At 47.5% G+C, this 72089-nt stretch overlaps 2 pseudogenes; one reads left to right on the top strand and one right to left on the bottom strand.

Annotated features, from left to right (window-relative positions):
• Positions 1 to 34529: 34529 nt before the first annotated feature.
• LOC141165895 (isocitrate dehydrogenase [NADP], mitochondrial pseudogene) lies at positions 34530 to 35991 on the bottom strand (annotated as a pseudogene).
• A 177-nt stretch (positions 35992 to 36168) lies between these two features.
• LOC141165896 (isocitrate dehydrogenase [NADP], mitochondrial pseudogene) lies at positions 36169 to 37182 on the top strand (annotated as a pseudogene).
• The last annotated feature ends 34907 nt before the right edge of the window (positions 37183 to 72089 follow it).

Below are 72089 nucleotides of genomic sequence, written 5' to 3'. Positions count from 1 at the left end.
TTAAGTAGTCTTGCCTTTCATTGGACACACCTGCCAAATAGCACAGGTGTCTGCAATTGCTTACAGTGATATAAAGAGCCTTGACACACATCACCATCAATGAGTTTAACTGACAAACAAACAAATTCTTCCCTTATCACTCCTAAACACTTTTTGCATAATAATTTGGACAGTGTACATGTGCTTTTCCACAAAACACCAGTGGTTCACGTAGTGAATCTTACAGTTCTAACTTGCCAACCGTGGTCTGTATGGAGTTGTTCAATAAAGGGCCCAAAATTAAGATAACATAGATGGGAGAGGTCTCTATGAATAGGAATTCCTAAGTATTTGATACCCTGTGAGGGCCAGGCATAGGGAAAGTTGGACTGGATGGAATCCTGTATGGATTTGGGGAGGGAGACATCGAGGGCCTCAGACTTCGCTGTATTGATTTTAAAATTTGACCATGTAACAAAGTGATCTATTTCAGCCATAACAGCATGGATGGATATATGTGATTGAGTGATATATACTAGGACATCATCAGCAAATAGAGAGCACTTGTACTCGGTGCCTCCCACCTCAATCCACCTAATATTGGGGTTATGGCGAATTGATGAGAGCAGGTGCTCCGTCACTAGGATGTATAAGAGAGGGGACAGAGGACATCCCTGCCTTGTCCCATTGGTGATTGTGAAAGGTGATGAAAATGTTCTGATGCATCCCCTGGGCCGTGGGACACCCGGAGCCGGACCCCTTTTGGTGGATGCTGGTGGTTGTAGTCTCCGTGGCGGCGACCCGGTTCCGTGGCTCAGGGCGGTCAAACCAGTGGCGGAACTATTTATGTGGTTTTGACGTTTAAATGTCCGACTACGCCACCCGTGGATTGCGGTCAGAGTGAACCGCCGCTGCAGGGTAAACTGCTGAGACTGGTTTTGTGGGTGCAGCAGAGCGTGGGTGCAGCAGAGTGTAGCATAACTCCCCACGGGAGGAGTATAGCCTCAGGGCAGTGTATGCGGAGGATGGGGGTGATGGTGCAGGGCAGCAGCAGTAACGACACGGAGTCAGTGATGCAGTCCAGGGCCTTTACTCACAGTTCTTATTATCCAGACCACGTCTGCAGGTAACGGCGGCCCACGTCGTACTGTGTACACCAGGTGAGGGGCTCAGACAACTCCCAGATAACTTTGGAGCGCTTCACAGGACCCCCTTTGTGTGTCCTTTGTCTGGCCTTCCTTACCAACCCTTCTGTCCGGCTGCCTCGGGCCTCCTCTTGGTAAACGTGGCGCCAGTTTCCCTTACCCTATGTGGTGCCTTCCTAGCGGGTGTAGCGAGGGACTGCGCCACATAAAATGTCACAGCCTCCGGTTTCTAGCTGAGGGTCGTTTCCTGCCTCCACTAGTTTCGGGGACCGGTCTCCCACTTTGGCCTGACCCCTCCACGCAAGTGGATTCGGGCGTGCGTTGGCGACTCACCCGTCCGCACCCGTGGGATCCCTTCGTTCCTCGTTCCTGGAGCCTTCTCCGCTCCTCTTCCTTCCTTCTCCCTCTTCCAGGCCTGGTCCTCTGTTACTAGGCCCGCCTCCGGAGCAGAGCTCATGCAGAGCCTCTGCTTTCTGTCACTTCTGCTCAGACTTCTCTGCACTGAACTAAGATGGTGCCCACCTTTTATACTCCCTTCTCAATGCACCCAGGAACAGCTGCCTCCCTGCTCCTGCACTACAGGGTTCCCCTTCCTCAGTGTTCCCTCCCCCCACTCCAGCCAGGGACAGGGACTGTCTTGCCCATCTCAGGGGTATATTGGTCACCCTGCCCCATGGCAATGTGGTGTAATGCATGCAGATGTCGGGTCCTGATCCACACTCCATCCTTACCTGAGAGTGAGATATCACACCTCTGGGTGAGTTGCAATACCTCTGTAGCAACCGAGCCCTCAGGGTGCTACAGTTCCATTTATCTTCAGCCTAGGTGACATATTGCGATACAGGGCCGTGATTTTGGCTATAAAGGGGTCCCCTAGACCCCTACCCCAAGGTTTTTAAGAGAATCATATATGGCGTGCCCGGAGACTCTATGGAATGCTTTCTCAGCATCCAACGAGAGTATCTAATTTCAAATTTTTAACTGCATCTAGCCCAGGAAATACTTTGTGCCTAGTAGCAGTGTCTGCTAGTCAGCGGATTATCCCGGCTGTTAAGCAAGCTACACCACCTGTAGTTTGGACACTTAATTTTTTCAAAGGAAATGCTTCGGGACCACGGGATACTCAGTGAAGAGCATCAGGAGGCACCCCAAGGCATAGGGGCTGGGACTGGCAGTAGGATGCCTTGCGGTGGACAGCCGAGCTCGATCCTTATAAAAGCTTTTTAACTGCAGCAGCTTTAGTGGACGCTACTGGAGCTGGAATTACGCGGCTGCTGGCATGAGACTTGCCCTCCAATAGATCCTTGTAAATGGATTTAAAGTGTATTCATTCAAATTAGAGAGACAATTTAAATTAAAAAGCTTAGAGCTGCCTCCACCACAGGGGGGCTCGCTCGACCCACCAGCGGACAGGCACCAGTATTGGGAGAGGGGGGCTGGCCGTCAGGGTTCACCGCGGCTCTGGCACAAACCCGGCGACACGGAGGTGGCACAGGCAGGAGCGGACTGGCCGTGTCGGCTTCTCACTTTTTGGATTTTAGAAGGGCATGACATGCCTATATCTGTGTCTCCCCCTCCTTTTACTCCTCCACCTCTTTTCTTTTCGCATGACTATATGTACTTGTCCCTTTTCCATGTGTTAGTTGTGTCTTCTGAGCAGTTTGTCAGCTTTTGGACACCTTTGAAGGTGTTTTCTATGTGTTTCTATGTGTTTTTGTTTGCCTGCCATTGGTTTTAACGGTGTTCGAAGGTGTTCGACGAACAGTTCGACGAACAGTTCGGCGAACACACGGGTGTTCGACGAACCGAACCGAACTCGAACACTACGGGGGTGGCTCAACACTAATCTTAATCCTCATTATTTGCTTAAAAATCAATCCAGAGAACACCGTTTTTCTGCGCCATTTGCTTGTTGGCACTGCAGAATACAGCCAGGTCCTTTCCATATTACAGCGCTAAAAATCCAGCTATTTAAAACTGCGTTTTCTCGGTCACATGGATCACATATATGTTTTCAGAAAATACTGCCTTTTTTGGCCACCATTCAAATTTTTTCCACTGTGTCAGTGAAGTTTTTGACACCCGTTTGCTGTTTAAAATAGTTACCTACAGGCCAAGTATTTAAAACTGTGTTTTCTCCATCACACGGATCACATATATGTTTTCAGAAAATACTGCCTTTTTTAGCCACCATTGAAATTTTTTCCACTGTGTCAGTGAAGTTTTTGACACCCGTTTGCTGTTTAAAATAGTTACCTACAGGCCAAGTATTTAAAACTGTATTATCTCCGTCACACAGATCACATATAAGTTATCTCCAAATTCAGTCATTTGTAGTGAACGTGGAAGATATTGTACTCCATTTAAAATGGGCAAGGCACGTGGCAAGGGATGGGGTACTGGCCGTGATGGTGCATGCAGAGGCCGAGGACAAGGCCGTGGGCAAGCTGAAATTGTGCCACAACAAACACCCACATCTTCTCGCCTGACCTTCCTGTCCCAATTCCTAGGGGACCGCAGCATATCACTATTGAACCAAGAGCAGTGTCAAAAGGTTGTTGGTTGGATAGCGGATAATTCTTCCACCACCCTTTCTTCCACATGGTCAAGTCTCAGTAGCCTTGAGTCAGGACCGCATATTCCTCACCCTGATCCTCCTTCCTCCCACCATGACGAGTGCCCGGAGACAACTGATCCCACACTTGGACTCTCTGAAGAGCTGTTCACTTTTCCATTTATAGATTCGGGCCTCTCGCCCGGTCCACTTGAAGCGGGGCAAGAGGAGATCGCATGTAGCGATGCCCAAATATTTGAGCAGCCACGGTCATACGAAGGCGACGGTGGGAAAGTGTCAAAAGAGGTGGATGATGGTGAGACACAATTGCCAGAAAGTCAGGAGGAGGACCAGGGTGTCGAAGTGGAAGATGAGGTGGTGGATGATATAGTAACTGACCCAACCTGGCAGGAAGACATACAGAGAGAGGACAGCAGCACACAGGGGGAGGGAAGCAGAGCACCCCAACAGGCAGGAAGAAGCAGTGTGGTGGCCACAGACGGAAGGCAGGCAACCGTTCCCCGTAACACCAACATGAAGGAAGTTGCCTGTACAACTGTTAGGTCTTCCCGAGTCTGGTTGTTTTTTAAAGACTCTTCTGATAACCCCAAAAAGGCCATTTGCACCACCTGCCAGGCCAGCATCAGCAGGGGTGGCAAAACGACCAGCCTGACCACCACCAGCATGATCAGGCACATGGCAGCAAAGCACCCGACTTTGTGGGCCAAACTCCAGGTCCTGTAACAGTGTCTGTGGGTGGCACTATTGCTTCTTCCACTGTTGTGCATGCAAGCCAATCTCCTGTCCATGGTGCATGCAAAGATGCCTCCCGCCCTGCACCTGTCGTTGCACACTCTCAAGTAGCAACATCAGGAAGCACGTCCACGTCCTTGTCCCAGCGCAGAGTTCAGTTGTCCATTAGTGTTGAGCCACCCCCGTAGTGTTCGAGTTCGGTTCGGTTCGTCGAACACCCGTGTGTTCGCCGAACTGTTCGTCGAACTGTTCGTCGAACACCTTCGAACACCGTTAAAACCAATGGCAGGCAAACAAAAACACATAGAAACACATAGAAAACACCTTCAAAGGTGTCCAAAAGCTGACAAACTGCTCAGAAGACACAACTAACACATGGAAAAGTGACAAGTACATATAGTCATGCGAAAAGAAAAGAGGTGGAGGAGTAAAAGGAGGGGGAGACACAGATATAGGCATGTCATGCCCTTCTAAAATCCAAAAAGTGAGAAGCCGAGACGGCCAGTCCGCTCCTGCCCGTGCCACCTCCGTGTCGCCGGGTTTGTGCCAGAGCCGCGGTGAACCCTGACGGCCAGCCCCCCTCTCCCAATACTGGTGCCTGTCCGCTGGTGGGTTGAGAGAGCCCCCTTGTGGTGGAGGCAGCTCTAAGCTTTTTAATTTAAATTGTCCCTCTAATTTGAATGAATACACTTTAAATCCATTTACAAGGATCTATTGGAGGGCAAGTCTCATGCCAGCAGCCGCGTAATTCCAGCTCCAGTAGCGTCCACTAAAGCTGCTGCAGTTAAAAAGCTTTTATAAGGATCGAGCTCGGCTGTCCACCGCAAGGCATCCTAGTGCCAGTCCCAGCCCCTATGCCTTGGGGTGCCTCCTGATGCTCTTCACTAAGTATCCCGTGGTCCCGAAGCATTTCCTTTGAAAAAATTAAGTGTCCAAACTACAGGTGGTGTAGCTTGCTTAACAGCCAGGATAATCCGCTGACTAGCAGACACTGCTACTAGGCACAAAGTATTTCCTGGGCTAGATGCAGTTAAAAATTTGTAAGTAGATACTCTCGTTGGATGCTGAGAAAGCATTCCATAGAGTCTCCTGGCACGCCATATATGATTCTCTTAAAAAGCTTGGGGTAGGGGTCTAGGGGACCCTTTTATAGCCAAAATCACGGCCCTGTATCACAATACGTCACCTAGGCTGAAGATAAGTGGAACTGTAGCACCGAGGGCTCGGTTGCTACAGACGTATTGCACCTCACCCAGAGGTGTGATATCTCACTCTCAGATAAGGATGGAGTGTGGATCAGGACCCGACACCTGCATGCATTACACCACATTGCCGTGGGGCAGGGCGACCAATATGCCCCTGAGATGGGCACGACAGTCCCTGTCCCTGGCTGGAGTGGGGGGAGGGAACACTGAGGAAGGGGAACCCTGTAGTGCAGGAGCAGGGAGGAAGCAGTTCCTGGGTGCATTGAAAAGGGAGTATAAAAGGTGGGCACCATCTTAGTTCAGTGCAGAGAAGTCTGAGCAGAAGTGGCAGGGAGCAGGGGCTCTGCATGAGCTCTGCTCCGGAGGCGGGCCTAGTAACAGAGGCCCAGGCCTGCAAGAGGGAGAAGGAAGGAAGAGGAGCGGAGAAGGCTCCAGGAACGAGGAATGAAGGGATCCCAGGGGTGCAGACGGGCGAGTCGCCACCGCACGCCCGAATCCACCTGCGTGGAGGGGTCAGGCCAAAGGGGGAGACCGGTCCCCGAACTAGTGGAGGCAGGAAACGACCCTCAGCTAGAAACCGGAGGCTCTGACATTTTATGTGGCGCAGCCCCTTGCTCCACCCGCTAGGAAGGCACCACATAGGGTCAGGGAAACTGGCGCCAAGTTTACCAAGAGGAGGCCCGAGGCAGCCGGACAGAAGGATTGGTAAGAAAGGCCAGACAAAGGACACACAAAGGGGGTCCTGTGAAGCGCTCCAAAGTTATCTGGGAGTTGTCTGAGCCCCTCACCTGGTGAGCACAGTACGACGTGGGCAGCCGTTACCTGCAGACGTGGTCTGGATAATAAGAACTGTGAGTAAAGGCCCTGAACTGCATCACTGACTCCGTGTCGTTACTGCTGCTGCCCTGCACCATCACCCCCATCCTCCGCATACACTGCCCTGAGGCTATACTCCTCCCGTGGGGAGTTATGCTACGCTCTGCTGCACCCACAACACCAGCCTTAGCGGTCTGCCCTGTAGCGGCGGTTCACTCTGACCGCAATCCACGGGTGGCGTAGTCGGACATTTAAACATCAAAACCACATAAATATTCCGCCACTGGTTTGACCGCCCTGAGCCAAGGAACCGGATCGCCGCCACGAAGACTACAACCACCAGCATCCACCAAAAAGGGTCCGGCTCCGGGTGTCCCAAGGCCCAGGGGGTGCGTCAGAACATTTTCATCACCTTTCACAATCACCAATGGGACAAGGCAGGGATGTCCTCTGTCCCCTCTCTTATACATCCTAGTGACGGAGCACCTGCTCTCATCAATTCGCCATAACCCCAATATTAGGTGGATTGAGGTGGGAGGCACCGAGTACAAGTGCTCTCTATTTGCTGATGATGTCCTAGTATATATCACTCAATCACATATATCCATCCCTGCTGTTATGGCTGAAATAGATCACTTTGTTACATGGTAAAATTTTAAAATCAATGCAGCGAAGTCTGAGACCCTCGATGTCTCCCTCCCTAAATCCATATAGGATTCCATCCAGTCCAACTTTCCCTTTGCCTGGCCCTCACAGGGTATCAAATACTTAGGAATTCCTATTCATAGAGACCTCTCCCATCTATGTTATCTTAATTTTGGGCCCTTTATTGAACAATTCCATACAGACCACGGTTGGCAAGTTAGAACTGTAAGATTCACTACGTGAACCACTGGTGTTTTGTGGAAAAGCACATGTACACCGCGTTCCAAATTATTATGCAAAAAGTGTTTAGGAGTGATAAGGGAAGAATTTGTTTGTTTGTCAGTTAAACTCATTGATGGTGATGTGTGTCAGGGCTCTTTATATCACTGTAAGCAATTGCAGACACCTGTGCTAATTAGTTTGGCAGGTGTGTCCAATGAAAGGCAAGACTACTTAAGAAGGCTCTCTCACATTATTAAGCAGCCTACATTTTCTGCCAAAATGGGAAAGAAAAAGGATGTGTCGGCTGCTGAGAAGCAACAAATTGTGGAGTGTTTAGGTCAAGGCATGACTACAATCAACATTGTGCGATGATCAGGATGAAGTGTCTTGGCAATCAAGAAGTATGTAGCTGATTCACAGTACACACGTGTGCGTGCTGATAAGGGCAAATTGAGGACTCTTTCCTACAGGCAATTACGTCAGGTTGAAAGAGCAGCGGCAAAAAAGCCTTGTCATAGCAGCAGACAAGTTTTTGAAGCTGCTTGTGCCTCCAACGTCCCCCGAACAACAAGATGCAGGGTCCTTCAGAGGTTTGCAGCTGTGCATACGCCATCCTGTCGACCTCCTCTATCCACTTCACACAAGCAGAAACGGCTCCAGTGGGCCAAACATTACATGAAGACTGATTTCAAAACTGTTTTGTTCACGGATGAGTGCCGTGCAGCGCTCGATGGTCCAGATGAATGGAGTGGAGGATGGCTGGTTGATGGACACCCCACGCAAACACGGCTACAGCGCCAACAAGGAGTAGGTGGAGTAATGTTTTGGGCTGGAATCATGGGGAGAGAGATTGTCGGCCCCTTTAGGATCCCTGAAGGCGCTAAAGATGAACTCCATAATGTATGTAGATTTTCTCAAACAGCACTTCCTGCCATGGTTCAAGAAGAAGAACCGTGTATTTCACAGCAAGATCATTTTTCTGCATGATAATGCACCATCTCATGCTGCACATAAAACATCTGCATCTCTGGCTGATATGGGCATAAAAGGGGACAAACTTATGGTGTGACCCCCATGCTCCCCTGACCTCTACCCCATTCAGAACCTTTGGAGCATCATTAAAAGGAGTGTCTATGATGGCGGGAGGCAGTTCACATCTAAGCAACAGCTCTGGGAGGGTATTCTGTCCTCATGCAAAACAATTGAAGCAGAAACCATCCAAAACCTGACAAATTCAATGGACGAGAGAGTTCAGAAGCTCCTTTCGAACAAGGGGTCCTATGTGAAAATGTAACATCACCTAGAATAAAGTTTTGAGTTGAAAACTGTTTGATTTCAGTTTCTAACAACCTGCTAATGCTTATAATTTCAAAAATGACCATTTTTTTGGTCTTTATTAAAATGAAAAGGTTGATCGAAAAGTTTGGGGGATCTAAGAGTGTGGCAACCCAGTAGTCATGATTACTTCGAATTCTGACAATATGAGGGTCATGCTGCAGGTAGTGCAGCAAGAAGGCACTTATGTGTCTTGCGCATCTCGGAGCCCCAAAATTATTTTCCGGGCTAGATGCAGCTAAAAATTATTTTTAATTTTAAATCTGGTGAAGCTTATTATAGATGGCCTAATAGGATCAGTGCTGCACACTGCTACAAAGCCCAAATTATTTTCCAGTCAAGATACAGATAAACATGATTAGTAATTTGAAAGCTTAAAACGGTTGGTAGGGTGATTTTAACCAATCATCAAGCTTTTACTCTCCCCAGGATGACACAGGGGTAGAAAAGTCGTTTCGGATCCATGATTTGTTCATCTTTATGAACGTGAGTCTGTCTACATTATCAGTGGAGAGCCGCGTGCGCTTATCTGTCAGCACACCACCAGCAGCGCTGAACACACGTTCAGACAGAACGCTGGCTGCGGGGCATGACAAGATCTCCAAGGCGTAAGTGGCTAGCTCCGGCCATTTATCCAGATTGGAAGCCCAAAAAGAGCAAGGGTCCAGTGACACAGTCGTGGCTTCAATGTTTACTTGGAGATACTCCTGTACCATCGTCTCTAGGCGTTGACTATGTGTCAGACTTCTTGTCTCCTGTGGCCTTGCAAAGGATGGGCTAAAAAAGTGGTGAAATGATTCCGCAAAATTGATGTTACCAGCAGATACTGTGGTTCTGTTACGGTTTGAGTGCTGAACACTTGACGGTCCCACGGTTGGCAAGTTGGAACTGTGAGATTCACTACGTGCACCACTGGTATTTTGTGGAAAAGCACATGTAAGATTCTGCAACAGTCTCTGCTGATACTCCTGCATGCGTGCATCCCTTTCTATGGCAGGAATAATTTCTGCAAATTTACTTTTGTACCGGGGATCTAACAGTGTGGCAACCCAGTAGTCAGGATTATTTCTAATTCTCACAATTCGAGGGTCATGTTGCAGGTAGTGCAGCAAGAAGGCACTCATGTGTGTTGCGCATCCAGGAGCACCAAGTCCCTGTTGTGTTGGTGGCGAGGTAACAATCATGCTTCCTTCCTCTGTCCTCTCCCCCCAACCTCGCACAACAGAAATGTGATCAAGGTCTCCCTCATCTGATGAGTCTTCCATCAGTTCGTCCTCCACTTCTTCCTGGGCTCCTGCACCTTCCTCACTAGTTTGGCTGCTACCATGCGCCCTGGTAAAACCATCTCCCCCACCCTCACATGTCTGCCGCCTTGGTGCTGCCGACCGTCTGGACCTTGCAGATGTTAGCCCTTCCGCATACAACTCCTCCTCCTCTACTTCCTCCACCTCCTTTTGTGCCACCACCTGACTCCGAATTCTGTTTAACATGTGCTCCAGCATGTAAATCACCGGAATAGTCATGCTGATAATGGCATCGTCAGCACTAAACATCTTCGTCGCCATTTCAAAACTGTGCAGAAGGGTGCATAGGTCCCTGATCTGAGACCACTCCTCCAGCGTGATTTGCCCCACCTCTGAATCTCGTTGGCCCAGGCTATACGTCAGAACGTATTGCACCAGGGCTTGTCGGTGCTGCCACAGTCGCTGCAACATGTGCAGAGTTGAATTCCACCGGGTAGGCACATCGCATTTTAGCCGGTGAAGTGGCAGGCCCAACGACTTCTGTAGAGATGTAAGTCGCTGAGCTGCGGGATGCGAACGGCGGAAGTGAGCACACAGCGACCGTGCCCTCTGCAGAAGGCCATCTAGTCTGGGATAGTGGGCTAAAAATTGCTGGACAACCAGGTTCAACACGTGAGCCATACAAGGCACGTGTGTGACATTGCCCCGGCGAAGGGCCACACCCAGGTTTGCAGCATTGTCGCACACGGCCTTCCCTGGTTTCAGGTCCAGTGGAGACAACCATTCATGAAATTGGTTCTCCAGAGCTGACCACAACTCCTCAGCTGTGTGACTCACATTTCCCAGACATTTCAATGTAAAAACCGCCTGATGACGTTGAGCCCTACTGAAAGCATAGTAAGGAGGTGTGCAGGATCCCTTCTGCGCAGTTAGAAAGCTTGTGGCATGACCAGACAGGCTTTGGGTGCAGGTGGAAGACCGAGAGGAGGTTGAGGAGGCAGAAGCAGTGGAGGAAAAATGACATAAAGAGGATTGACGCACAACTCGTGGGGACGGCAAGACTTGGACAGCAGCCCCTTGTCCTGCTGTCACCATAGTTACCCAGTGCCCAGTCAGCGACATGTAACGCCCCTGTCCATGCCTACTCGTCCAAGTGTCTGTGGAGAAATGCACCCTGTCACACACAGAGTTTCTCAAAGAAGCGGTGATGTTGTGTGCGACATGCTGGTGGAGCGCAGGCACACCTTTCTTTGAGAAGTAGTGCCGACTGGGCATCTGGTACTGGGGCACTGCGACGGACATAAGGTCTCGAAAATCCTCTGTGTCCACCAGGCGGAAAGGCAGCATTTCTGTAGCCAAGAGCTTGCAGATGGTGAAATTCAACCTCTTAGCTTTCTCATGGCTAGGAGGAAATGGTCTTTTACTTGTCCACATCTGAGGGACCGAGGGCTGGCTATTGTGCTTAGACGGGGTTGATAAGGGTGTCCCCGGCAAACTGCCGGTCTGTGAGGAAGATGCAGGCGGACATGTTAGGTTGCCTTGATCCAAAGGTGGTGCTATCGATGTCGGACAGCGCTCAACACCAGCTGGTGTTACCACCTCCAAAGAAAATGATGACCTGCCAATCACGCTGGCTGTTGCGGGTAAAGAGGTGGCAGGTCTGCGCCCCAAAACAGGTGTGACTGCTGTCCCCCCAGTCACAGAGGATGAAGAGGCCGCGGATGCACAAGATATGGCAGACGGTGGTTGGCCCGGCCGGCTAGACCGCATTGTAGCACACTGAGCTTCCCACTGAAACTTATGCTTCATGTCCATGTGCCGGTTCATGCATGAAGTACTCAAACGATGTATTTTTTGGCCTCTACTTAGCTTTTGCTGACAAATGTTACAGATAACACGAGTTGGGTCATCTTTATCGATCTGAAAAAATGCCCAGGCTATGCAAGGCTTAGCACCCATGCGACCTGAAGAGCCACCACGACTTGTGGTGAGAGGCAGAGTTGTGTTTGAGGATGCAGTTGTTGACGTGCTTCCAGTACTACGTCTCTGTCCAGGAAGGCGCAACCTGACCTCGTCGTCACTAGCATCTTCCTCCACCTCCTCTGCTGACCTCATCTCTTGGCTGACTGTGGGTTGACAGTAAGTGGGATCTCCGACCTCATCATCATCACCCTGTGCGTTATCACACCCGTCGTCCTCAGAGCCAACCTGTTCCTGCCCTGACAAAAAACTAAAGTTGTCGCTCCAATCAGGTATTTGAGTCTTATCATCGTCTTCCTCATTGTCTCCACCAACAGGAGTTACAGTTTGGGAATGAGGGTCTACATTATGGTCAGAACCTTCTGCGTCTGGTCCTGGATCCGACTCATAAAGATTCTGGGCATCAGTGCAGATCATTTCCTCGTCTGGATTCACAGAAGCGCTGGAGTCGACCTCTGATTCCCAGGCTATAGTATGAGTAAACAGCTCTGCAGACTCAACCATCTGTTCTACCTCATACTCAGACGGGCAGCTGGAAATTTGGGAGCTGTGAGGAAGCAAGTGCGATTTGGGTGACACCTTTGAGGACTGGAGTATTTGTGATGTTGAAGTTGATGTGGAGGAGAGCCCACTTAAAGGAGCACTTGATATCCGTTGAAGCACCTGCTGTTTTTGTGCCTCATCTGGAATTTGTAGCGATTGGCGTGGCCGTAAGAAAGGGATCTTATCACATTGTCCGCTAAAAGAAGTAGACATTTTAGTTTGGCTGGAAGATGGTCTTTCTTCTGCACCTACCCCACGGACACAAACTTTTTTCCCCTTCCCAACACGCCTATTCCCCTTTCCACCAGCAGCAGGCCTTTTTCCACTCATTTTCGTGGTTAACTAATTCACAACTCTGGAGTTGTTTGCACAAAAAAACAATGGATGGTAACCGAGCAGAGCTGAGTGGCCAAACTGTGGTATTAGGCCAAAACTATTGGCTGGGTTAGATGCAGAAAAAAATTATTTTTAATTTGCAACCTGATGGAGGTCAGTATAGATGGACTAATAGACCAAGTCCCACACACCGCTAGAAGCCCAAATATTTTTTCAGAGCTAGATGCAGAAAATTTTTTTATTCAATTTGCAACCTGATGGAGGTCAGTATAGATGGACTAATAGACCAAGTCCCACACACTGCTAGAAGCCCAAATATTTTTTCAGAGCTAGATGCAGAAAAAAATTATTTTTAATTTGCAACCTGATGGAGGTCAGTATAGATGGACTAATAGACCAAGTCCCACACACCGCTAGAAGCCCAAATATTTTTTCAGAGCTAGATGCAGAAAAAAATTATTCTTAATTTGCAACCTGATGGAGGTCAGTATAGATGGACTAATAGACCAAGTCCCACACACCGCTAGAAGCCCAAATATTTTTTCAGAGCTAGATGCAGAAAAAAATTATATTCAATTTGCAACCTGCTGGACGTCAGTATAGAAGGACTAATAGAACAAGTCCCACACACTGCTAGAAGCCCAAATATTTTTTCAGAGCTAAATGAAGAAAAAAATTATTTTTAATTTGCAACCTGATGGAGGTCAGTATAGATGGACTAATAGACCAAGTCCCACACACTGCTAGAAGCCCAAATATTTTTTCAGAGCTAGATGCAGAAAAAAATTATTTTTAATTTGCAACCTGATGGAGGTCAGTATAGATGGACTAATAGACCAAGTCCCACACACCGCTAGAAGCCCAAATATTTTTTCAGAGCTAGATGCAGAAAATTTTTTTATTCAATTTGCAACCAGATGGAGGTCAGTATAGATGGACTAATAGACCAAGTCCCACACACTGCTAGAAGCCCAAATATTTTTTCAGAGCTAGATGCAGAAAAAAATTATTTTTAATTTGCAACCTGATGGAGGTCAGTATAGATGGACTAATAGACCAAGTCCCACAAACTGCTAGAAGCCCAAATATTTTTTCAGAGCTAGATGCAGAAAAAAATTATTTTTAATTTGCAACCTGATGGAGGTCAGTATAGATGGACTAATAGACCAAGTCCCACACACCGCTAGAAGCCCAAATATTTTTTCAGAGCTAGATGCAGAAAATTTTTTTATTCAATTTGCAACCTGATGGAGGTCAGTATAGATGGACTAATAGACCAAGTCCCACACACTGCTAGAAGCCCAAATATTTTTTCAGAGATAAATGAAGAAAAAAATTATTTTTAATTTGCAACCTGATGGAGGTCAGTATAGATGGACTAATAGACCAAGTCCCACACACTGCTAGAAGCCCAAATATTTTTTCAGAGCTAGATGCAGAAAAAAATTATTTTTAATTTGCAACCTGATGGAGGTCAGTATAGATGGACTAATAGACCAAGTCCCACACACCGCTAGAAGCCCAAATATTTTTTCAGAGCTAGATGCAGAAAAAAATTATATTCAATTTGCAACCTGCTGGACGTCAGTATAGAAGGACTAATAGAACAAGTCCCACACACTGCTAGAAGCCCAAATATTTTTTCAGAGCTAAATGAAGAAAAAAAATATTTTTAATTTGCAACCTGATGGAGGTCAGTATAGATAGACTAATAGACCAAGTCCCACACACTGCTAGAAGCCCAAATATTTTTTCAGAGCTAGATGCAGAAAAAAATTATTTTTAATTTGCAACCTGATGGAGGTCAGTATAGATGGACTAATAGACCAAGTCCCACACACTGCTAGAAGCCCAAATATTTTTTCAGAGCTAGATGCAGAAAAAAATTATTTTTAATTTGCAACCTGATGGAGGTCAGTATAGATGGACTAATAGACCAAGTCCCAAACACCGCTAGAAGCCCAAATATTTTTTCAGAGCTAGATGCAGAAAAAAATTATATTCAATTTGCAACCTGCTGGACGTCAGTATAGAAGGACTAATAGAACAAGTCCCACACACTGCTAGAAGCCCAAATATTTTTTCAGAGCTAAATGAAGAAAAAAATTATTTTTAATTTGCAACCTGATGGAGGTCAGTATAGATGGACTAATAGACCAAGTCCCACACACTGCTAGAAGCCCAAATATTTTTTCAGAGCTAGATGCAGAAAAAAAATATTTTTAATTTGCAACCTGATGGAGGTCAGTATAGATGGACTAATAGACCAAGTCCCACACACCGCTAGAAGCCCAAATATTTTTTCAGAGCTAGATGCAGAAAATTTTTTTATTCAATTTGAAACCTGATGGAGGTCAGTATAGATGGACTAATAGACCAAGTCCCACACACTGCTAGAAGCCCAAATATTTTTTCAGAGCTAGATGCAGAAAAAAATTATTTTTAATTTGCAACCTGATGGAGGTCAGTATAGATGGACTAATAGACCAAGTCCCACACACTGCTAGAAGCCCAAATATTTTTTCAGAGCTAGATGCAGAAAAAAATTATTTTTAATTTGCAACCTGATGGAGGTCAGTATAGATGGACTAATAGACCAAGTCCCACACACCGCTAGAAGCCCAAATATTTTTTCAGAGCTAGATGCAGAAAATTTTTTTATTCAATTTGCAACCTGATGGAGGTCAGTATAGATGGACTAATAGACCAAGTCCCACACACTGCTAGAAGCCCAAATATTTTTTCAGAGCTAGATGCAGAAAAAAATTATTTTTAATTTGCAACCTGATGGAGGTCAATATAGATGGACTAATAGACCAAGTCCCACACACTGCTAGAAGCCCAAATATTTTTTCAGAGCTAGATGCAGAAAAAAATTATTTTTAATTTGCAACCTGATGGAGGTCAGTATAGATGGACTAATAGAACAAGTCCCACACGCTGCTAGAAGCCCAAATATTTTTTCAGAGATAAATGAAGAAAAAAATTATTTTTAATTTGCAACCTGATGGAGGTCAGTATAGATGGACTAATAGACCAAGTCCCACACACTGCTAGAAGCCCAAATATTTTTTCAGAGCTAGATGCAGAAAAAAATTATTTTTAATTTGCAACCTGATAGAGGTCAGTATAGATGGACTAATAGACCAAGTCCCACACACCGCTAGAAGCCCAAACATTTTTTCAGAGATAAATGAAGAAAAAAATTATTTTTAATTTGCAACCTGATGGAGGTCAGTATAGATGGACTAATAGACCAAGTCCCACACACTGCTAGAAGCCCAAATATTTTTTCAGAGATAGATGCAGAAAAAAAATATTTTTAATTTGCAACCTGATGGAGGTCAGTATAGATGGACTAATAGACCAAGTCCCACACACCGCTAGAAGCCCAAATATTTTTTCAGAGCTAGATGCAGAAAAAAATTATATTCAATTTGCAACCTGCTGGACGTCAGTATAGAAGGACTAATAGAACAAGTCCCACACACTGCTAGAAGCCCAAATATTTTTTCAGAGCTAAATGAAGAAAAAAATTATTTTTAATTTGCAACCTGATGGAGGTCAGTATAGATAGACTAATAGACCAAGTCCCACACACTGCTAGAAGCCCAAATATTTTTTCAGAGCTAGATGCAGAAAAAAATTATTTTTAATTTGCAACCTGATGGAGGTCAGTATAGATGGACTAATAGACCAAGTCCCACACACTGCTAGAAGCCCAAATATTTTTTCAGAGCTAGATGCAGAAAAAAATTATTTTTAATTTGCAACCTGATGGAGGTCAGTATAGATGGACTAATAGACCAAGTCCCACACACTGCTAGAAGCCCAAATATTTTTTCAGAGCTAGATGCAGAAAAAAATTATATTCAATTTGCAACCTGCTGGACATCAGTATAGAAGGACTAATAGAACAAGTCCCACACACTGCTAGAAGCCCAAATATTTTTTCAGAGCTAAATGAAGAAAAAAATTATTTTTAATTTGCAACCTGATGGAGGTCAGTATAGATGGACTAATAGACCAAGTCCCACACACTGCTAGAAGCCCAAATATTTTTTCAGAGCTAGATGCAGAAAAAAATTATTTTTAATTTGCAACCTGATGGAGGTCAGTATAGATGGACTAATAGACCAAGTCCCACACACCGCTAGAAGCCCAAATATTTTTTCAGAGCTAGATGCAGAAAAAAATTATATTCAATTTGCAACCTGCTGGAGGTCAGTATAGAAGGACTAATAGAACAAGTCCCACACACTGCTAGAAGCCCAAATATTTTTTCAGAGCTAAATGAAGAAAAAAATTATTTTTAATTTGCCACCTGATGGAGGTCAGTATAGATGGACTAATAGACCAAGTCCCACACACTGCTAGAAGCCCAAATATTTTTTCAGAGCTAGATGCAGAAAAAAATTATTTTTAATTTGCAACCTGATGGAGGTCAGTATAGATGGACTAATAGACCAAGTCCCACACACCGCTAGAAGCCCAAATATTTTTTCAGAGCTAGATGCAGAAAAAAATTATATTCAATTTGCAACCTGCTGGAGGTCAGTATAGAAGGAATAATAGAACAAGTCCCACACACTGCTAGAAGCCCAAATATTTTTTCAGAGCTAATTGAAGAAAAAAATTATTTTTAATTTGCAACCTGATGGAGGTCAGTATAGATGGACTAATAGACCAAGTCCCACACACTGCTAGAAGCCCAAATATTTTTTCAGAGCTAGATGCAGAAAAAAATTATTTTTAATTTGCAACCTGATGGAGGTCAGTATAGATGGACTAATAGACCAAGTCCCACACACCGCTAGAAGCCCAAATATTTTTTCAGAGCTAGATGCAGAAATTTTTTTTATTCAATTTGCAACCTGATGGAGGTCAGTATAGATGGACTAATAGACCAAGTCCCACACACTGCTAGAAGCCCAAATATTTTTTCAGAGCTAGATGCAGAAAAAAATTATTTTTAATTTGCAACCTGATGGAGGTCAGTATAGATGGACTAATAGACCAAGTCCCACACACTGCTAGAAACCCAAATATTTTTTCAGAGCTAGATGCAGAAAAAAATTATTTTTAATTTGCAACCTGATGGAGGTCAGTATAGATGGACTAATAGAACAAGTCCCACACGCTGCTAGAAGCCCAAATATTTTTTCAGAGATAAATGAAGAAAAAAATTATTTTTAATTTGCAACCTGATGGAGGTCAGTATAGATGGACTAATAGACCAAGTCCCACACACTGCTAGAAGCCCAAATATTTTTTCAGAGCTAGATGCAGAAAAAAATTATTTTTAATTTGCAACCTGATGGAGGTCAGTATAGATGGACTAATAGACCAAGTCCCACACACCGCTAGAAGCCCAAATATTTTTTCAGAGCTAGATGCAGAAAAAAATTATATTCAATTTGCAACCTGCTGGACGTCAGTATAGAAGGACTAATAGAACAAGTCCCACACACTGCTAGAAGCCCAAATATTTTTTCAGAGCTAAATGAAGAAAAAAATTATTTTTAATTTGCAACCTGATGGAGGTCAGTATAGATAGACTAATAGACCAAGTCCCACACACTGCTAGAAGCCCAAATATTTTTTCAGAGCTAGATGCAGAAAAAAATTATTTTTAATTTGCAACCTGATGGAGGTCAGTATAGATGGACTAATAGACCAAGTCCCACACACTGCTAGAAGCCCAAATATTTTTTCAGAGCTAGATGCAGAAAAAAATTATTTTTAATTTGCAACCTGATGGAGGTCAGTATAGATGGACTAATAGACCAAGTCCCACACACCGCTAGAAGCCCAAATATTTTTTCAGAGCTAGATGCAGAAAAAAATTATATTCAATTTGCAACCTGCTGGACGTCAGTATAGAAGGACTAATAGAACAAGTCCCACACACTGCTAGAAGCCCAAATATTTTTTCAGAGCTAAATGAAGAAAAAAATTATTTTTAATTTGCAACCTGATGGAGGTCAGTATAGATGGACTAATAGACCAAGTCCCACACACTGCTAGAAGCCCAAATATTTTTTCAGAGCTAGATGCAGAAAAAAAATATTTTTAATTTGCAACCTGATGGAGGTCAGTATAGATGGACTAATAGACCAAGTCCCACACACCGCTAGAAGCCCAAATATTTTTTCAGAGCTAGATGCAGAAAAAAATTATATTCAATTTGCAACCTGCTGGAGGTCAGTATAGAAGGACTAATAGAACAAGTCCCACACACTGCTAGAAGCCCAAATATTTTTTCAGAGCTAAATGAAGAAAAAAATTATTTTTAATTTGCAACCTGATGGAGGTCAGTATAGATGGACTAATAGACCAAGTCCCACACACTGCTAGAAGCCCAAATATTTTTTCAGAGCTAGATGCAGAAAAAAATTATATTCAGTTTGCAACCTGATGGAGGTCAGTATAGATGGACTAATAGAATGATGCTATGCCCAAAAGATTTTACTTCACTAGGTGCAGTAAAAAAATTGGTATTCTATACACAGGTGGTATATCTTGCAACACAGATAGGCTACTCCACTGACTAACACACTCTGCAATAGGCCAAAAAGGATTAGCTTTGCTAGATTCAGCCAAATGCTGTGAAAAAAACTTGCACAGCACTGGCACAGACCTGCCTGGCAAAAACTGATAGGAACTGATGTAACCTAGTCCTGAAAAGGACTCCAATTACAATTAGTCTTTACTCCCACAATCTATCTATTTAAGAGCACAGACCTGCCTGATAAAAGTCATAGGAAATGCTGTAACCTAGTCCTTAAAAGGACTGCAATCACAACTATTCCCTACTCCCAAGCTATCTGTATATTTGTGCGAAAATTGGCTTGAAATTAACAAGGTATAGCGCACACAGCAACAGCGGTGCCGTCTAACACGCAGCTGCAGCAGTGAGAAAATGGTGGCGACGGGGAAAATGGCTTGGTCTTATAGGGCAAGGACATGTGACATACACTGCCAATCACACATGCCCTTGCTTGTGTGAAAAAAAGCACTTCGCTCCGTGTGTGCGCTGCTGATAGGCTGACAGATTGCACCTCCCCACTGCAAATGCGGGAAAGAGAAAAAAAAATGGAGATCTTCATTGTTCCTGCAGAGATCCATCCCCTGCCCCTCCCCCCGCCCCGCTGTACACTCAAACTGCGTATTAACATTAATTTTCATCATTACTGAGAAAAAATCCAGTTATGATTTTGGTGCACGAACAGTTATCGAACATAACCTCGAACAGCCGAATTTTTCTCAAATTGTTCGTGTTCGCCGACCGGCTCGAACACCGCCCAAAACAGCTCGAATTTGAGATTGGCGAACAGTTCGAGTAGAACAACGCTCATCTCTATTGTCCATACCCCAGTCCTTGGAACGCAAGCGCAAATACGCAGCCAACGCCCCACAGGCCACACTACTAAATTTTCACATTTCACGACTGCTTGAAATGTTGCCTTTTAGGCTCGTGGAGACGGAAGCATTCCGCAACCTGATGGCGGCGGCCGTCCCTTGGTACTCTGTCCCCTGCCGCCACTATTTCTCCGGGTGTGCTGTCCCCACATTACACAACGTGTCCCAAAACGTTAGCCGTGACCTCAACAACGCAGTTACCGGGAAAGTCCTCCTAACCACGGACACGTAGACAAGTGCTTGTGGGCAGGGACGGTACATCTCGTTGACCGCACACTGGGCTAAAATAGTGGAAGCCGAGACCCAGTCGGACCTTGGGATGGAACACGTCCTCCCGACGCTGAGGATTGCGGACCCTAGGTCAATCAGGGTTGCCCCCACAGTCTACAGCTCTTGCACCTCATCCTCCTCAGCCTCCTCCTCCTCTTCAGACTCCATTTCCGAAATGACCACATCAGTCACAAGGTGGAAGCACTGCAGAACTGCCTCGGCCAAGCAACAGGCTGTGCTGAAGCTAATATGCTTAGTTGATAAACCGCACAATGCTGAAGAGTTGTGAACAGCTCTGAAAGAGCAGGTAGATCTGCGGCTCACACCACTGAACCTACAGCCAGGCATGGTTGTGTGTGACAATGGCCGGAACCTTGTGGCAGCTCTGAGGCGAGGCGAGCTCACACACGTACCATGCCTGGCCCATGTGCTTATCCTCATGGTTCAGCGGTTTCTTAAATCCTACCCGGAGCTGCAAAATCTGCTTGTTAAAGTATGCTGCCTGGGTGCCTATTTTAGAAAGTCACATAAAGCTTCCGCCGCCCTTGCCGTGTTTCAGCAGCGTTTGCAACTTCCAGCTCACAAACTGGTATGTAATGTCCCCACTCATTGGAACTCTACACTGCAGATGTTGGGAAGGATTTGTGAGCAGAAGAGGGCAATTGTTGAGTACCAGCATCAACAAGGCTGTCGGCATTCAGTTCAGACTCCACACATAAGACCTCAGGAGTGGACAGGAATGTCAGACATATGTACCATCCTCCAAAACTTTGAGGACTTCACCAAGATGGTGAGCATAGATGATGCCATAATTAGCATCACCCTCCCGCTTCTCTGTCTTCTGAAATAATCTCTGCTCACAATCAAAGAGGATGCATTGCAGGAGGAGCACGATGAGATGGAGCAAGGAACCATACAGGGTGATTACACACAGCCCAGCCTTATCTCATCCCAATGTGGATTGGGTGACTATGAGGAAGAGGAGGAGGAGGAAGAAGAACAGGAGCTAGTTTCATGCGCTACAGACGGTACTACCTGCACAGCTGTCATACCAAATTAGAATTTTCTCAGCCCCTCCCATCGCACAAGCCCTGAGGCGCGGGGTAATCTCACAAGGAGTGCAAAGTTGGGGAAGATGCTGAGGGAGTACCTTGCCGACCGTACCAACGTCCTCCGTGATTCCTCAGTGCCTTATAATTATTCGGTATCTAAGCTGGATACGTGGAATGAACTGGCTCTCTATGTCTTGGAGGTCCAGGCCTGCCCTGCCGCCAGCGTTTTATCAGAGCAGGTTTTTAGTGCCGCTGTTGGAATTATAACTGATAAGAGCATCCACCTGTCAACTGAAAATGATGACAGGCTGACTCTTATAAAAATGAACAAGGGCTGGATTGGGACAGACTTCTCAACACCACCGAATAATAGCAGCGTAACATAAACTCAAATCCAGTGTCTTTTCTTGGGAGGTGTATTCCCATGCACCTCTTCACACCCACACATGGGTATACGCTTCCTGATTTTGGCTATTTGCTCTTGTCCTCCTGTTGGGGGGACCTCCAGGGGGTCCTCAAGATCATCAAGGTGGTTTCCAAATATTTTAGGCTCGAGCAGACAATAAGGAACCAGAAAGAGACAGGTCTCAGTTTGGGAGGATTCCGTGGAAATCTCTAACCTTTGTATTGCATAGACAGGTTATATAGGTTTACAGACATTTCTTCCTAGTTCCCATCACCCAATCACAACTCAGAGTTCAGTCCTTTGCCCATATTAGGAACAACAATGAAGCAGTTCATCTGGTTCTGGTGTTGTCTTGTCATTGTCAAGCGTGGACACATTCCTGACACATTCCTATACGAAGTGGCATTCCTATATGAGGTGGATTCTGTATCTGTTAAACTGGTTTAGGCAGAAATATATAATGCTTAAGGGGGGAGGGGGTCCTTCATGGATAAAACTATCATTATCACCATGGGAATCCAGTCCATACTTAACAGTCCCTCCTTGATAATATATTTTTATCAATTATATTGATTATGTGGGCCCAACATTCCTGGTCAAGGGTTCTGTGGGTACTATCCCATGTTCTAGAGGCACAGGGGAGGTTGGTCTTCATTCAGACTGATTCCATGTTATCAGACTGGAGCTTTCTGCGGCACCTCCATCCCCCTACAGGCCTTGACCAGACATAAGTATTGGCCCACTTTCATATCTGTAGCAATTATATCAACTTTCTCAATTTGAATCTCCCTTTATTTGGAGGAGACTCTACCATAAGGATGGGTATTGATTTTCCTTCTGTTTTCACTGGGCCGTATAGGACTGTTGGAAATGTGGCCATGGCTATGGTCTCATTGGTGCCCTTGTTACAAATCTTTTTGCAACAAGGGATAAAGCAGAACACAACAACCGCAGCCAAAACGAGCACAGTCAGAATAACTATACCAAGTTGGATCAGAATACCTTTCAGCGAACCTATCCAAGTGAACCAGTCTCCCCAGGGGTCTTCTACTCCAGAATTTTCCTTCAACTCTTTAGATAGTGAATTGAGCTTTTGCAATGCCTGAGTCACTTTACCAGTTGGACCAGTCTCATCAGGGACATATGTGCAGCAAGCTTCTCCAATCATAGCACATACACCTCCTTTTTCTGCTAATAACATGTCTAGGACCATTCTATTTTGATTGGCTAGCAGGGTAGTCTGACCCAGCTGAATTGCTAAACCGGTTAATGCATCTCGGGAATAATTAACAAACCTTTGTTGGTTGTAATACAAATAGTTAATCCAAGCTACATTATTATTAGCTTTAATGATGGGAAGCAGGGATTCAAAACCAGCTTTCACCTCATCCCGGGCCTTGAATTCATCAGGCACCCCACTTGGGACTCCTATGGCATCTATGTAAACGTGGGGGTCATCAAACAGTTCTGGTTTTATGGCTGTACGTCTGTACCTGTTCCTAACTGAACTGACTATATCAGTGAGTTCTACTTCATGGTTTACTCGGGCTATCAAAATCGGCATAATTACTTTCATGAGGGCACATTGTCCTTCCCAATTTCCTTCCAATCTGCTCCTTACTCTGAGATCACCACAAACCCAGTATATATCTGCTAAAGATTTAGTATGGTTTTGTGCCAACCGGGTTATATTCTCGTCATTGGTGATATTCTCTGCACAGTAGCCTGGAGGGAACATACCATAATTTCTAAATGTACCAGTAGTATTTTGTATTGTAATACACATATACTTTCCAGCGTAAACAGTTATTTCTTGGCCAGGTTGGGGTGTCCCGGTTATTATAGGATATTTTTCTTTCCATTTCTGACATTCCGTACAGATATTATTATTGCTGGAGTATAAACTCAATAAAACAATCCAACACTTCATCTCTCACGTGTAAGGGTACTGATCCTAGATGGGACCTTGCAGAAGCACATACAAAACAGTCTGATTATTGGTTTTAGCAGTATATTGAGTCCATTGAACCCAGAAATTTGTGTCTGTATACCCTGTCTCTACCAAGAAGGTTTCTGCAGTTGACAAATGAACTGATTGGCCTGGTGGTATTGGTTTACCCTGGGTTTTACTTTGGAGTAGGGGATTTGAGGGCATACGAGGGCTAATATGGGTCTTCTGAGCGACATCTTTTAGTATTAAATGTCCTAGATACAAATTCCCTGTATTTTCAGACTGCCGTAGACCCAGAACATAGGTCCCTAGATCACATTGGGTTGGATTTTCAAGGTTCAGTACTAGCGATGAGTATTTGTTATTATCATTAGATCGGTAACACTTATTATTGGTCCTGGCCAATTCCGGATTAGTGAGGGTAAGCCGAACACGCAAACTCTGATTTTTGTTATTTCTACACTTTATACTTTCTGTTGGGCGGGATCCCCAATCTTCTCCATTGTTCCACCCCACATCACTCCACGAATGACAGTTCTGATTATTTTCCCGGGTTACACAGAGATAGTATCTAAACTCAGCCCCCCTCCTGGACCAGGCTGTCCCTGCACAATTGACCACATTACAGTAGTCAAAGAAGAATGTTTGGGTTGGGACAGTAGTATTCACCCATAATGCAAAAGGGCTGGTGACAGCATTTTTAATGGGCATCGCCAATCCAGAACTTAATACATCAGGAAAGGATATGGGAAATCATTTCTTTTCGGGAGCCAGTTTGCAGTGCGAAGCGTGTATCCATGTTGGCCGGTCTTCAACCTTCACCGAGGTAGGAGTCATGAGTAGAACTTGGTAAGGGCCATCAAAGGATGGTTCTAGGCAGCTCTTCTTTACGTGTCTTTTGACCAATACCTGATCTCCAGGTCTTATATGGTGGCAGGCACTGCTGGCTTCAGGATCTGGAATGGAAGAAGAAACTATAGCATGGGTGTTAGTTAGTTCATTAGTGAGATTGATTACAAACTGAACAACTCTATCATTGGACTGAGACAATTCTTGTGGACAATAAGAAGCTATTGGGGGTATAGCTCCAAACAATATCTCATACGGTGACAACCAATGTCTGGACAATGGGGTTGCTCTGACATGGTATTTAGCAATGGGGAGCAAGTCAGGCCATCCCTCAGTCGACTCCTGCATCATCTTTGTCAGTTTTCTCTTCAGGGCACCATTCATTCTCTCTACCTTGGCGTTGGCTTGTGGATTATATGGAGTATGCAGGGCCACACTTGATCCTATCATTGTCAACAGTTCCTGGTAGACTGAGGCTACGAAGGCGGGGCCCTGATCACTTTCCATCACTTCTGGGACTCCATACCGGTACACAACTTCTGAGATCAACTTCTTAGCCGTAGTCTTTGCCGTCATGTTGGGCACAGGGAATGCTTCGGGCCAATTAGAGAAAACGTCTACCACTACCAGACAGTACTCATATCTTCCTGCTTTGGACAACTGTATATGATCAACTTGGAGTCCCTGGAAGAGGTAGTCTGGTTTAGCAAGGTGTTTTGATGGCACGACTTCTGTTCTTCCGGGGATTGCAGGTCTGGCAGACGAGACAACTTTGTTATAGTTGGACAATGTTGTTGATATCCCAGGTGCCCAGTAAAACTTCTGAATAAGTAGCAGTGCCTGATTCTTGCCTCTGTGTGTAGGACCGTGGGCCAAGGCTGCAATGGCTGCATGCATTCTTTTGGGCAAACAGACTTGTCCATTCACTCGCCATATATTGTTTTCTTTCTTTGCACCCTCTCTCTTCCATGTTCCTAATTCTTCCTTGGATGCCAATCTTTGCTCGGCTATAAGCTTGTCAGTAGGTGTCCGACCAGGGACTACAGCGTCTTGTGGCCCCCCTGGTTCAACCAGTGTCAGATCACGCAGGGCCTGTTTCCTTTGAGCTTGAGTGGTTAACATGACATAGGTATACTCATCTTCTTTCACTTCCATCATAGCAGCTTCTTTGGCTTTCTGGTCTGCAAAAGCATTACCTCGAGCAATGTCTGTGTTTTGGGGTCCATGAGCTTGGACCTTGAGGATGGCCACTTGTCTTGGGTGGGTTAAGGCAAACATCAATCTGCGGATACACTCAGCATTTTTTACTGGGGTACCGCTGTTGTTATTAACCCTCTATTCGCCCAAATTGCTCCAAAATCGTGGGCTATCCCGGATGCGTATCTGGAATCCTTGTATATGTTAACCGTGCTGTTTTCTGAATAATGTTTTCTGTCAGGGCCACAAGCTCAGCTTCTTGCGCAGACATGTGTGGTGACAGTGCTGCAGATTTGACCACTACTACTTGGGTCGTGACTGCGTATCCAGTGTGAAATTTTCCCGTATCATCTGCATATCGCGACCCATCCGTGAATAACATATAGTCTGCCTCTGGTAGGGGGTGCTCACGAATATTCTGTGGAGTGACAGTCTCAAGATCCATTTCTTGCATGCAGTCATGTCCAATTGTCTCTTCACAGGACGGATCTACCCTTGGAAGAGGAAGAAGTGTTGCTGGATTGATGGTGGTGCATCGATGGAGAGTGACATTATCTGGAAGGAGGAGGGAGCACTGGAGCCGGAGATGTCTTTGGGTAGACTAATGTTTGGGTTGAGTCAAGGTCAAGATGGCAGCGATATCATGAGGGGCGAAGATTTTGGTCGGGTGCCCAAGGATGATGTCAGCCGTCTTGTCGAGCAGTATGTGTGTGGCATGAACAGCTCTCATGCAGGTGGGGGAAGCTCTGGCTACCCGGTCAAGATGTGCAGAATAATAGCCAACTGGCCGTTGTCGTGTGCCATGATGTTGGGAGAGTACTCCGGCGGCATGTCCTGAATTTTCTGAAACATACAGGTGGAACAGTTTTTGATAGTCAGGGATTCCTAATGCTGGGGCTGAGGCAATCTGAGACTTGAGTAAAGTGAAGGCTTGACGGATGGCTGTGGTTGTTTGAGAGTTATCCTCGGTATATGAGGAGAATCCAGTTTTGAGAGCATCATACAGAGGCTGCATGGTTTTGGAGGCATCTGGAATTCATTGCCGACAGTAGGTACATAGTCCGAGAAATCTTTGAAGTTCAGTTGGGTTGCTTGGAAACGTGAGTGCGATGATGGCTGTCTTCCTTTCTTCTGTTAGATGTTTGGCACCCCGAGAGATGCAGTGTCCAAGGAAGACAACTTGACTTTGGCAGAGCAGAACTCTAGAGCGTGAGACTCTACAGTTAAGATCTGCGAGATGCAGACATAGTGGGGACATAGTGAGGGACAAACAGAACTGCTCATCCTTTGCACAAAGGAGGAGGTCATCAACATACTGCAAGAGAACTGCATCAGTATGTTGCATTACCAGGGCAGCAAGCAACTGGTCATGTTGCGGGTGAATTGGTTCGGGCTGTTTTGGGCTCCTTGGGGCATAACAGTCCACGTTAATTGGGAACCTTTGAACGTAAAAGCAAAAAGATACTAGCAGTCTGGATGTAAGGGATTACTGAAGAAGGCATTTGCCAAGTCAATGACAGTGAAACACCAACTTCCTTCAGTATGTTAGACAACAAGGTGTGAGAATTGGGGACTACAGGGGTTTCGAAAACCGTGGCAGCATTGACAGCTCTCAAGTCTTGGACTAAGCGATTGGCTGGAGCTTGTCCTAGTACAGCCTTTTTCTTTACTGGAAACAGGGGTGAATTACATGGAGAAACACAAGGTCTGAGGGTCAAGAAGGGTATTGACTTGTTGCTGTAGGCCCTGCACCTGGGCAGGTTTTAGGGGGTATTGGGGGACTCTGGGTAGTGGGACACCAAGTTTCAAATGAACCATGACAGGGTCGACTGGGAGACATCCGATATCATGGGGACCCTTGGACCTTAAATGGTCTGGTAGCTGATCCAGGAGAGCTTGATATTGGGGTTTGTTAGCAGGTGATGACAGAGCCATCATCATTGTGGGTAGTGCTTTGAGCAGATAGATTTCCTCATGCCCCTGTTGAGTATGAGGATTGACGAGGACAACATGCATATTACCATTATCACTGTAGGTAATTCTGGTTTTAAACTGTGACAGGAGATCGGACCCCATCAAATTAACAGGGCAGGTTTCAGAGATCACAAACTGGGATACCACATCGGGAAAGGGGCCAACATGAATCGGGACAGTCAAAGTATGAGTGGTTGGTTGTCCATCCACCCCAATGAGAGTCAATGCATCATCAGAAAATTGGAGAGGGAGATTGCTTGGAAAATCAGAGTATTTGATTATGGAATTGGTCGTCCCAGTATCCATCAGAAATTTAATTGGGCGGTCTGCCAGGGGTAGGATGATGGATGAACAGTGTCCCTTGGCAGAGCTCACCATTATGGTACACTCTGGTTGGCCAGAAACTCATTGCGGTCCTCGAGGGAAATTCTGGGAATGGTACCCTCAGGGAGGGCATTGGGACTGTGGTGTATGACAATCTCTCTGGAAATGGCCATGGGCTCCACTTCGCCAGCAGACCAATGAAGCATTATTTAAGCGCCCGTTTGTTCTCTGTGATGGACCTTAGTGGGGCGAGGGAGCGGGATACCACATCTGGGACTGAGCCTGCGGGTTAGTAGGCATCAAGGATGGGTATGGCTGCTGTTGCATCTGTTGGTTACAGGGAGCCATTAATGGTGGCTGCACTGAAGCTAAAGCAGGCGCTGGTTTAGTCTTGGCCTTAGCGGTCGGCTGTTTGGCCATCATTTTTTGGAAACTTTTAGCAACAGTTAATATATCTTCCATGGGAATGGTGGCAATTTCAGGTCGGGTGAGCAATATAGTTTCCCTGAGTTCCGGACGCAGCCGTTCTACGAAGGCCCCACTCCGAAGCAGTTGCTGGGTGCGTTGTGGATTGTTCAGCAAGTTGGTCTTGCGCCCAAAGTTTAAGGGCGGAGCAGAAATCAGCTCCGCTTTCATAAGTGGCGTTATCTAGGCTGTCATTATAGGAGAGAGATGACTCCATCAGGGGCTAGTAACTATCTCCTGCTTTAACCAGGATCAAGTGAACGAGATCTCTGCGGGGCACTGAGTAAATTTCATGATTTTGCTTAACTTTACGGTAAAAGGGCATGGGATGGTGTTCTGGCTCTGGGAGCTGATTAGCAAGAGTGTTAACCTGCGTGGGGGTGAAGGGGACATATCTGGGTGGGGACACAAGCGCTCCCGGCAGTTCTTCGTCTTCTGACTCGAAATCATCCACAGCAGGCGCAATATGCAGAGCTGCTGGCGCTGGAGGGTTGGCAGGAGGTGGGGGCTGGTGCCGCGCAGCTTCCCGTGTCGCATGATGTACTACTAGCTCTCCGTCTAACACTAAACGTATTTCTTCCGGCTTGAGGTTACTTGTCTGAATCTGATTTATAATTGCGGCCATGATAATTTTGGCAGCCTCTTCCTTTGGGTATCCAAATATTCCACCTGAAATTAAGGGTATAGCCATAGATCTCTGGTGGAGGATCACGGGAGTCATATCAGATGTATATTGTATGGCATTACGTACAGCTGTCTCAAGGATTTCTCGCGACTCACCGGGATTCTGGGCATTATACCGGGGACCCACTGCATGTATCACGTATATAGTGGGGAGGGCACCTGCTCTTGTCACTCCTATCTGTCCTGGAACAATAGGGCCATGTTGCTGTACGTATTCATTGGATTTGTGCTGAATGCTCTGGCCTCCTTGCGCTGATATGGTACGAGCTAGGCCGCTATGGTTCTGCAAAGTGGAGTTAGCGGAATTTACTATGACTCCTACACGCTGAGTGGGAAGGTCACCAATCACAATCCTGAACAATATTCCAGCCCCATTAGGGCTTCTGAATATCTCCGAATACCGTGATGAGAAATATTCATGGTGCCCTGGGATTGTATCCTCGCTACCAGTGGGGTCATGGTATGGAGGGGTGGCGGCAGCACTAGATTCTCGATCTAGAGGGAGGCTAGGCATAGCTGGCATCGGGAGAAGTGGTAGTGGTGGGGGTAATTGAATTTCTCCACTCCCAGGGTTCGGGGGTCGGGGCACATAATATCCTCCATCGGGGGCTAACAAGGGAAAGGCAGGGGCTTTTAAGGCCCGGGTTGGGTGTGGACGGTGAGCTCCACAGTTGTAGCAAGTGTCCCGCCAGTCGGCATTCTGGCACCCACACCTATCGCATGTCCAGCCAGCAGGATCATACGGTGGGGGATTAGGGACTGGGAGTGACGGAGCAGCTGGTATACTGGGGTACCTGGCGGCGGGCAGAGATGGTTTGGATATTGGCTGTAGGGGCGGGTGCACTTTAGGGGCGGGATTTGGGCCGTCAACATCCACTAAGAGATCAGTGGGCGGATCAGTAGTAGGTAACAAAGCAACCTGCCTGGGGGTCTTTCTGTTCCTTCCCTGTTTCCTGCTGCACGTAGTAGTACATGAATACACCATCTTTGCCTTCTTCCTCAATCTCTACATATCCTTCTCGTTTCAATGCGCACGCTACGGCAAAGAAAGTCTTCGCAACATCCAACAAACCCTCATCACTTAACTTTCCCTTCTTCTCATTAATGCCATTTTCCCACTCGATAGGTTGTAAGCGGCCACTCTTTGGCATGCCTAACAGTTTAGTACTGTTCTTCACCGCTTTCTTCCCCTCTCTATTGGCAACTAGAGTAATTACATCCTGTAGATCCTCTTGCTCACTATACCGCTTCTTACCCCACCTAAACATCCTGTCTATTCCTGGACTAAAATGACGATTTGACAAGAGCTAAAGACTATTTTGGCGCACGCTACGGTCCGGCCGGTACCGGGCATTCCACCCCTACTCTAACTCCCTTTGCTAGGTAGGCAACCACGGTGGTCCATGAAAGGAGGAGGACTTCCTATACAGACATCTCCTCCGGGTGCGGCTAGCTACGCCTTTTACAGCCCTTCCCAATCTTCGATCACAGACACCGTCTTGTCTCAAATACAGACAAGGAGAAACAAATCTCACTGTTGTCAAACCGTCAGCTTCAACCTTTTATATTCAGGACCAACGACCACCTTATGATCCTCTGTGACATTGTTTCAAGTACACCTCGGGGAGTGTGTTCGTGCTACCGGGCCCCCAGCGGGCACCACCTACCGGGTCACTTCCGGTCACGCCGACTCGGCGAGATACGGTGGGCAGCAGCGTTTCACCACCTCTCTCTAAACCCAACAAACGGCAGTGAATACACAGTATGTAACACTTACCGTAGTTCGGCGGATTGATCAGTCCCGCTTTGGAGAGAGGAGGCTTCCGCCGCTCAACCACGAGTTTCGCCGAGCTTTCGGGTTTTGGGGTGCTCCTTTTGGGGGCCCCACGTTGGGTGCCAGGCTGTTGGGGGGACCTCCAGGGGGTCCTCAAGGTCATCAAGGTGGTTTCCAAATATTTTAGGCTCAAGCAGACAATAAGGAACCAGACAGAGACAGGTCTCAGTTTAGGAGGATTCCGTGGAAATCTCTAACCCTTGTATTGCATAGACAGGTTATATAGGTTTACAGACATTTCTTCCTAGTTCCCATCACCCAATCACAACCCAGAGTTCAGTCCTTTGCCCATATTAGGAACAACAATGAAGCAGTTCATCTGGTTTTGGTGTTGTCTTGTCATTGTCAAGCGTGGACACATTCCTGGACACATTCCTATACGAAGTGGCATTCCTATACGAGGTGGATTCTGTATCTGTTAAACTGGTTTAGGCAGAAATATATAATGCTTAAGAGGGGAGGGGGTCCTTCATAGATAAAAATATCATTATCACCATGGAAAGCCAGTCCATACTTCACACTCCTCCTTCTTTTCATCCTCCACCACCATGTCACCAGGGTGACCGTGGTCTGTGATGCAACACCCACATAATTTTTTTAAAGGGTGTTTATGATGCCTGTAAAAGAAAAAATTATACAGTAAGTTCATGTATACCACCCAGGGGTAAATGTTTGTCAGCCCATACACTTAGTGCATGGGCATTAAAAGTATAGGAGGCCCGCTCCTTTCTAATGGGAGCATTTTTTTATGAGGCCCTCCTCCACGTCTCTTCCAAGGGGCATTGAATGCCTCCCAATTTTTGGCAGCCCTTGCATTCACTGCATAGGCCAACACAATGGGAGACCCACTTCCTAATAATGGGAACATGGTTTTGAGGAGGCCCTCTGACCTCCACATCTTTTACAAGGGGCATTGGAGTGTCTCCAAATTTTTGGCACTTCCATTCACTGCATGGGCCAACACAATGGGAGTCCCATTTCCTAATAATGGGAACATTGTTTTGAGAAGGCCCTCTGACCCCAATGTCCCTTCCAAGGTGTATTGGAGTGCCTCCAAATTTTTGGCAACCCATGCATTCACTGCATAGTTCAACACTATGAGAGACCCACTTCCTAATAATGGGAACATTTTTATATGAGGCCCCCTACGTCTCTTCCAATGGGCATTGGAGTGCCTCCAAATTTTTGGCAAGCCTTGCATTCACTGCATAGGCAAACACAATGGGAGACCCACTTCCTAATAATGGGAACATTGTTTTCAGGAGGCCCTCCTCTAAGACTCTTCAAGGGGGTATTGGGGTGCATCCAAATTTTCAAAGTGGTATTGGGGTGGGTCCAAATTTTTGGCAGCCCTGCCACTCACTGCATATGCAATAACAGTATAGGAGACCGATTCTTTAGTAATGGGAACAATAAAACATAGCCGGCTGATGGCTCTCTTAAAATAGTGAGGGCCGACTTCTGTCCCTTTCAGAATAGTAAAGGTCGCCTGATGGCCCTATAAAAATAGGCTTTGTGACTTTCAGAGTCCCTCCTTCATAAATGAAACACGTTGTGTCTGATGACATCTCACACACCACATGGCCAGGTAAGGTTGTAAAATGTTAAAATGACATTTCCTAGTGAATGCATTTGTCAAGGTTGAAAGGAATGCAAAAGTAAAAAAATGCATCAAAAACGCTATGTGTGTACATAGCCCAAGGTGTGGAGGAGCATTTTTGTTTTTAGTTATTTATTTTGCTTTATATACACATCATTACCCTGGAAAGGATGTCCCTTAACATATTTCCCAGGAAAATCCATTTTGGTTTCGTTTTGGTAGGTTTTATTGTGAGTCCGTAAAAGTGGCGTAATACCTCTGACAACGTTGTTGACAGAAGTGACCTGGTAGTCAGAAATGCTTCCAGGGGTCTTCCCCATGCTGTCCCCATGTCATTTGAGCACTGTTCCTATCAATTTGGGCAATTTTTAGGCCCTATGCAGACCGCCGGGGGGGAGCCGCCTGAAAAATGCTCGAGTTTCCCATAGACTTACATCAGGCTCATTGCTCGGGTTGAGCACCCAAGTATTCCAATGTGCTCAACCCGAGCATCGAGCACCCGAGCATTTTAGTGCTCGCTCATCACTAATAATCATGTATAGATATTTTTACTTTTCTAACTTTTTATTACATTTTTCGTAAACCCCTATTAATTTGTTATGAAACGGCTTTAATTACCAGACAATTTTTTTGCTATTGTTTTTTATTATGCACATTTCATTAGCCATAACTTTTTATTTTTTAATGATGTAGCTGATATAATAATAGCAAGGCATTGTTTCACACTGCATGCACAATTATTAGGCAATTTGTATTTTTGATTATTAATTCTATTATTGAACAACTACAGTGCTGACTGTTAATCCAAAAGATTAATAAACCTGAGACCTAAATATTAAAGAAAGTAAAAGAGAGGTTTTGTCTTTCTTACAAGAATATCTTTGTGTGCAGAATTATTATGCAACTAAATGGAAAACATCTTTTTCCATCTCAATTGTTTATTTTCATCTATTAAAGTGAGAATGAAAACTAAACAACTCAAAATGTAAAAAATTACGTTCATGACATTTCAAGAAAAAAATATTAGTGAACAATATAGCCACCTTCTTTACAATAACTGTCACAAGGCTACAATCACATGATTAGCTTTGGGTGTTGCAGAATTCCGGCACTTTTTATATAAATTGGGTTACTTACGTCTTTTCATTGTGTTTGTGTGTGTGTTTTTTAACATGCTTTTTTATCGCGCTTTGATGCTGTGGTTTTTGTCAATGTATGGTCTGTCATTCTGTAAAAAAAGCGGCCTTGTTTTTGAAACTTCCTGGTACTTTGATTTCACTGAATTCTATTGCTATTAGTGTTGAGCGAGCACTAAAATGCTCAGGTGCTCGAAGCTCGGGCTGAGCTCACCGTGATAATCGGGTGCTCGACCCAAGCAACGAGCCCAATGTTAGTCTATGGGAGACCTGAGCATTTTTGCGGTGGCACCTCCGGCAGTCTGTAGAAAGCCTAAAAAGTGCCCAAAACGATAGTGACAGTGTTCAAATGACATAGGGACAGCATGGGGATCGCCCCAAGATGCATTTCTAACCCCCAGGTCACTGCTGTCAAAAACGTGGTCAGAGGTATTAAGCCACCTTTACGGGCTCACAATGAAACGTTCAAAAGCGAAACTGAAACGGTTTTCCTGTGAAATATGTTAAGGAACTTCCTTTCCAGGGTAAAGACTTGTGTATAAGGTAAAATAAATAACCAAAAACAAAAATACTCCTCCACACCTTTGGCTATGTTCACAAGTAGACCAGCACTAAACACAGGTGACAAACACTTGCCTGGATTCTGCAGCTGTGCAGGGTGTTTAACAGAACCAGCATTTAATTGGTTAAAAAGTTTGTTCCAATGTCTAAGGCGACTTCCTATATTGAAAAGGTTAAAAATGAGGTAAAACTGTTTGGCTGTTGAACTAGTGCAAACTTCATTTCTTCCCAAGCTTTTTGTCCAGGTTGTTCTTGATGGCGTCTAGGAAGTCTGTGGTGTTTACAAAATGCTCATTGAGTTTGACGTTGCTTAGACCATGAATGCAGCCAGATAAATCTTTTGTCATTACACCGCTCTCTACCGTCTCAACACAAACCTTCTCCAGTTTCAAGGAAAAGTCAATTAGATCCTGGTTTCCATCCAGCTTTCCTCTGTGTTCCAATCCCTGAGTCCATGCAAAGATGCTGGCAATGGGATTTGTACTTGTGGGACGACCCTTCTGATGTTCCCGGTAATGACGTGTAACTGTTCCATGAGCAGCTTCTGCCTCAATGGTTTTTCCATCTGGGCACGCCAGGACAGATGTCATTAATCCAATTGAACCAAATCCTTGTGCAAGTAAATCTGACTGGACATCTCCATCATAGTTCTTGCAAGCCCAGACAAAGCCTCCAGAAGACTTGAGAACTTGAGCTACCATATCATCAATCAGCCTGTGCTCATACCATATGTTCAATTTATCAAACTGTGGCTTGTAATTCTTTGCAAAGATCTCCTGGAAGATGTCCTTGAACCTGCAATCATAAGCCTTCTGTATGGTGTTCTTTGTGCTCATGTACAGAGGCCATTTCTTCTGAATAGTATACTGGAAGCAGCTATGTGCAATGCCAGAAATAGACTCATCAGTGTTGTAAATTCCCATGCCAACACCTCCGGCAGGAAAGTCATACACTTCCCATTCCTTTGCTGCTGAGCCATCTGCTGGATTTTACACCATCTTGAATTTTCCGGCTCGATCAACGACAAAGTCTGAGGCCTTGTACTGATCACCATGCGCATGTCTGCCAATAGTGATCGCCTGTGTCCATCCAGGCACCAGCTGTGGAATGTTCTTGCAAATGATTGGCTCACGGAAGACTGTTTCACCCAAAATATTCCGGATTGTTCCATTGGGACTCTTCCACATCTTCAGCTTAAACTCTTCGACTCTGGCCTCATCAGGAGTGATTGTGGCACACTTCACAGCAACACTGTACTTCTTAGTGGCCAAGGCAGAGTCAATAATGACCTGGTCATTGGTTCGGTCATGATATGGAAGTCCAAGATCTTAGTATTTTAGCTCAACATCAACATTAGACAAGATCAAATTTTCCTTGATGAACTCCCAGATAATACGGGTCATCTCAACCCCATCCATTTCCACCACTGGGTTAGCCACCTTGATACGTTTGTCTGCATAGTTCCTCTGCTGCTGGGTTAGGGCAGGAGCAAGGGCACCAGGGTTTTTGCCCAGCACTGCTGCCAAGGACTTGCAGATGGAGGTGAAAGCTCGGAGTTAGCCGGCTATATTTCCGTACAACAGGGAGAGACGGGAAGACGGTCACAGGGCTGGGGGTGTACAGGAGAAACCGCAGGGTCTACACTTCGCGCCGCTCTTCACCCCCAAACCGACCTGCTTCAAGCCAATCATTTGCAAGAACATTCCACGCCTGGTGCCTGGATGGACACAGGTGATCACTATTGGCAGACATGTGCATGGTGATCAGTACAAGGCCTCAGACTTTGTCGTTGATCGAGCCGGAAAATTCAAGATGGTGTAAAATCCAGCTGATGGCTCAGCAGTAAAGGAATGGGAAGTGTATGACTTTTCTGCCGGACGTGTTGGCATGGGAATGTACAACACAGATGAGTCTATTTCTGGCATTGCATATAGCGGCTTCCAGTATGCTATTCAGAAGAAATGGCCTCTGTACTTGAGCACAAAGAACACCATACTGAAGGATTATGATTGCAGGTTCAAGGACATCTTCCAGGAGATCTTTGCGAAGAATTACAAGCCACAGTTTGATAAATTGAAGATATGGTATGAGCACAGGCTGATTGATGATATGGTAGCTCAAGTTCTCAAGTCTTCTGGAGGCTTTGTCTGGGCTTGCAAGAACTATGGTGGAGATGTCCAGTCAGATTTACTTGCACAAGGATTTGGTTCCCTTGGATTAATGACATCTGTCCTGGCGTGCCCAGATGGAAAAACCATTGAGGCAGAAGCTGCTCATGGAACAGTTACACGTCATTACCGGGAACATCAGAAGGGTCGTCCCACAAGTACAAATCCCATTGCCAGCAACTTTGCATGGGCTCGGGGATTGGAACACAGAGGAAAGCTGGATGGAAACCAGGATCTAATTGACTTTTCCTTGAAACTGGAGAAGGTTTGTGTTGAGACGGTTGAGAGCGGTGTAATGACAAAAGATTTGGCTGGCTGCATTCATGGTCTAAGCAACGTCAAACTCAATGAGCATTTTGTAAACACCACAGACTTCCTAGACGCTATCAAGAACAACCTGGACAAAAAGCTTGGGAAGAAATGAAGTTTGCACTAGTTCAACAGACAGACAGTTTAACCTCATTTTTAACCTTTTCAATATAGGAAGTCGCCTTAGACATTGGAACAAACTTTTTAACCCATTAAATGCTGGTTCTATGCTCACAAGTAGCATTTTTTATGCGTTTTTGCTCTTTTGTATTGCTTTCAACCGTGACAAATGCATTCACCGGGAAATGTCATTTTAACATTTTACAACCTTATCTGGCCATGTGCTGTGTGACACATGAATACAGTGCTGAAAAGACATGGGAACAGCATCGGGAAGACCCCTGGAAGCATCTCTGACACCCAGTTCACAGCCTAAAAGTGTGCATATCAGAAGTGATCCTTGCCGCATCAAAAGATGCAGACTTGCAACTATCCCCATGCAAGTCCTTGTCGCAGGGCAGTGTTCAATTGTACCTCCCCCATTAATTGCAATGCAAGCGCAAGTATGCAGCCTGCCACCCACCCACCCCCAGGCTGCAATGCCATACTGCTTGCTTGCTTGCACTTTAAATTGGGCCTTTTAGGCATGCGGAGGTGGAATCTGGCCACCACGTCATGGCTGCGTTGGCGGCCTGGTATCCATACTCAGTCCTCAGCCGCCCGGCGGCCGGGTGTCCACGCTTGGTCCCCAGCCACCTAGGGGCGGCCGGGTGTCCATAAACGGTCCCCAGCCGCCCCGATTTGAAGGACAGCCTGACCACAAATACGTGGACAAGTGAATGTGGCCAGGGATGGTCCATCTGACTGACGCCTTCACACTGGGTTAATATTGTGGAAGCCAGGACACAGTTGGACAATGGGATGCAACACGTCCTCCAGACATAGAGGATTGTGCGTCCTGGGTCAATCAGGCTTCAACACAAAGTTCAGAAGGTAGACAGCAGCAGTGGTCGGCCTCCTACACAACGAGTAAATTATTCATGATCATGAGGCCATCCATCTCCTTAGGTTTCTGTTCCTTGGAATGCAAGCGCATGTATGTAGTAGCGACTAGGCCTGAGGTGGTCAGTGTTTTGGCGCATATCCTACCTCCTCCGAAGCTTGCTGGATGTTTTCCTGCTACTATCCCAGTTCTATGATTCCCGTTTAAACAAAGCTTCAGGTGATGAATGATGGATGAGGTGGTGGCAAAGGAGAAAGAGCAGGAGGAACAGGGACCATTCACATCAATATCAGGCCAGTCAACCACACATGTCTTGTAGGGTATGTTTCTGTTCCAAAAGGAGCGGTTCGGCTACACAGTTATAGGGCATACAGTGAGTGCAATGCCTACCAAAAATTTCGAGGCACTCCAATGCCCTTTGGAAGTGACATGAAGGTCAGAGGGCCTTAACTAAACCATTTTTTCCATTTATAGCAACTTGGTCTCCTGTACACTGTTGGCCTAAGCAGTGAATGGAAGGCTTTCCAAAAATTATGAGGAACTGCAATGCTCCTTGAAACAGACGCGGATTACAGCGTACTAAAAACCTTCTACCCATTATTGGGGAGTGGGTCTCCCTTAGTTTTCGTCTATGCTTTGAAAAGCAAAAGCAGACAAAAATTAGGAGGAAATGCAATGGCGGTTGGAAGAGTCGTGGAGGTTAGAGGTAATTAAAAACAACATTTCAATGCCCCTTGGAAGAGCTGTGGAGTTCAGAGTGGTTTAAAAAGACGGTTTTAATGCCCATTGGAAGAGTGGTGGAGGTCGCAGTGGAATAAAAAGACAATATCAATGCCCCGTGGAAGAGACGTGGAGGTCACAGTAGCTTAACAAGACGGTTTTCATGCCCCTTGGAAGAGCTGTGGAGTTCAGAGTGTTTTAACAAGATGATTTTAATGCCCCTTGGATGAGACGTGGAGGTCACAGTAGCTTAACAAGACGGTTTTCATGCCCCCTAGAAGAGCTGTGGAGTTCAGAGTGGTTTAACAAGACGGTTTTAATGCCCCTTGGAAGAGACGTGGAGGTCACAGTAGCTTAACAAGACAGTTTTAATGCCCCTTGGAAGAGTGGTGGAGGTCGCAGTGGAATAAAAAGACAATATCAATGCCCCTTGAAAGAGTGGTGGAGGTCACAGTAGCTTAACAAGACGGTTTTAATGCCCCTTGGAAGAGCTGTGGATTTCAGAGTGGTTTAACAAGACGGTTTTCATGCCCCTTACAAGAGCCATGCAGTACAGCATATTAAAAACCTTATTCCCATTATTGGGGAGTGAGTCTCCCATAGTCTTTGCCTATGCCTTCCAAGCAAAAGCTGCCAAAAATTAGGATGGAGGAACTTGCAATGCTGGCAACACGGACCACGGTTACCCTGGTGGTATAGTGGTGGAGGAGGCTGAGGATAAGGATAAGAGCAAAATACAGCCGAAATGAGGAAGCGTATACCCATGTTTGGGTGTGAAGGGGTGCATGGGAATACACCTCCCGAAATAACACAGTGGATTTGACTTTATGTTACTCTGCTGTCATTTGGTGGTGATGAGAAGTCTGACCCAATCCAGCCCTTGTTCATGTTGATAAGGGTCAGCTTGTCAGCATTCTCAGTTGACAGGCGAGTGCGCTCATCAGTTATAATTCCCCCAGCGGCACTAAAAACACGCTCCGATAACACGCTAACGGCAGGGCAGGCCAGGACCTCCAAGGCATACAGAGCGAGTTCATTCCAAGTGTCCAACTTTGATACCCAATAATTAAAAGGCACAGAGGAATCACGGAGGACGCTGGTACGGTCGGGAAGGTACTCCCTCACCATCTTTTGAAACTTTCCACTCTTTGTGAGATTACCCCGCGCCTCAGGGCCTGCAAGCTGGGCGAGTCTCAGAAAACTGTCCCAGATCATTGACAGTGTTCCCCTGCCTCTGCTGGATTGGAGTTGCGTCTCTCTTGCCTGTACACCTTGGTTGGGCAACGAACTGTGACCTCTGCCGCTAGCGTGTTCAGATGGGAATTTTTTTAACAGTTCTGCAGCAAGGGCCTTCTGTTACCGCCCCATTTTGTAGACCTCTACATCTCAGGCATAAGAGAGTGAAAGTTCTCCTTGTAGCGGGGGTCTAAAAGTGTCACCAACCAGTAATGACTGTCACCCAACACTTTGACAACACGAGGGTCACTCTTAAGGCAGCGTAAAATAAAGTCAGTCATGCGTGCCAGACTGGTAACGGGCAAGACTTCCGTGTCCTCACCAAGATGACCATGCTCTCCTCCTCCTCCTCACCCCAGTCTTCAGGCCACCCATGCTGAACCGATGGTATGACAGTTGTACAGGTACTACCGTCTACAGCGCATGATACCAGCTCCTGGTCTTCCTCCTCCTCCTCCTCTCCCTCATTGTCCCCAATGCATGTTGGGATGAAATGAGGCTGGGCTGTGTATAATCGCCCGTTATGGCTTTTTGATCCATCTCATCATACTCTGGCTGCAATGTCTCCACCTTAATTCTCTACAGAGAGCATTGCAAAAGACAGACAAGTGGGATGCTGACGCTAATGATGGCATCATCGCCACTCACCATCTTGGTGGACTCCTCAAAGTTTGTCAGGATGGTACATATGTCAGACATCCAGGTCCACTCCTGAGGTCTTATGTGTGGAGTCTGACCTGAATATCGATGGCCTTGTTGCAGCTGGTACTCCACAACTGCTCTCTTCTGCTCACAAATCCTTTGCAACATGTGGAGGGTAGAGTTCCAACGTGTGGGGACATCACACAACAGTCGGTGTGCCGGAAGCTGCAAACGCTGCTGCAACACAGCAAGGGCAGCGGAAGCTGTAGCCGACTTCCGAAAATGAGCTGACAGGCGGCACACTTTGACGAGCAGATCTGGCAACTCGTGGTACGATTTAAGAAACCACTGAACCACGAGGTTAAGCACATGAGCCAGGCATGGTACGTGTGTGATCTCGCCTTGCCTCAGAGCCGCCACCAGGTTATGGCCATTGTCACACACGACCATGCCTGGATGTAGGTTCAGCAGTCTCAGCCACAGATCTGCCTGCTCTTTCACAGCTGTCCACAATTCACAAGCAGTGTGAGGTTTATCACCTAAGCTTATGAGTTTCAGCACAGCCTGTTGCCGCTTGGCTGAGGCAGTACTGCAGTACTTCCAGCTTGTAACTGATGTGGTGATACCTGAGATGGAGGCTGAACATGAGGAATAGGAGGAGGATGATGCGCAGGAGCTGTACAATGTGGGGGCAACTCTGACTGACATAGGGCCCTCAATCCTCTGTGTGTGGAGGATGTGTTCCGTCCCAAGGTCCGACTGGGTCCCGGCTTCCACTATGATTACACAGTGTGCCGTCAGCAAGATGTACCGTCCCTTGCCACAAACACTTGTCCATGTGTCCGTTGTCAGGTGGACTCTCTCAGTAACTGCATTGTTAAGGGCACGCAGATGTTTTGGGACACGTGCTTGTGAAGTGCGGGAATGGGACACCGGGCAAAATATTGTTGGCTGGGGACCGAGTACCGAGGGACGGCCACCGCCATAAGGTTGCGGAAGGATTCCGTCTACACCAGCCTAAAAGTCAGCATTTCCAAAGCAAGCAGTCGCGAAATGTGTGAATTTAGGACTGTTGCCAGTGGGGCGTTGGCTGCGAATTTGCGCTTTCATTCAAAGCTCTGGGATATGGAGAATTGAACGCTGCGGTGGGACATGGACGTGGACGTTGATGCTGTTTATTGAGAAACTGCCATAACAAGTGAAGACTGAGAGGAGGGGGCATCTTTGCATGCAGTATAGACAGGGGATTGCCTTGCACGCACAACAGGGGGTTCTCTTACATGCACAACAACGTAAAAAGCAGTGTTGACACCCGCTGACACTGGTCGTGGACCCTGGGGTTTGCCCCACAAAGTCTGGTGCTTTGCTGACATGTGCCTGAGCATGCTGGTGGTGGTCAGGCTGGTAGTTTTGTCACCTGATAATGCTGGCATGGCTGGTGGCAATAATGGCCCTTTTGGGGATATCAGCAGAGTCTTTAAAAAAATTTGAGACTCTGGAAGACCTACCGGTTGTACTGGCAACTGCCCTCATGATGGTGTTACGGGGAACTGTTGCCCGCCTTCTGTGTGCGGCCACCACACTGCTCCCTCCCCCTGTGTGCTGCTGGCCTCGCTCTGCGTGTCCTCCTGCCACGTTGGGTCAGTTACTAGATCATCCACCACCTCCTCCTCTTCCACTTGCGCACCACAATCCTCCTCCTCACTTCGTGACAATTTGGTCTCGTCATCGTCCACCTCTTGTGACAAATTGCCGGCGTCGACTTCCTGTGGCCGTGGCTGTTCAAATATTTGGGCATCGCTGCATGGGATCTCCTCTTCCACCACTTCAAGCGGAGCAGGCGAGGGGCACAGATATGGAAATGGACCAGTGAACAGCTCTTCAGAGTGTCCAACTGTGGGACCTGTTGCTGTCTGACGACACTCGGCATGGTGGGAGGAAGGAGCATCAGGGTGAGGAGGAGGATGCGGTCGAGACTCACGGATACTAAGAGTTGACCGTGTGGAAGACAGACCGGAGGTGGTGGTGCCCAGGTATCTGGAAGTATTTTCTGCTCTCCAATTAATAACCTGTTCACACTGATCAGTACGCAATACTGTTGTAGTGTGCTTCCCTAGTAATTCGGTCAAGAAGTGGGAGCGAGAAGATGTGGCTGTTGGTTGTGGCACCTTTTCACCTTGGCCACGGCCCCGTCCTCTACACGCACCATCACCAGAACGTCCAGTACCATGTCCCTTGCCACGCACCTTGCCCATTGTAAATGAAGTAAAATAGCTTACACTCTCACTATCAATGGAAAAAGGGTAATAGAAAGGAGATTAGAAACATGGAAGAGGAAAACCACAGTTCTATTTCTCTGGCCTGCACCAGAATCTTTTAAACAGATATATTTGTGTCTGATCACTGAGCGAGACACTCAATTTGCCCATCCAGCTAAAATAAATTACAGTGGAGAGACCCAGTAGATCCAAATTTACATCTGCAAGAAAAAATGGGTGTAACGGGTCTGGGAGGTGGAACCTCTGAAGAACTATACAAAGGGGCAGTCCTTGTAAGGAAGCGGGTGGCTCCCAGGGCAGGTAGTCACGGCAAGTGACAGGGACAGTCTCTGGGTAGAAGGGCAGGAAGTCACGGCAAGTGACGGGGACAGTCTCTTGACAGGTGGGTGGTCACGGCAAGTGACAGCAGGGTAAGAGTCTCTAGACGGGCAGGTGGTCACGGCAAGTGACAGCAGGGTAAGAGTCTCTAGACGGGCAGGTGGTCACGGCAAGTGACAGCAGGGTAAGAGTCTCTAGACGGGGCGAGCAGGCAGGTAGCAGGTGAGCGCTCCCAGGTGAGCGGGCAAGAGTCTCTGGACAGGCAGGTGGTCACGGCAAGTGACGGCAGAGCCTCCAGGTAGGCTAGCAGGCAGGTAGCAGGTGAGCGCTCCCAGGTGAGCGGGCAAGAGTCTCTGGACAGGCAGGTGGTCACGGCAAGTGACGGCAGAGCCTCCAGGTAGGATAGCAGGCAGGTAGCAGGTGAGCACTCCCAGGTGAGCGGGCAAGAGTCTCTGGACAAGCAGGTGGTCACAGCAAGTGATGGCAGAGCCTCAAGGTAGGCTAGCAGGCAGATATCTGGCAGGTACTTCCTGGTCCGCAGGTGGACTGATCCATAGACAGACTGACAGGTGCTGGTAGGCAGACTGTCGGACCACAGGATAGCAAGCAGGTAAGCAGATATCAGGCAGGTATCAGGCAGGTATCAAGCAGGAATCTGGCAGGTGACTGGCAGGTAACTGGTAACGGGACCTGAGGGCTGAAGCAGAGTTGAAAGGCTTAGCAACAACATTGCTCGGGCACCTCCATTTTGGAGGAGGTGCCTTATATATGGTGAAGTCCTCCGGCCATTGGCCGGGGACTCCTTAGGAAGGCGCGCGCGGCCCCTTTAAGAGAGGGGGAGCGTGCCCTAAGCACAGAGGCCGGGAAGCAGCGCGCGCTGCCAGCAGAGCGGGAGGAAGCCGCCGGGCACGAAGCGGAGAGGTGAGGGGAACGGTGTCCCTGCCTAGCAGGAGGCAGGGACGCTGACGCTACAGTACCCCCCCCTTTATGCCCCCCCTTTTTTAGGCCAGAGAGAAATTTATCAAGGATGAGAGGGGCATGGATGTTCTCCCGGGGCTCCCATGTTCTCTCCTCAGGACCAAACCCCTTCCAATCCACCAGAAAAAAGGATTTTCCTCTTACCCTTTTGGTGGCCAGAATGTGCTCTACCTCAAACTCATTTTCAGCGGAAACCGGAGCAGGAGGCGTACCTGTAGACTTGGAAAAAGAGTTAAGTACCAAGGGTTTGAGTAGAGCTACATGGAAGGAGTTAGGAATCCGCAAATTGGCCGGGAGTTTCAATTTATAGGCCACCGGATTGATCTGTTTGATAACTTCCAGTGGGCCGATGAACCGAGGCCCTAACTTGTAGGAAGGAATCTTGAGCCGGACATATTTGGACGAGAGCCAGACCTTATCTCCAGGACGGAATTGTGGAGGATCCAGACGTCTTTTGTCAGCCTGTTTTATCATCCGCTCGGATGACTGAAGAAGTGCGGATCTGGTACTTTCCCAAATGGAGGAAAATTAGTTAACGAGAGATTCCGCAGCCGGATTGTCCACCGAAGCGGAGACGGGAAACGGGATCCGAGGATGCTGACCGAAGACTACAAAAAACGGGGATTTAGAGGAAGATTCGCTCTCGTGATTATTGTAAGAAAATTCGGCCCACGGTAAAAGATCCACCCAGTCGGAATGGTGAGAATTAACAAAGTGCCAGAGGTAACTGGTTAAAATTTGGTTGATCCGTTCAACTTGGCCATTGGACTGTGGGTGATAAGCAGAAGAAAAGTCCAAGGTGACCCCCAGCAGTTTACACATGGCTCACCAGAAACGAGAGGTGAACTGAACCCCTCGGTCGGATACGATGTGGAGAAGAAGACCATGAAGACAGAAGACATGATGAATAAAGTCTTTAGCTAACTCTGATGCAGACGGGAGACCCGGCAGGGGAATAAAGTGAGCCATTTTGGAAAAGCGGTCAGCGACCACCCATATGACCGTACAGCCGGCAGAGACAGGGAGGTCCGTAATAAAGTCCATAGCTATATGCTGCCAAGGGGCAGCAGGTACAGGAAGAGGAAGGAGACGGCCGGCTGGCAGATGTCTCGAAACCTTGTTGTGGGTGCAGGACACACAGGCTGAAACAAAATCTATTAAGTCCTTTTGCAGGGTAGGCCACCAGTAATGCCGGGAAATAAGCTGGAGGGTCTTTTTCTGACCAGCGTGGCCAGCTAGCTTGGATGAGTGTCCCCAGTGTAGAACCTTCACACGATCCGGAACAGATACGAACGTCTTACCGGGTGGAAGACGATTTAGATTCACGGGGGCCACCTGCATTACTTTGGCGGGGTCGATGATGTGTTTAGGCTCCTCCTCAAGATCAGAGACCAAAAAGGATTGGGATAAAGCATCAGCTTTGATGCTTTTGTCAGCCGGGCGAAAATGAAGAATAAAACAAAAGCGGGCGAAGAACAAAGACCACCGGGCTTGGCGCGGGTTAAGTCTCTGGGCACTCTGGAGGTAAGCCAAGTTCTTGTGGTCCGTGTAAATTATTACCGGGTGAAGAGCCCCCTCGAGCAAGTAACGCCACTACTCCAGTGCCAGCTTAATGGCCAACAATTCTCGGTCTCCTATAGAATAATTGCGCTCAGAAGAGGAGAAGAGTTTGGAGAAGAAGCAGCAGGTTACCATTCTTCTGGAAGACGACTTTTGGATGGCTACCGCTCCGGCTCCGGAGGAGGAGGCGTCTACTTCTAGGAAAAATTGTTTGCTGCCGTCCGGACGATGCAGCACAGGGGCGGAGGAAAAAGCTTGTTTCAAGGAAAGGAAGGCCTCCTCTGCTTCGGGCGGCCATTCTCTGGGATTAGCGCCCTTACGGGTGAGCGCCGAGATAGGGGCTGTCCGGGAAGAGAAATGCGGAATGAAGAGGCGGTAGTAGTTGGCGAAGCCCAGGAACCGCTGAATAGCCTTCAACCCCTCTGGTCGGGGCCACTTCTGGATTGCAGACAGTTTCTCAGGGTCCATTTGTAGGCCGGTCTGAGAGATTATGTAGCCCAGAAACGGAAGAGAGGTCTGCTCAAAAAGGCACTTCTCATATTTAGCGTAGAGGTGGTTCTGCCTGAGCCTGAGCAGGACCTGACGAACGTCCCTCCGGCGAGTGAGAAGATCCGGAGAGAAGACCAAGATGTCGTCCAGGTATACCACCACGCAGGAGTAGAGAAGGTCACGGAAGATGTCATTGACCAACTCTTGAAAGACGGCGGGAGCGTTACAGAGACCGAAGGGCATTACAAGGTATTCATAGTGGCCGTCCCGGGTGTTGAATGCCGTCTTCCATTCATCCCCCTGACGGATACGGACCAGATTATACGCCCCACGGAGGTCCAGCTTGGTGAAGATTCTAGCCCCCCTCAGACGGTCAAATAATTCAGGAATGAGCGGAAGGGGGTATTTATACTTCACTGTGATCTGGTTAAGGCCTCTATAGTCTATACAGGGACGGAGTGAGCCGTCCTTCTTTTTGACGAAGAAGAAGCCTGCTCCCGCCGGGGAGGTAGATTTTCAGATAAATCCCCAGGCCAGATTCTCCTCAATATATTCAGACATGGACCGGGTCTCAGCAGCGGACAAAGGGTAAATACGCCCACGGGGAGGAGTAGCGCCAGGCATCAGGTCAATTGGGCAGTCGTATGGTCTATGAGGGGGTAATGTCTCTGCCTCTCTTTTATTAAAGACGTCCGCAAAAGACCAATAGGGAACTGGTAGGCCGGGTAGATTGGCTGGGGTAGGAGAAGGACGAGCAGGATGAACGGGAACTAAACAAGTCTAATTGCAGTCCTGTCCCCAGCGAAGAACTTCTCCGGTCTGCCAATCAAGCACGGGTGCGTGTTTCTGGAGCCAAGGTAGGCCTAGCAAGAGGGCGTGAGAGAGTCCAGGCAGAACATAGAAGAAGACGCTCTCAGAGTGCAGCATTCCCACCTGCAAAGTTAAGGATTCGGTGATGAGTTGGATGGGATGAGGTAAGAGGCCCCCATCCACGGCAGCGACAGATAAGGGTACAGCCAGAGGTTTGGTGGGAATGCGGTATTTCTATACCAGGGACTGAGAAATGAGATTTCCGGCAGCTCCAGAGTCAAGTTGAGCCAGTTCAAAATAACGGTTCTCCCCGCAGATGATAGAGACCGACAGCATTAGAGATGGAGAGGGTTTATTTCTGTCTAGGGCGACCTCTCTGAGCGACCCTAGACACAGGCGTTTCCCGACCTCTCTGGGCAGGAACGGATCCGGTGCTCCTTACTGCCACAGTAGAAGCAGCTCCCCTCGGCACGGCGTAATTCTTGACGGGTCTTGACCATCTTGGTCTGGTCGACCTGCATAGGCTCGGGTGAGTGCGCCGGGGGAGTAACGGAGGAAGTGACAGGTCTCTGGAAGGTAGGGGCAAGGCGTGGAAACCTCCTCTCACGGGTGGCCTCTTTGGTGCGCTCCTGGAACCGGATGTCAATCCGGGTGGCAAGTGTAATTAAGTCGTCGAGAGTGGTAGGAATGTCTCGACCGGCGAGTTCATCTTTAATACGGCCGGACAGACCCTCCCAGAAGACGGACACCAGGGCGTCGTTATCCCAGGCAAGCTCCGAAGCAAGGGTACGGAACCGTAAGGCATATTGGCCCACGGTGAGACTTCCTTGGCGGAGGCGTAGCAGAGATGAGGCGGATGAGGTCCTCCGTCCTGGTTCATTGAAGACCTTCTGGAAAGTCGTGAGAAAGGCTGGCAGGGTGGACTCCAGGGGGTTTCCTCTCTCCCATAGAGGATTTAACCAAGCCAGCGCCACTCCCGTGAGATGGGACATGATGAAGGCTACTTTGGCTGGGTCGGTGGAAAACTGGTGTGCCAACAGTTCGAAGTGCAGAGTACACAGGTTAATGAAGCCCCGTGCCTGTCCGGGATCTCCGCCAAAACGAGGCGGGGCATTGAGGCGAGGACCGGGAAGAGTTGCCATGGAATTGATGGGAGCGGCGCTGCCGGGGTAGGAGTCGTGTGCCTGGAAGCAGGTCCTGAAGAGGTAGTCAGTGTGTCCAGGTTGGAGTTAACACCACGCAGGTGGCTCAGGATGGACTTCTGTTGGGACCTCTGACGGGAAAGTTCATGACATAGGTCCGAGAGTGAGGGAGCCTGGGTGCCACCGGGTTCCATGGCCCGAGCAAACTGTAACGGGTCTGGGAGGTGGAACCTCTGAGCAACTATACAAAGGGGGAGGCCTTGTAAGGAAGCGGGTGGCTCCTAGGGAAGGTGGGCAGGTAGTCACGGCATATGACAGGGACAGTCTCTGTGTAGAAGGGCAGGAAGTCACGGCAAGTGACAGGGACAGTCTCTTGACAGGCGGGTGGTCACGGCAAGTGACAGCAGGGTAAAACTTTCTAGATGGGCAGGTGGTCACGGCAAGTGACAGCAGGGTAAGACTCTCTAGACGGGCAGGTGGTCACGGCAAGTGACAGCAGGGTAAGAGTCTCAAGACGGGGCTAGCAGGCAGGTAGCAGGTGAGCGCTCCCAGGTGAGCGGGCAAGAGTCTCTGGACAGGCAGGTGGTCACGGCAAGTGACGGCAGAGCCTCCAGGTAGGCTAGCAGGCAGGTAGCAGGTGAGCGCTCCCAGGTGAGCGGGCAAGAGTCTCTGGATAAGCAGGTGGTCACAGCAAGTGATGGCAGAGCCTCCAGGTAGGCTAGCAGGCAGGTAGGAGGTGAGCGCTCCCAGGTGAGCGGGCAAGAGTCTCTGGACAGGCAGGTGGTCATAGCAAGTGACGGCAGAGCCTCCAGGTAGGCTAGCAGGCAGGTAGCAGGTGAGCACTCCCAGGTGAGCGGGCAAGAGTCTCTGGACAGGCAGGTGGTCACGGCAAGTGACGGCAGAGCCTCCAGGTAGGCTAGCAGGCAGGTAGCAGGTGAGCGCTCCCAGGTGAGCGGGCAAGAGTCTCTGGACAAGCAGGAGGTCACAGCAAGTGACGGCAGAGCCTCAAGGTAGGCTAGCAGGCAGGTATCTGGCAGGTACTTCCTGGTCCGCAGGTGGACTGATCCATAGACAGACTGGCAGGTGCTGGTAGGCAGACTGTCGGACCACAGGATAGCAAGCAGGTAAGCAGATATCAGGCAGGTATCAGGCAGGTATCAAGCAGGAATCTGGCAGGTGACTGGCAGGTAACTGGTAACGGGACCTGAGGGCTGAAGCAGAGTTGAAAGGTTTTGCAACAACATTGCTCAGGCACCTCCATTTTGGAGGAGGTGCCTTATATATGGTGAAGTCCTCCGGCCATTGGCCGGGGACTCCTTAGGACGGCGCGCGTGGCCCCTTTAAGAGAGGGGGAGCGCTCGCACGCCCTAAGCACAGAGGCCGGGAAGCAGCGCTCGCTGCCAGCAGAGCGGGAGGAAGCCGCCGGGCATGGAGCGGAGAGGTGAGGGGAACGGCGTCCCTGCCTAGCAGGAGGCAGGGACGCCGACGCTACAATGGGTGTGTGGAAATCGTCGGACTGCATTTGAATTTCCATGGACTCACAGAATGGATAAGATGAAGAAATTGAGTTCTCCATCTTCTCCTCCATCTACTCTTCTCACGGATGAGAAAATATGATCACACTAAGCTGACACTCTGATCAAACTCAGATCAGAATTTGATCGAAAATTGTAATGTCATTAAAGAAGCACTCCCATCAAATTTGTTTTCCTCTTAATGTATTGCAGTTATCATATTACATTTGAGCGTCTCATATCGTGGCCGGAATATTGAAAGCTCCGGTGCATACACAACTGCACTGTATCTTAATAAGCGTCCTGATGTGCCCCTGTAAGTAACAAAAAGAGATGAAACACGTCGAGGCGCTGTATTAATGTGCTCCCCTGCTAAAAATGAAGCAGTGGGAGCCGCAGTAATATTCACTGGCTACCAATAAAGCATTGAAAATATAGGAGCTAGAATATAATTTCGAGGCAGTTACCTTTGTTATAGACTGGATTAACCTGGGAGTCACCTGTAGAAAATCTTTGGGTGCTCTTTATGGAGGAGGGCTATACTCTTAATGGATAAAGACCTTAGTGTAAAGGTTCTGCTTTAGGCAAAAGGGCTATTGTGCAATATATGATTGGTTGCACTTTATGAAGGGAGTCTCCCTCTCACTTCCATTTCCCCCCTTTTTTCTATGCCCTCTCTCTTCAGCTGGGGATTTGAATTAGATGGGGATAGTGAGATAAGCACCTCTATGCATTATGAGCTGATTCTGGACATTTAGCTGTCCCTTTTAGGTCTATTTATATCCATGGTGTGGTGTGTCCTGCTACAGCATGCACACTCCGGATAGACTAGACACAAGTACGGTGGATTGACTGTTTTGTTATTTTAATGAATCATTAAAGGTTAAATTTTATCATAAGATCCCCCGCAGTCAGTGAATTTATTATTTTTGGTGGTGACAAATTTGTGAGTTGAGAGGTCCTCTTTCAGTGATTAAGTTATATCATATTACAGTTGAAACCAGATGTTTACATACACTATATAAAAAGACACATATGCATGTTTTTCTCAATATCTGACATGAAATCAGAATAAAGTTTTCCCGTTTTAGGTCAATTAGGATTATTATAATTTTTAATATTTGCCAAAAGCCAGAATAATGAGAGCGAGAGAATGTTTTAAGGCATTTTTATTACTTACTCCAAAGTCAAAAGTTTGCATACATTTCATAAGTATTTGGTATCATTGCCCTTAAACTGAATTACTTGGGTCAAACATTTGGGATATCCTTCCACAAGCTGCTCACAATAGTTGTTCGGAATTTGGGCCCATTCTTCCTGACAAAACTGGTGTAACCGATCAAGATTTGTAGGTCGCCTTGCTCGCACCTGCCTTTTCAGCTAGGATTGAGATCAGGGTTTTGTGATGACCACTCCAAAACATTGACTTACTTTGTTATCCTTAAGCCACTTTGTTACCATTTGGCAGTATACTTTGGGTCATTGTCCATTTGGAAGGCCCATTTCCGCCCAAGCTGTAACTTCCTGGCTGATATCTAGAGATGTTGCCACATAATCTCTATTTCTCATGATGCCATCTATTTTGTGAAATGTACCAGTCAGTCCTGTATCAAAACAACCACGCAATATGATGCTACCACCTCCGTGTTTCACAGTTGGGATGGTGTTCTTAGGTTTCCAAGTTTCTCCCTTTTTCCTCCAAACGTAATGATGGTAATTATGCACAAAAAGTAACATTTTGGTTTCATCAGAATACAGGACATGTCTCTAAAATGAAGGTCTTTGTTCCTGTGCATTTGCAAACATTAATCTGGCTTTTTTATGTTTCTTTTGGAGTAATGGCTTCTTACTGGCAGAGTGGTCTTTCAGCCCATGTTGATACAGTACTTATTTCACTGTGGATATTGACACAATCTTACGAGCTTCCACCATCATCTTCACAAGGTCTTTTGCTTTTGTCCTTGGATTGATCTGCACATGTCGGACCAAAGCACTTTCATCTCTGGGACGCAGAACCCGCCTCCTTCCTGCGCGGTATGATGGCTGGACATTCCCATCTTGTTTGTACTTGCTTATAATTGTTTGTACAAATGAATGAGGCCCCTTCAGGTATCTTGAAATTGTACCCAAGGATGAGCCAGACTTGTGCAAGTCCACAATTCTCATCCTGATATCTTGGCTGATTTCTTTAGACTTTCCCATGATGCAACACAAAGAAGCATTGTATCTCAGGTGTGCATTAAAATACCTCCACAGGCGTGTCTCTAATTAACTAAGATATTGTCAGAAGCATCCGAACATATGACATCATCATATGTGCAGTCCAGAATTGTTTAAAGGCATGGTAATTAGTGATGAGCGAGCACTAAAATGCTCGGGTGCTCGAAGCTCGGGTCAAGCACATTGGAATACTCGGGTACTCGACCCGAGCAGTGAGCCCAATGTAAGTCTATGGGAAACTCGAGCATTTTTATGGCGGTCCCTCCGGCGGTTTTCAGAAGGTCAAAAATTGCCCAAATCGATGGATGCGCCATTTCTGGGATCGGCTGACGGCTGGTGTTTCTAGCCTGGGAGGGGGCCAATATTCATGGCACTTTTCCTGAGCTATTAATATCAGCCCCTAGCTGTCTGCCTAGCCATTGCTAGCTATTAAAATAGGGCGGACCCCACGTCATTTTTTTTGGGGGGTCCCCCATTTTAATAGCTAGTAAAGGCTAGGTATTCAGCTGGGGTCTGATATTAGCAGCCTGGGAAGCTCCGTGGGTATTACCCCCTTCCCAGGCTTCAAATATCTGCCCCAGCCGTCTGCTTAACCTCCGCTAGAGACTAAAATTACGGGGAACCCCACGCCAATTTTTTTTTTAATAAATCCTTTATTTTAACACTAAATGACAAATACAGTAACCAACACTGTCACTGTACTTATTATATATGTGACTGACATGTTTCTATCTATCTAATCTATGTGTGATGCTCTATTCTTTCTGTTCTAAATTGTCGGGTACCGATGTATGCAGCTGATGAATTGCTCGCCGGCTTTTTTAAAGAGACAGGTGCATGAAAACACTATTATTTTTTTTTAATAAATCCTTTATTTTAACACTAAATAACAAGTACAGTAACCAACAGTGTCACTTTACTTATTATATATGTGACTGACATGTTTCTATCTAATCTATGTGTGATGCTCTATTCTTTCTGTTCTAAATTGTCAGGTACCGGTGTATACCGCTGCTGAATTGCCGGCTTTTCATGTTTCACTGTGAGCACTGTTCCCATCGATTTGGGCAATCAATGTAATGCCACAACCACCATGGCTGTGACATTACAGTGAGTGTCAGACAATCCCTGCATGTTTGGTGCTTTAAATAGCGCCAAACATGCAGAACGGGGACCCGAGCTCCTGCCCGAGCATCTCGAAAGTACTCGGCGAGCTCCGAGCATCTCGAGTACAGAGATGCTCGGGCGAGTACCGAGCAATGGTGAGGATGCTCGCTCATCACTAATAGTAATCTTAGTGTATCCAAACTTTTGACTTTGCAGTAAGTAGTAAAAATGATAAATGCAGGGACAAGAGACTTCCTGATTCTACATAGAGCAGAGAAAAGAGAAGAATTTACTGAATAGAAAGACAAAATGAGCAATTGTAAGTACAAAGTGGTGTATAACATGATGATTGTAAGGCTGCGTGCCCACTATGCGTTTTTGAAGCGTTTTTGCTGTGGAATTTCCGCAGCGAAAATGCTTAAAAAATGCTTGGTAATACGTGCCCCATGGTCCCCAATGATAATCCGCATGTGCTGTGCACATGCTGCAGAAATTACCACTGGTAATTATGATTGCGGAAAAATACGCAGCATGTCCATTAATTTTGCGGACGCGCAGCGTAATTGCCGCCATTGACTTGCATTGGACCACGTGACATCCACATCACTGCATCTGCACATGCGGATATCACACGGTTCAATGTGCGGCTGGTACCTGGGTTTGGAGAAGAGGAGACTCTCCTCCAGACCCAGGTACCATAGTAGCTGTTAAAAAAAGAATTTAAAATTTAAAAAAAAGATTATACTTACCTTCTGATGGTCCCCGGTCTCCTCAGCGATGCGTCTGGTTTGTTGTATGGGTCGCGGTGGTGTGAAAGGACCTGCCATAACATCATTTAGTCATGTGACAGGTCACGTGACTGCTGACGTTGGCGGTCGCGTGACCTGTCACATGACTAAATGACATCATGGCAGGTCCTTAAACACCACCGCGACTGATACAACAGACCGGACACAGCAGAGAAAACACCGGGGGCTATCAGAAGGTAACTATAATCTTTATTTTTTATTTTTTACCATTCTTATTCTTTTTTTTTAACTATTGCTTGGTCACACTATATAAATCCATGCCGGTTGCATGGATTTATACAGTGTGACCAAGTTGTCAAGCACTTTTCCAAGTGATGCTAAAATTGCTTGGAAAAGCGCTTGATAACCTGCATGCAGAAATGCATGTGAAAAATGCTTGACAAACGCTTCTACCTGGCAGGAAAAATGCATGTACAATCCAAATGTGTTTTTCCTGCGAGGGAGAAGTGGAAAAAATATGCAGCATTTCTGCATCGTGGCACATAGCCTAACAGATTAAGAGAATAAAAACTTTGTTGGGAGTGCTTCTTTAACATAACCAATCAAATTCCCTCGCATGAGAGAGTGACCTCAACCTCTCTTTGATTTTACTGTTAAACACGGCATATTTTGTGCAACAAATGCATGCGGAAGAAATGCAACGTGTGCACACAGCCTTGAATGGAATTGGGGGGGGTGAGTCACAGAGACTGATTAATTTATATTTGTTTGCGGGCACAGCGCTGGCTTATCACTTTATATTTTGAATTGTGTGTGACTAATAGTATATTAATGGTGAGGTACATATTTGTTGCAGTTGCACAATGCGGGGGATTTTTTATTCAGGAGACAAATGTATGTATACAATATATGTGACCTTGCTATTTTCAGGGCTGTGATGATCGGTGTTACAAGATGAGATGTGGCTGGAAGTTGTCAATATGAAAGAAGATGAAGATGAAGAAGAATAAACAGAAAACGGATTTACTCAGACGTGACATCAGCAACACTGAAAGTATTTATTCTGTATCTATAGTGTATGACGTGCAGTAATGCTGTTAGTTGCAAACAACCTTCCTTAGGCCACATTCTCACATTTGTGTGATATATCTGTGTGTTGCCAATTTTTTTTTATTGGTGGCATACGGTCTCAGAGATTTATAGATCCATTCACATAGACGTAAAAATTTGAAAATGGCATCCAGAGACTCAGAGTATGTCCATTTCTGTTGCAATTTTGATGATTAGAATATGACATTGTCAATGGCTTTGTTATCTGATAAAAAAATTGGGCAGCACACCGACACTTCACACAGATATAGGAATGTAGCCTTATTATATATAGCACAGTCCCCTAACATATAGTGTCCTCACGTATTATGAATAGCACTTATCCTTAGTATATAGTGTACTTTTTTTGTTATACATAGCGCCATCCTTATTTACATAGTTTCCTTTTACTGTCTCTTATTACATAGCATCCTCTCTTGTTATGTTTGGCGCCATCCCTTATTATATAGCATCCTCTGTTGTTATGTACAGCACCATTCTTAATTATATAGTTCCTCTTATATTATAAATACCATTCCTTATTATTAGTGATGAGCGAGCATGCTCGCAACTGCTTGGTGCTCTCCTGAGCATCTCACTGCTCAAGATGCTCAGCGCTCGGTGAATACTTCTGGGATATTCACGCAGGAGATCGGGTCCCCGCCCTGCATGCATGGCGTTCTTTAGACAGAGAATAAACATACAGGGATTGCCTGCCGTAGTGATTGGCTGGCCGCATAGCGTCATTCGGTCTCTGTAAGACCCTGTGACCCTATGCTTGTCACAGTCTACCCCAGAAACAGGCAGAGTAGGGAGAGGTGCTGCTGAGTGAGGGAGAGAATTGGTGGTTTATTAGTTAGGTATAGGTATTCCACAGCTATATATATATCCATCTGAACTAACAGTCCTTCTAAGGACGAATCCAGTTGCATATATTAATTCTGGTGATGGCAGGAGTTAGGCAGGCAGAGATTGTGGATAGTGTGTAGAGCAGAATAAGGTCCATTGCACCTTCTGTCTGCTGCTGCTGTTACAGATATCCATAGCCCTAGATATCAGGGCTAATATTCTTTTTGCGCTTAATCCTGATTATTTGCTTAAAAAGCAATATAATACACCATTTTAACTGCTTCATTTGCTTGTTAGCAGCATATGACGCGCCCCTGGGCCTGCTGTGTCGCGCAGCGTCTCGCGCACGGGGGCTTACCCGGAACCGGATCAGATGAGGGTTGTAGTCTCCGAGTGGCGGGGACCCGGTCCGTGCCCAGGGAGTCAAACTCGATGTGTGGCAGTCTTGATAGATGTTATTTGAGTGTCGACTACGCCACCCGTTGATTTGCAGCTATGGAGCTGCCGCTGCAGGGCAGACCGCTGAGGCCGGTGTAGAATTGTGCAGCGTGATAGTATAACCCCCAACGGGAGGGGTATGGCCTCAGGGCAGCCGACGTGGAAAATGGGGGTAGCAGGAACCACTCAGAGACGGTGCGGTGTAATTCAGGGTCTTTACTGGTAACAACGATAGACCCTCCCGGAGTACTTGCTAGCGAACGGGGCCTGGTCAGTCCTTGAGCAGATGGGATCTCCCCTGGCCAGGCGGAGTTGTAGGCCTCCCAAACTGACTGTACTCTTCTGGCTACCTTGCTAGAAGCGGATATAAGTAGCCCACGTCCCTGAGTGTACCGTGTGGTGCTCACCCGTATGGCCGGTGACTCGGGGCCTTCTAATGGCTTCCGCTCCACGATGGCGGTGCTGGTCCCACGCGTGTGACCGTGCCTTCGGGTTTCTGGGCCTGAGGACCTGAAATCCCCTGCCGGTCGGCTTCTGCTGCTGGGTAAGAGTTAGTCCCCACAGCCTCGGACGCCGGGTCCGGTAAGAAAGCTTCTCAGTCAGGGCGAGCTCTGCAGCTGCCAGCCCCTGACTCGTAGTAGTATTGCTCCCACTGAGCTTCTGCTGTTTCTTCCTATGACTGTTTCTTGTCTCTACTCTCCTAGACTCCTAACCCTGCTTCAGCCCCGGGTTTATATAGGGGAAGTTCTTCCCCTCCCAAGACTGGGCAGGAGGTGTGGCAATCAACAGGATCCCTGACCAAAGGACCTCCCACCTGCTCTCAGACATAACATTACATTACTGTGGAAACCAGACCCCTGGGGTGCCACATTCCCCCCTAGTGAAATTTAGTACTCCTGGACTAAACACATTTTTGTAAACATAACAGAGTACAACCAAAACATTATAATAAAGAGACACATAACAATGGTCACGGCGTGTCCGCAACCGGGTGCAGTCTTTGAGGGGAAGCAAGGTGTCCATTTCACCAAAACAGGGAGACGTAACCAGGTAGGGGTCTGTCCTACCCCGAGTCCTTAACAGTCTCTAGTCCATCCTGGGTTACGCTCCAACTAATTGTACAAGGATTCCCGGTAGATCCACCAAGGATTCCTAAAAATAACTAGAAACACAAAATTATACACAAGCAACAATACACAGGTAAACATAAATAAAACAATTTATACACTTTAAATCCTCCAGCGTGCGGGTAACTGGCCTCTAGTGGCCCTAGTGGACCTACGGAGCTGACTGCCTAGCCCTGAACTACAGGGTGTAGGAGCTGTCAAGGGTAAACTGGGCAGCTGTCTACCGGCTCATTGGCTCACTAGGGATATGGCAGGCTCACTGCAAGCAGAGGGTTGATCCTCCTGGTTTGCGGGTGTGGGGTCTTCTGCCTCCTGGACCGGCTGTTCTTCCAGCTCTACCTGTTGCTCCGTAGGTGCTTGGGATGCTGGTTGGAGGAAGGTGAGTACGGGTACCACAACTGCACCATTGACTTGAGTCCAAGACCGAGGGAAGTCCCCGAGCACAGTACTAACCATATCTTCCCTTTCCTCTACAGGTCGATGGTCTTCTTGTTCCTCCTCAGGGTTCCTCAGTTGTTCGGGACACTTCTTCAGGTGGTCCCGGGATACAATGGCTGTGGTTTCCCCTCCGTCTTTACTGATGGTACAAACCTTCGGGTTTTCGTGGCTTGAGGGCAGTACGGTGTACGGGTCCTTCTCCCACTGGTCGTCCAACTTGTGGAGCCGTCTCTTCCTCTTCAAGACCTGCTCTCCGGGTACCAGGGGAACAGCGGGAGCATACTGGTTGTAAGTTTTCTCTTGTCTTTCCCTAGCCTGACAGAGACTTCGCTCCACGCTCTCCTGTACTCTCCGGTACTGCTGCTGCCTCTCTGTGTCCCAGTCTGTTTCTGGTGAAGTGTCCTCGGGTGTCAGGACTCCCATTTCCAGGTCAACAGGTAACTTACCAGGTCTTGCCCTCATTAGGTAAGCCGGGGTACAGTTGGTGGAACCTACCGGGATGTGGTTGTATAGGTCCACCAGATCGGGCAACTTCTCAGGCCACAGACTGCGTTCTTCCAGGGGCAACGTTTTTAGAAGATCCATTACCACCTGGTTCATTTTCTCACAAAGTCCATTAGTTTGCGGATGGTAGGGTGTCGTCCTTATCTTCCGGCAGCCATACAGATTGCAGAATTCCTGGAAGACCTACGCTTCAAAGGCAGGTCCCTGGTCCGTCAGCACTTGGTCCGGGTACCCGTGTGGACGGCAAAAGTGCTGCTGGAAGGCTCTAGCTGCTGTTTGAGCCGTTAAGTCCTTGACGGGGATGACAACCAAAAACCGGGAGTAATGATCCACGATGGTTAACGCGTAGACGTAGCCACTTCTGCTTGGGGTCAGTTTTACATGATCCAAGGCTACCAGTTCCAACGGTTGCCGGGTGACGATGGACTGCAGGGGAGTCTTCTGGCTGGCACGGTCCTTCCTTCTCAGGTTGCACGGGCCACAGTCTCTGCACCACTTCTCAATGGTTCCCCTCATGCCTACCCAGTGGAATCGCTCGCGCAGCAGGAACTCCAGCTTCTTCCACCCGAAGTGTCCAGCTCCGTCGTGGTATGCCTCCATCACCATGGCTGCGTCTCTTCGTGGCACCACTACTTGCCAGATTAGTTCATGCGTCCGGGAGTTAACCATTCTGCGGCACAACTTCCCCTTATAAAGGAACAGTCGACTCTTCTCTGCCCATAGTTGTTTGGCTTCCTCCGGAGCGTCTGGTTCAAGGCAAGCCTCCGGGCGAGTCAGCATCTCCTTCACCAGTCGGACGGCAGGGTCGCTGTCTTGCGTTTCCGCCCAGTTGTAGTGAGGTAAGGGGTTCAACGTAGCAGCCTGCTTACTCCTTACCCGGTGGGAATACTGGATAGTCCCATGACGGTGGAACGCAGGGAGTTCAACTTCTTCCAGTCCCTCCGGATCTTCTCCTTCGTCCGGCAGGTTGGGCATCCTGGACAGGGCGTCCGCGTTGGTATTGGAGCGTCCGGCCCGGTATTTGATTGTGAACTCGTAGTTGGACAGACGGGCCATCCACCTCTGCTCCAGGGCACCGAGTCTTGCCGTGTCCAGGTGTGTCAACGGGTTGTTATCCGTGTACACGGTGAACCGGGAAGAAGCGAGGTAATGCTTAAAGCGCTCGGTGACTGCCCATACTACGGCCAGGAACTCTAGCTTAAATGAGCTGTAATTCTCGGGGTTCCTTTCGGTGGGTCGCAGTTTTCGGCTGGCGTAGGCGATTACTCGTTCCTTCCCCTGCTGGATCTGGGACAGTACGGCTCCTAGCCCGATGTTACTGGCGTCGGTGTAGAGGATAAAGGGCTGGCTATAATCCGGGTACGCCAGAATTTCGTCCCCCGTGAGGGCCATCTTCAGCTGGCGGAAGGACTCTTCTTCCAGCTCCTCCCATTTGAAGGGCGGCTTCTGGTTCTTGGCCTTCCGGGACTGGCCTATCAGGAGGTCCTGCATAGGTGCTGCCTTTTTGGTGAAACCGGGAATAAACCTTCGGTAGTAGCCTACCAACCCGAGGAACTGCCGCACTTCTTTTACGCTGGAGGGGCTTGGCCATTCCTTAATTGCGGTGATCTTATCAGGGTCGGGAGCCACTCCGTCAGCGCTCACCATGTGTCCCAGGTACTGCACCTTTGGTTTCAGGAGGTGACACTTGGAGGGTTTCACCTTTAGGCCGTAACTCGCCAGAGCTTCGAACACTTCCGCCAGGTGTTTCAGGTGGTCCTCATACGTCTTGGAATATACAATGACATCGTCCAGGTACAACAGGACCGTCTCGAAGTTTCTGTGGCCCAGACAACACTCCATTAGTCGTTGGAAGGTTCCTGGTGCGTTGCAGAGTCCGAACGGCATGCAGGTGAACTCGCTAAGTCCCATCGGGGTGGTGAATGCGGTCTTCTCCCGGTCCGCCTCTGCTACAGGAACCTGCCAGTACCCGCTAGTGAGATCCAAGGTAGAGAAGAAGTTAGCACATCTTAAAGCAGCCAATGACTCCTCTATCCTTGGTAAGGGGTACGCATCCTTGTGTGTGATACGGTTGATTTTCCGGTAATCTACACACATCCTCATGGTGTTGTCTTTTTTTCTGACTAAGACTAGTGGAGCTGCCCAGGGGCTACAGCTATCCCTGATCACCCCAGCCTCCTTCATGTCTCTAAGCATCCCCTTGGCGTGTTGGTAGTGGGCAGGGGGTACGGGTCGATACCTCTCTTTTATAGGAGGATGGTCTCCCGTGGGGATGTGGTGTTCTACCCCCTTGACTCGCCCGAAGTCTAACGGGTGTTTACTGAACACTCTCTCGTACTCTTGAACCACCCGATAGACTCCTTGTTTCTGGTGTGCGGGGGTGGAGTCAGTACCCAGATGTAATTGCTGACACCAGTCCTCCATGTTTTTCTTAGAGCCGTTACCTTCCTCCGGGTGAGATGGAGGCAAGGGTTCCACAGATTGTATAGAATTTTGGTTAATGGTATATAATTTGGCTAGCGTAGCATACCGGGGCAGGTACACTTCCCTCTCCCCGATATTTATTATGCGAACGGGCACCCTCCCATGGCGTACATCAACCACCCCCCGTGCTGTCAAAATGGTGGGCCTACTGTCCGAGTAAACTGGTTCTACCATTGCCTGGTAATCCCTACCTCTCAGACCAATAGCTGCCCGGCACCAAATCATCATTTCACTTTTTGGGGGCATGGCAATAGGAAAAGGGTCACACATTCTTACGCTACCAATCTCACCGCCGGAGAGTTCCACCTGTTGCCGTCGCATCAGTGCCCGGATCTCTTTCTGGAGCACCCGCTGCTCGCCGGAGCTGGCGTTCTTGGCAACCTGCTGTAAAAGGAAAATCACCTCTGCAAGACAATTTTCAATTACATTAGTTCCCAGAGTTATTTTTGGGTGACTCTCATGTTTGTCAATATCTACAATGATCAGTCCCTGTGCTGCCAGTTCGACTCTACCGATTTTGATGGTCACTTCTTTAAATCCGATCTGTGGCACGGGCTGGCCATTGCTGGCGATGATACTCAAGTCGTCGTCAGGGTAGCGGGTAATATCCGAGTCATTCCAGTACTGCTTAAAGAGCACGTACGGGATGGTGGTGACCTGTGACCCGGTGTCCAGTAGGGCACTCATGGGAATGCCATCCAGTACCACAGGCAAGACTGGACGTCCTCCCACATATGTGTCGCGCCAGTTCGATGGGCCTGGTGATCTTTTTCCTGGGGGTTGGCCCTCTACCCCAGGTTGTGCCCGTTTAAAGAACAGTACCTTGCCATATGTCCGGGTTGATTGCAGCGGCGGCAGATGGGTCGTCCGTCCTCACTGTATCGGTCACTGGGTCTTCCTCTGGCCGGTGGGGTCCTCCTTGGTCGACGCCACGGGATGTCCTCCGGTCCGGATGCCAGCTGGATCTTCCCTGGAGTGGAAACCTGTAAAGACTGCACAGTTCGGGTTAGCGCAGCAACGCTCTTAGCTAGCTCTTGGACCTGATGGTGTAGGTCTGGAGCCGGGTCATTGTCCAAAGCCTGCGCATCAGCTCCCACAGGCCCTGCCGACAAAGGCGCCGCCTCCTGGTGGTAAGTGATAGCAGGGCGCCTGTGGGTCACAACGCCACCTGGTGCCGGTTCTCGGAGCACCCGGATGGCTCTGTCCTTGAACTGTGCAAATCCCAGATGGGGATCCTGCAAGGCCATTGCCCGCAACTGGGTTCGGTGGGTATTACAATATAGTCCCTCTATAAACTGTTCGGTCAACAGCCTGTCCTCGTTTCCCACTCCATCAGGGTCGGTCTGCTTAATGGCCCTCAGGGCCTCTTGTAGGTTTAGTGCATAGTCCCTTATACTCTCATGCGCTCGCTGCTTGCACCCGTAGAATCTAAGCTTAATCTCGGCTGAGGTGCGGGTATCAAAGGTGTCCTTCAGCCGGGTTAGTATCCCTGCGACAGTCTTCCTCCCAGGTGGCCAGGATTTTACTTCCCTTTTGGCTGCCCCGGTTAGTTGGGCCACCAGGATGCTCACTTTTTGCTCTTCTGTGAGGGGGTACACCTGGAAGAGGCTATCCAGCTTTTCTCTAAAGTCATGCAGGGTATGTGACTCCCCTGAGTACTGGGGTAGCCAAGCTGCTCCCGGGATATAGGGCATGGTGAAGGGCATAACTGCAGCAGCGATAGCGCTGGCGGGGGTTGAGGCAGTGAAGCTCTCCTCTGTATCCGACATCTTCCTCCCCCCTAGTGGACCGTGGCCTACCTTGCGATGATCCTCTTCCGTAGGCCGCGGCTCCGCAGTGGATGGTTGAGGACCTTCCGTCGCACTCCTGTGACGTCCGCGTCTGCTGGGCTCCTTCCAGGACCTTACGCAACATCCGGACGTGAGGCGGGGCTTCAGTTCTCGCGCGCTTTCGGAGTCCACGCCCCTCTTCTTCCCGCGCGGCGTCCTCAAGATGGCGTCCAATGGCGGGAAAACTCCACGGATGGCGGGAAGAAGGCAGAAGATGGCGCCGGATGGCGGGAAACTTCACCGATGGCGGGAAGAAGGCTGAAGATGGCGGGAATCTTCACCACAGGTAAGTTTGAAAAGTCTCTTTTTCAGGCACGCAGTACCCGGTGGTTGCGGGCACGAAATCCTGCCGACTATGCCAAAGTTGACGCGCCCCTGGGCCTGCTGTGTCACGCAGCGTCTCGCGCACGGGGGCTTACCCGGAACCAGATCAGATGAGGGTTGTAGTCTCCGAGTGGCGGGGACCCGGTCCGTGCCCAGGGAGTCAAACTCGATGTGTGGCAGTCTTGATAGATGTTATTTGAGTGTCGACTACGCCACCCGTTGATTTGCAGCTATGGAGCTGCCGCTGCAGGGCAGACCGCTGAGGCCGGTGTAGAATTGTGCAGCGTGATAGTATAACCCCCAACGGGAGGGGTATGGCCTCAGGGCAGCCGACGTGGAAAATGGGGGTAGCAGGAACCACTCAGAGACGGTGCGGTGTAATTCAGGGTCTTTATTGGTAACAACGATAGACCCTCCCGGAGTACTTGCTAGCGAACGGGGCCTGGTCAGTCCTTGAGCAGATGGGATCTCCCCTGGCCAGGCGGAGTTGTAGGCCTCCCAAACTGACTGTACTCTTCTGGCTACCTTGCTAGAAGCGGATATAAGTAGCCCACGTCCCTGAGTGTACCGTGTGGTGCTCACCCGTATGGCCGGTGACTCGGGGCCTTCTAATGGCTTCCGCTCCACGATGGCGGTGCTGGTCCCACGCGTGTGACCGTGCCTTCGGGTTTCTGGGCCTGAGGACCTGAAATCCCCTGCCGGTCGGCTTCTGCTGCTGGGTAAGAGTTAGTCCCCACAGCCTCGGACGCCGGGTCCGGTAAGAAAGCTTCTCAGTCAGGGCGAGCTCTGCAGCTGCCAGCCCCTGACTCGTAGTAGTATTGCTCCCACTGAGCTTCTGCTGTTTCTTCCTATGACTGTTTCTTGTCTCTACTCTCCTAGACTCCTAACCCTGCTTCAGCCCCGGGTTTATATAGGGGAAGTTCTTCCCCTCCCAAGACTGGGCAGGAGGTGTGGCATGCACAGGATCCCTGACCAAAGGACCTCCCACCTGCTCTCAGACATAACATTACATTACTGTGGAAACCAGACCCCTGGGGTGCCACACATACAGCTAGATTTGGTTGATTTTATTCTCATTACTGTATTGTGGAAGCAGAGAAACTTGTCCATCATCAGACGTGATCTGATATTACTGCCATAATAATACATACATTTTGTGGAGCGTGCCAAATATTATACTCCATTTAAAGTCTGCCTGATGTGTGTTGTTCAACCCATTCACATTTGGTCGCTGACCAATAGCATATTACAAGGCCAATGCCTAAAACCGTGGTTGTCAGACATATCAGATATTACTGTGGTACTAATCCAGAAATTTTTAAGTGAGTGTGTCAGATACTATTCTCTATTTAAAGTATGGCAGCTGTGTGTTGTTGAACCTATTCACACTTGGTCGCTGACCAATACTATACTACAAGGCCACTGCCCAATACTGTAGTCATCTGACGTGATCCCATATTAAAGTGGTAATAATTGTGACATATTTTGGAGCATGACAAATATTACCATCCAGTTAAAGTCTGCCAGCTGTGTGTTGTTCAACCTATTCACACTTAGAGATATGGTATTGGTTAGCAACTAACACCACTAACTAAAACCGTGGTCATCAGACGGGATCAGATATTACTGCGCTAATAATCCAGAATTTTTTGAGAGCATGCCAGATATTACACTTTACTTAGTCTGCCGGTTGTGTGTTGTTCAAACCTATTCACATTTGGTCGCTGACCAATATCATACTAATAGGCCACTGCCTAAAACCGTGATCATTACAGTTAGGTCCATATATATTTGGACAGAGACAACATTTTTCTAATTTTGGTTCTAGACATTACCACAATGAATTTTAAGCAAAACAATTCAGATGCAGTTGAAGCTCAGACTTTCAGCTTTCATTTGAGGGTATCCACATTAAAATTGGATGAAGGGTTTTGAAGTTTCAGCTCATTAACATGTGCCACCCTGTTTTTAAAGGGACCAAAAGTAATTGGACACTTGACTCCAAGGCTATTTCATGGACAGGTGTGGGCAATCCCTTCGTTATGTCATTCTCAATTAAGCAGATAAAAGGCCTGGAGTTGATTTGAGGTGTGGTGCTTGCATTTGGAAGGTTTTGCTGTGAAGTAAACATGCGGTCAAAGGAGCTCTCTATGCAGGTGAAACAAGCCATCCTTAAGCTGCAAAAACAGAAAAAACCCATCAGAGTAATTTCTACAATATTAGGAGTGGCAAAATCTACAGTTTGGTACATCCTGAGAAAGAAAGAAAGCACTGGTGAACTCATCAATGCAAAAAGACCTGGGCGCCCATGGAAGACACCAGTGGTGGATGATTGCAGAATAATCTCCATGGTGAAGAGAAACCCCTTCACAACAGCCAACTAAGTGAACAACACTCTCCAGGAGGTAGGCGTATCAATATCCAAATCTACCATAAAGAGAAGACTGCATGAAAGTAAATACAGAGGGTTCACTGCACGGTGCAAGCCACTCATAAGCATCAAGAAGAAAAAGCCAAGACTGGACTTTGTTAAAAAAAAAATCTAAAAAAGCCAGCACAGTTCTGGAAGAACAGTCTTTCGACAGATGAAACCAAGATCAACCTCTACCAGAATGATGGAAAGAAAAAAGTATGGCGAAGGCGGGGTACAGCTCATGATCCAGAGCATACCACATCATCTGTAAAACACAGCGGAGGCAGTGTGATGGCTTGGGCATGCATGGCTGCCAGTGGCACTGGGTCACTAGTGTTTATTGATGATGTGACACAGGACAGAAGCAGCCAAATGAATTATGATCTATTCAGAGCCATACTGTGTGCTCAGATCCAGCCAATGCAGCCAAACTGATTGGTCGTCATTTCATACTACAGATGGACAATGACCCAAAACATAAAGCCAAAGCACCCCAGGAGTTTATTAAAGCAAAGAAGTGGAATATTCTTGAATGGCCAAGTCAGTCACCTGATCTCAACCAAATTGAGCATGCATTTCACTTGTTAAAGACTAAACTTCAGACAGAAAGGCCCACAAACAAACAGCAACTGAAAACCACCGCAGTGAAGGCCTGGCAGAGCATCAAAACGGAGGAAACACAGCGTCTGATGATGTCCATGAGTTCAAGACTTCAGGCAGTTATTGCCAACAAAGGGTTTTCAACCAAGTACTAGAAATGAACATTTTATTTACAATTATTTAATCTGTCCAATTACTTTTGGTCCCTTTAAAAACAGGGTGGCACATGTAAAGGAGCTGAAACTCCTAAACCCTTCATCCAATTTTAATGTGGATACCCTCAAATGAAAGCTGAAAGTCTGAACTTCAACTGCATCTGAATTGTTTTGTTTAAAATTCATTGTGGTAATGTCTAGAACCAAAATTAGAAAAATGTTGTCTCAATCCAAATATATATGGACCTAACTGTAGATATGATCCGATATTACTACCATAATAATCATAACAATTTGGGGAGCATGTCAGATATTACACTCCATTTAAAGTCTTCCAGTTGTGTGTTGTTTAAACCTATTTACACTTGGTTGCTGACCAATAGCATATCTGTGAACAATGTTGTTAGAATATTACGCCATTTTTACGGACTGACAATAAAACATACAAAAACAAAACTAAAATGGATTTTCCTGTAAGAAATGTTAAGAAATATCTTTGCATGGTCATGACTTGTATATAACGGCAAATAAATAAAATTAAAAAAAAAGTATGGACTGTATAAGAGATTTATGCGACCAGAATAAACACTCATCTCAAGCTGGTGATACCACTTAGCAGCACCTGTCCCTATTGTAAATGCATCTAACAGCGGTATCAATAGGGAATAGAAGAGATTTGTATTTTGTTTCTGCAGCACCAGCAGCATGCAGTATAAGGCAATAATACCTGGCTGGATCTGTGTAATACGCTATTCATACTGCGCTAGCTCACCCGTAAACAAATTTCAGATAAGACAGGTAATATTCTAAAATATAGAATCTATTTGAATTGTCCTTCTCATTGTTAAAGAGTGGGTCTCCTATACTGTTATTGCGCATGCAGCAATTTCAAGAGCCGCCAAGAATTAGGATGCACTCCAATATGCATTTGAAGTGACGTATAAAGAAAATAAATAAAACACAGCAGGTTCTTTAGTATAAAAAACAGACTCGCCAATGTAACCTCAATGTAAGCACATTCCTGCACCTCCTCCACTTCGGCCTCCATCTCTGAAATGACCACATCAGTCGCAAGCTGGAAGCACTGCAGAACGGCCTCGGCCAAGTGGAAACAGGCTGTGCTGAAGATAATATGCTTAGGTGACAAACTGCACACCGCTGCAGAGTTGTTGAAAGCTGTAACAGATCAGGCAGATCTGTGCCTCTCACCACTGCACATGCAGCCAGGCATGGTCGTGTGTGACATTGGCCGGAACCTGGTGGCGACAGAGAGGCTTGGCAACCTCGCACGCGTACAATGTCTGGCCCATGTGCTCAACTTAGTGGTTCAGCGGTTTCTCAAAACCTACCCAGATTTACCAGAGCTGCTTGTGAAAGTACGTGTGTTCCCATTTCAGAAAGTCAGCTACAGCTTCCACCACCCTGACAGTGCTTCAGCAGCATTTGCAACTTCCAGCTCAGTGACTGGTGTGCAATGTCACCACACATTGGAAATCCCTCATCCCTAATCCTAGTATTCATGGCACCCCTCATCCCCAATCCTGGTATGCATGGCACTCCTCATCCCCAATCCTGGTATGCATGGCACCCCTTATCCCCAATCCTGGTATGCATGGCACTCCTCATCCCCAATCCGGGTATGCATGGCACCCCTCACCCCCAATCCTGGTATGTGTGGTACTCCTCATCCCAATCCTGGTATGCATGGCACCCCTCATCCCCAATCCTGGTATGCATGGTACCCCTTACCCCCAATCCTGGTATGCATGGGCCCTCATCCAAATCCTGGTATGCATGGCACCCCTCATCACCAATCCTGGTATGCATGGCACCCCTCATCCCCAATCCTGGTATGCATGGCCCCTCATCCAAATCCTGGTATGCATGGCACCCCTCATCCCCAATCCTGGTATGCATGGCACCCCATCTCTCATCCTGGTATGTATGGTACCCTTCATCCCCAATCCTGGTATGCATGGCACCCCTTATCCCCAATCCTGTTATGCATAGCACTCCTCATCCCCAATCGTGGTATGCATGGCACCCCTCACCCCCAATCCTGGTATGTGTGGCACTCCTCATCCCTACCCTGGTAAGCATGGTACCCCATCCCTCATCCCTATCCTGGTATGTATGGTACCCCTCATCCTGGTATGCATGGCACCCCTCACCCCCATCCTGGTATGCATGGTACTACTCATCCCTATCATGGTATGCATGGCCCCTCATCCAAATCCTGGTATGCATGGCACCCCTCATCACCAATCCTGGTATGCATGGCACCCCTCATCCCCAATCCTGGTATGCATGGCACCCCTTATCCCCAATCCTATTATGCATGGCACCCCATCTCATATCCTGTATGTATGGCACCCCTCATTCCTCATCCTGGTATGCATGGCACCACCCATCCCCAATCCTGGTATGCATGGCACCCCATCCGTCATCCTGGTACGTATGGTACCCCTCATTCCAATCATAGTATGTATGGTACCCCTCATCCTGGTATGCATGGCACCCCATCCTTCATCCTGGTATGTATGGTACCCCTCATCCCTATTCTGGTATGTATGGTACCCCTCATCCTGGTATACATGGCACCGCTCATCCCTATTCTGGTATGTATGGTACCTCTCATCCCCCTATCCTGGCATGTATGGCCTCCTCATCCCCCAATCCTGGTATGCATGGCACCCCTCATCCCTATCCTGGTATGCATGGCACCCCTCATCTCTATTCTGGTATGTATGATACCCCTCATCCCCCAATCCTGGTATGCATGGCACCCCTCATCCCCCAATCCTGGTATGCATGGCACCCCTTATCTTGGTATGCATGGTACCCCATTCCTCATCCAGTATGCATGGCACCCCTCATCCCAATTATGGTATTTATGGCCTCCTCATCCCCCAATCCTGGTATGCATGGCACCCAATCCCTCATCCTGGTATGCATGGCACCCCTCATCCCTTTACTGGTATGCATGCTACCCCTCATCCCCAATGCTGGTATGCATGGCACCCCTCACCCCCCAATTCTTATATGCATGGCTCCCCTCTTCCCCAAATCCTGGTATGCATGGCACCCCTCATCCCCAATGCTGGTATGCATGGCCCCCTCTTCCTTCAATCCTGGTATGCATGGTACCCCTCATTTCCCAATACCGATATGCATGGTACCCCTCATTCCCCAATCCTGGTTTGTATGGCTCCCCTCAACCCCCAATCCTGGTATGCATGGCACCTCTCATCCCCAATGCTGGTATGCGTGGTACCCCTCATCTCCCAATCCTGGTATGTATGGCACCCCTCATCCCTAATCCTGGTATGCATAGCCCCCTCATCCCAATTCCTGCTTTGTGTGGCCCCCTCATCCCTCAATCCTGGTATGTATGGCCCCCTCATCCCCAATCCTGGTATGTATGGCCCCCTCATACCCCAACCCTGGTATGCATGGCCCCCTCATCCCCAATCCTGGAATGTATGCCCCCCTCTTCCCCAATCCTGGTATGTGTGACCCCCTCATCCCCCAATCCTGGTATGCATGGCACTCCTCATCCCCCAATCCTGGTATGTATGGTATTCCTTATCTTGGTATGAATGGTACCCCATCTCTCATCCTGGTATGCATGGCACCCCTCATCCCAATTCTGGTATGTGTGGCCCCCTCATCCCCCAATACTGGTATGTATAGCACCCCTCATCCCTTTCACACTGCACACTTACAAAAAAAAACACTTATACTCACCTTTCTTCCCTGTGCTCCCATGCTGTGTCCCGTTCTGCCAGAGGCCAAGGGAGGAGTTCGGTGCCTTATTATGGCATGCCAATACCGCGCTGTCCAGCGCCATTTTGCTGAAGTCACACTGCAAATGTGTCTTCAGTAAAATGGCGCCGGATAGCACTATGCGCATGCACCTATTCCGACGCCTTCACTCCTGCCCCGGTCTCCAGCGAGAAGAAAGGCGCTGTGGCAATTCACCTCCCAGTCAGGTAAGTATGGTGCCAGAGATCACAGTATGCTTTCAGTATCTACACATACCGAGATCTCCTGCGCCATACACTCCTCCTACCTGTAACGGCTCCATGCGTTTTTTTGTCTGGAGCCAGACTGCGCAGACGTGTTGCACTTGCGCAGTCTATAAAGGCTTCAGACAGAGAGACTTTTGTAGCATTATAATATAGATTATTGACATGAAATGTCTCTTTCTCTCACTTCATCGATCTGACAATAACTAATCATCTACTCAACCATTCCACTTATCTGAATTGTCAATCATCAGGAGTTATCTCAACCAATAGCAAGCAAGAAGCCTGAAGGCTAAAGAGCTTTGTACTCCTGAAGCACTATGTTGAGTATGTTGAGACAACCTAAAGGAAAGGAAGTTTGTGTGTGAAAATGTAACACATTTTCCACTATACATAGTTTATGTCAAATTAAGGTTTAGATGTGGAATAACATTTTGTTAATGGTGTGAGATACATCATACAATTTAAAAAATTCAGTGGACTAATTGTACATCGGGTTGATGAAACATAGGGATGAGCGAGTAAACTCATTACTATTCGGTACTCGCCAAATAGTACGGTAATCAAGCTACTCGTTACTCCCCGAGTTTCCTTGTGATTCCTCGCTAGGAGTAAGGAATATAATGTAAGTCAATGGGAAATGCGAGTAAGCCAAGCAAGTGTCTGCTGGAGCCTATAAAGTGGTCTGGGGGCTGAGGAAAAGGATGAAATGTGTGCATGACTGTTTAAAAGCCGGCGGTAAAAAGCCGATGACTTTTAAACAATCACTCAGCCCCATACTCGCTACCCCACAGCCTCCTATTCCGATCCTCCGCTTCCCCCGCTGCCTCCCATCCTGATCGTAAGTTAGGACTGGGCGGGGAGCGAAGCACCAGGGAGCAGGGAGCGAATCACCCGGGCAGGGAAGCCGGCAGTGAAAAGACTTCACCGCCGGCTTTCCCATTCGGTGCTGCACTCCCTGCTCCCTGATGTACGCTCCCCGCTCCCTGGTGCTTCGCTCCCCGCCCGGTCCTAACTTAGGATCGGGATGGGAGGCGGCAGGGGAGCAGGGAGCATACAAAATTTCCCATATCGATGGGAACAGTGCTTAATTAAACGTCAGGCAGACAGAATATATAGACAGACAGGCAGGCAAGGTATATAGGAGGGTGCATGAAAAACAAAGCAGGGCACTTGGAACACACTAGTGCCCTCCGATTTTCATGCACCCGTCTCTTTAAAAAAGCCGGCCGGAAATTCATCAGCGGCATACACCGGTACCCAACAATTTAGAACAGAAAGAATAGAGCATCACACATAGATTAGATAGATAGAAACATGTCAGTCACATATATAATAAGTACACTGACAGTGTTGGTTACTGTACTTGTCATTTAGTGTTAAAATAAAGGATTTATTAAAAAAAATATTGGCGTGGGATCTCCCTTAATTTTAGTCTCTAGCGGAGGTTAAGCAGACGGCTGGGGCAGTTATTTGAAGCCTGGGAAGGGGGTAATATTCACGGAGCTTCCCAGGCTACTAATATCAGCCCCCAGCTGAATACCTAGCCTTTACTAGCTATTAAAATGGGGGGGCCCAAAAAAAAAATGACTTGGGGTCCCCCTATTTTAATAGCTCGCAAAGGCTAGGCAGACAGCTGGGGGCTGATATTAATAGCCCAGGAAGGGTGCCATGAATATTGGCCCCCTCCCATGCTAGAAACACCAGCCGTCAGCCGATCCCAGAAATGGCGCATCCATAGGATGTGCCAATTCTGGCACTTAGCCTCGCTCTTCCCACTGCCAGCTGACATCAAGCCCAAGTTAGTAATGTAGAGGCGTCTATAAGACTCCCCCATTACTAACCCCATAGTGAAAGTCAAATGTAAAATAAAAACACCAACACCCAGAATAAAATCCTTTAATTGAAATAAACACACATTCCTTTAATGATCTAAATTAAACTCTACTTACCGTATCGCCCATTCTAGCTGAAGCCAATGTCTTCTGCAATAAAAGTAAAATAATAAACCAACCTCATCCTTACCTTTCCATGGTTCCCAGGACGGCTTCAGCTCTGCTACATTGTCATGACAGGCTGGATCGC

This window comes from Phyllobates terribilis, unplaced genomic scaffold (assembly GCF_046119375.1).
Source record: "Phyllobates terribilis strain yellow unplaced genomic scaffold, ASM4611937v1 Scaffold_11__3_contigs__length_659146591, whole genome shotgun sequence".
NCBI lineage: Eukaryota > Metazoa > Chordata > Amphibia > Anura > Dendrobatidae > Phyllobates > Phyllobates terribilis.
The sequence above is the reverse complement of the archived record's forward strand: the minus strand, read 5'-3'. Positions and strand labels throughout refer to the sequence as shown.